The 69,325-nt window shown below is 43.2% G+C and overlaps 25 non-coding genes and 2 pseudogenes across 25 annotated transcripts; 19 read left to right on the top strand and 8 right to left on the bottom strand.

Annotated features, from left to right (window-relative positions):
* The first annotated feature begins 18,805 nt into the window (after positions 1-18,805).
* LOC135031736 (U1 spliceosomal RNA) lies at positions 18,806-18,969 on the top strand. The gene has a single exon (XR_010227381.1). It is a non-coding gene; the product is annotated as a U1 spliceosomal RNA (small nuclear RNA).
* Positions 18,970-19,121: 152 nt separating this feature from the next.
* LOC135031740 (U1 spliceosomal RNA) lies at positions 19,122-19,284 on the top strand. The gene has a single exon (XR_010227386.1). It is a non-coding gene; the product is annotated as a U1 spliceosomal RNA (small nuclear RNA).
* Positions 19,285-21,894: 2,610 nt separating this feature from the next.
* On the top strand, positions 21,895-22,058 carry LOC135031728 (U1 spliceosomal RNA). Its single transcript, XR_010227371.1, has one exon. It is a non-coding gene; the product is annotated as a U1 spliceosomal RNA (small nuclear RNA).
* A 6,732-nt stretch (positions 22,059-28,790) lies between these two features.
* LOC135031731 (U1 spliceosomal RNA) lies at positions 28,791-28,954 on the top strand. Its single transcript, XR_010227374.1, has one exon. It is a non-coding gene; the product is annotated as a U1 spliceosomal RNA (small nuclear RNA).
* Positions 28,955-29,106: 152 nt separating this feature from the next.
* LOC135031760 (U1 spliceosomal RNA) lies at positions 29,107-29,241 on the top strand (annotated as a pseudogene).
* Positions 29,242-29,943: 702 nt separating this feature from the next.
* Positions 29,944-30,107, top strand: LOC135031717 (U1 spliceosomal RNA). The gene has a single exon (XR_010227361.1). It is a non-coding gene; the product is annotated as a U1 spliceosomal RNA (small nuclear RNA).
* A 152-nt stretch (positions 30,108-30,259) lies between these two features.
* On the top strand, positions 30,260-30,422 carry LOC135031747 (U1 spliceosomal RNA). The gene has a single exon (XR_010227391.1). It is a non-coding gene; the product is annotated as a U1 spliceosomal RNA (small nuclear RNA).
* Positions 30,423-31,093: 671 nt separating this feature from the next.
* On the top strand, positions 31,094-31,257 carry LOC135031723 (U1 spliceosomal RNA). The gene has a single exon (XR_010227367.1). It is a non-coding gene; the product is annotated as a U1 spliceosomal RNA (small nuclear RNA).
* A 152-nt stretch (positions 31,258-31,409) lies between these two features.
* Positions 31,410-31,572, top strand: LOC135031688 (U1 spliceosomal RNA). The gene has a single exon (XR_010227336.1). It is a non-coding gene; the product is annotated as a U1 spliceosomal RNA (small nuclear RNA).
* A 671-nt stretch (positions 31,573-32,243) lies between these two features.
* Positions 32,244-32,407, top strand: LOC135031733 (U1 spliceosomal RNA). The gene has a single exon (XR_010227378.1). It is a non-coding gene; the product is annotated as a U1 spliceosomal RNA (small nuclear RNA).
* A 6,732-nt stretch (positions 32,408-39,139) lies between these two features.
* Positions 39,140-39,303, top strand: LOC135031730 (U1 spliceosomal RNA). The gene has a single exon (XR_010227373.1). It is a non-coding gene; the product is annotated as a U1 spliceosomal RNA (small nuclear RNA).
* A 153-nt stretch (positions 39,304-39,456) lies between these two features.
* LOC135031759 (U1 spliceosomal RNA) lies at positions 39,457-39,591 on the top strand (annotated as a pseudogene).
* A 702-nt stretch (positions 39,592-40,293) lies between these two features.
* Positions 40,294-40,457, top strand: LOC135031716 (U1 spliceosomal RNA). Its single transcript, XR_010227360.1, has one exon. It is a non-coding gene; the product is annotated as a U1 spliceosomal RNA (small nuclear RNA).
* A 152-nt stretch (positions 40,458-40,609) lies between these two features.
* LOC135031746 (U1 spliceosomal RNA) lies at positions 40,610-40,772 on the top strand. Its single transcript, XR_010227390.1, has one exon. It is a non-coding gene; the product is annotated as a U1 spliceosomal RNA (small nuclear RNA).
* Positions 40,773-41,443: 671 nt separating this feature from the next.
* Positions 41,444-41,607, top strand: LOC135031722 (U1 spliceosomal RNA). Its single transcript, XR_010227366.1, has one exon. It is a non-coding gene; the product is annotated as a U1 spliceosomal RNA (small nuclear RNA).
* Positions 41,608-41,759: 152 nt separating this feature from the next.
* Positions 41,760-41,922, top strand: LOC135031687 (U1 spliceosomal RNA). The gene has a single exon (XR_010227335.1). It is a non-coding gene; the product is annotated as a U1 spliceosomal RNA (small nuclear RNA).
* Positions 41,923-42,593: 671 nt separating this feature from the next.
* On the top strand, positions 42,594-42,757 carry LOC135031721 (U1 spliceosomal RNA). The gene has a single exon (XR_010227365.1). It is a non-coding gene; the product is annotated as a U1 spliceosomal RNA (small nuclear RNA).
* A 6,631-nt stretch (positions 42,758-49,388) lies between these two features.
* On the bottom strand, positions 49,389-49,504 carry LOC135031700 (U5 spliceosomal RNA). Its single transcript, XR_010227344.1, has one exon. It is a non-coding gene; the product is annotated as a U5 spliceosomal RNA (small nuclear RNA).
* A 286-nt stretch (positions 49,505-49,790) lies between these two features.
* LOC135031708 (U5 spliceosomal RNA) lies at positions 49,791-49,907 on the bottom strand. The gene has a single exon (XR_010227352.1). It is a non-coding gene; the product is annotated as a U5 spliceosomal RNA (small nuclear RNA).
* A 270-nt stretch (positions 49,908-50,177) lies between these two features.
* LOC135031697 (U5 spliceosomal RNA) lies at positions 50,178-50,293 on the bottom strand. The gene has a single exon (XR_010227341.1). It is a non-coding gene; the product is annotated as a U5 spliceosomal RNA (small nuclear RNA).
* Positions 50,294-50,437: 144 nt separating this feature from the next.
* On the top strand, positions 50,438-50,601 carry LOC135031692 (U1 spliceosomal RNA). Its single transcript, XR_010227338.1, has one exon. It is a non-coding gene; the product is annotated as a U1 spliceosomal RNA (small nuclear RNA).
* A 3,840-nt stretch (positions 50,602-54,441) lies between these two features.
* Positions 54,442-54,554, bottom strand: LOC135031711 (U5 spliceosomal RNA). Its single transcript, XR_010227355.1, has one exon. It is a non-coding gene; the product is annotated as a U5 spliceosomal RNA (small nuclear RNA).
* Positions 54,555-54,829: 275 nt separating this feature from the next.
* On the bottom strand, positions 54,830-54,945 carry LOC135031702 (U5 spliceosomal RNA). The gene has a single exon (XR_010227346.1). It is a non-coding gene; the product is annotated as a U5 spliceosomal RNA (small nuclear RNA).
* A 275-nt stretch (positions 54,946-55,220) lies between these two features.
* On the bottom strand, positions 55,221-55,336 carry LOC135031704 (U5 spliceosomal RNA). Its single transcript, XR_010227348.1, has one exon. It is a non-coding gene; the product is annotated as a U5 spliceosomal RNA (small nuclear RNA).
* Positions 55,337-57,797: 2,461 nt separating this feature from the next.
* LOC135031707 (U5 spliceosomal RNA) lies at positions 57,798-57,913 on the bottom strand. The gene has a single exon (XR_010227351.1). It is a non-coding gene; the product is annotated as a U5 spliceosomal RNA (small nuclear RNA).
* Positions 57,914-58,183: 270 nt separating this feature from the next.
* LOC135031696 (U5 spliceosomal RNA) lies at positions 58,184-58,299 on the bottom strand. Its single transcript, XR_010227340.1, has one exon. It is a non-coding gene; the product is annotated as a U5 spliceosomal RNA (small nuclear RNA).
* Positions 58,300-58,443: 144 nt separating this feature from the next.
* On the top strand, positions 58,444-58,607 carry LOC135031757 (U1 spliceosomal RNA). The gene has a single exon (XR_010227399.1). It is a non-coding gene; the product is annotated as a U1 spliceosomal RNA (small nuclear RNA).
* Positions 58,608-69,325: the final 10,718 nt, after the last annotated feature.

The raw sequence follows: 69,325 nt of genomic DNA, 5'->3' as shown, positions 1-69,325 counted from the left end.
CTTTAATTAACAAAAAAAATGCATATAGCAGAGGATAGTTTCAATCTGCCTACCTCTGGGTTATGGACCCAGCATGCTTCCATTACAGTACTCTGCTGCACATGTAAGTGCAAGAGATCCTGAAGCACTCACTCATCATGGGAAAGTACCAATGTGTTTCTTCATTGGTTGATGGAAGAAACATCTTACAAAAACTCTCCAGATTATTGACTATTTAAAGTTTTTATAGGAAACGTTCTAGATGAATGCTTATTAGCCTTTGTCAGTAAGTACTTTTGCAAAGTGTCGCTGTGGCGCAATCAGTTAGTGTGTATGGCTATTAACCAAAAGGTTGGTGGTTCAACCCCACCCAGGGACGTAATTGACCTTGTTATCAGATTTTGTTGATCTTTAAGTAGACAAGTCAAAATTTCGAAAACCCCTGTTATGGTGTAGGGCAGGCATTCCCAACCGCGGTCCTCAAGGCACACCAACAGTGCAGGTTTTAGTGATATCCAGGCTTCAGCACAGATGGTTAAATCAAAATAACTGAGGTACTAATTAAGTCACCTGTGTTCAAGCCTGGATTTCACTAAAACCAGGACTGTTAGTGTGCCTTGAGGACCGTGGTTGGGAAACACTGGTGTAGGGTACCTGGCCTTCTCTGATGTAATCAGAGTTAGATTTGATTCGGTGATTTTATAAAAACAGCTAGGAAGCACAATTTAGCAGTGGGTTGCAGAGAAAAAGAAATATGCTGGCAAAAAAATCCAATTGAGTGATTAAACAGCTCTTCATTTTCTGGCTTTATTTTTATGCTAACAAATTTGTTCTCTGAAAAGTGTCCACAAAGCCAAGTATCTGATTAACATCTTTGTAGGGATGGTTTTTCACCTATTACTAAATTAAACTTGCTTCATTGGAAAGGCAGCAAGATGCATCCTCATTTCAATATCTACTGAAATAATACAGGTTGACACCAGGAAACATTAACGCCACTGCATCCTTGCTGCTTTCTCATGTGGAAGTCTGTTTAATGTGAAAACAAGGTGATATCTAATTAGCACACAGGTAAGGAATTAAGAAAATCTTTATTTAAGGGTGAAGATTTTTCTCACAAAATCGTTGCCCCAATGCATCATTGAAATTCAAGCTGGAAAGATGATTTTAATATATCACTTGTACATTTTGTATTGCTCTTCTGGTGACAATGTAGTTTGCTTTTGTCAATTACCATTTTAATAATCGGGTAAAGAAAATTAATTGGATTTTTGAAAGAAAACAATACTGTCAATATACTATTAAAACAAATTAAAATGGTAAAAGTTATTGTACTTTAAGTAAAAATAAAAGAGCAAAAATATCAATCCCAGTTTTGGATTACTTTAATTAACAAAAAAAATGCATATAGCAGAGGATAGTTTCAATCTGCCTACCTCTGGGTTATGGACCCAGCATGCTTCCATTACAGTACTCTGCTGCACATGTAAGTGCAAGAGATCCTGAAGCACTCACTCATCATGGGAAAGTACCAATGTGTTTCTTCATTGGTTGATGGAAGAAACATCTTACAAAAACTCTCCACATTATTGACTTTTTAAAATGTTTCTAGGAATCGTTCTAGATGAATGCTTATTAGTCTTTGTCAGTATGTACTTTTGCAAAGTGTCGCTGTGGCGCAATCAGTTAGTGTGTAAGGCTATTAACCAAAAGGTTGGTGGTTCAATCCCACCCAGGGACTTAATTGACCTTGTTATCAGATTTTGGTGATCTTTAAGTAGACAAGTCAAAATTTCAAACCCCCTGTTATGGTGTAGGGTACCTGGCCTTCTCTGATGTAATCAGAGTTAGATTTGATTTAGTGATTTTATAAAAACAGCTAGGAAGCACAATTTAGCAGTGAGTTGCAGAGAAAAAGAAATATGCTGGCAAAAAAATCCAATTGAGTGATTAAACAGCTCTTCATTTTCTGGCTTTATTTTTATGCTAACAAATTTGTTCTCTGAAAAGTGTCCACAAAGCCAAGTCTCTGATTAACATCTTTGTAGGGATGGTTTTTCACCTATTACTAAATTAAACTTGCTTCATTGGAAAGGCAGCAAGATGCATCCTCATTTCAATGTCTACTGAAATAATACAGGTTGACACCAGGAAACATTAACGCCACTGCATCCTTGCTGCTTTCGCATGTGGAAGTCTGTTTAATGTGAAAACAAGGTGATATCTAATTAGCACACAGGTAAGGAATTAAGAAAATCTTTATTTAAGGGTGAAGGTGTTTCTCACAAAATCGTTGCCCCAATGCATCATTGAAATTCAAGCTGGAAAGATGATTTTAATATATCACTTGTACATTTTGTATTGCTCTTCTGGTGACAATGTAGTTTGTTTTTGTCAATTACCATTATAATAATAGGGTAAAGAAAATTAAGTGGATTTTTGAAAGAAAACAATACTGTCAATATACTATTAAAACAAATTAAAATGGTAAAAGTTATTGTACTTTAAGTAAAAATAAAAGAGCAAAAATATCAATCCCAGTTTTGGATTACTTTAATTAACAATAAAAAATGCATATAGCAGAGGATAGTTTCAATCTGCCTACCTCTGGGTTATGGGCCCAGCATGCTTTCATTGCAGTACTCTGCTGCACATGTAAGTGCAAGAGATCCTGAAGCACTCACTCATCATGCGAAAGTACCAATGTGTTTCTTCATTGGTTGCTGGAAGAAACATCTTACAAAAACTCTCCAGATTATTGATTTTTTAAAGTTTTTCTAGGAAACGTTCTAGATGAATGCTTATTAGTCTTTGTCAGTATGTACTTTTTGCAAAGTGTCTCTGTGGCGCAATCGGTTAGTGTGTTCAGCTATTAATCAAAAGGTTGGTGGTTCAATCCCTCCCAGGGACATAATTGACCTTGTGATCAGATTTTGGTGATATTTAAGTAGACAAGTCAAAATTGCAAACCCCCTGTTATGGTGTAGGGTACCTGGCCTTCTCTGATGTAATCAGGGTTAGATTTGATTAAGTGATTTTATTAAAAAACAGCTAGGAAGCACAATTTAGCAGTGGGTTGCAGAGAAAAAGAATAATGCTGGCAGAAAAATCCAATTGAGTGATTAAACAGCTCTTCATATTCTGGCTTTATTTTTATGATAACAAATTTGTTCTCTGAAAAGTGTCCACAAAGCCAAATATCTGATTAACATCTTTGTAGGGATGGTTTTTCACCTATTACTAAATTAAACTTGCTTCATTGGAAAGGCAGCAAGATGCATCCTCATTTCAATATCTACGGAAATAATACAGGTTGACACCAGGAAACATTAACGCCACTGCATCTTTACTGTTTTCTCATGTGGAAGTCTGTTTAATGTGAAAACAAGGTGATATCTAATTAGCACACAGGTAAGGAATTAAGAAAATCTTTATTTAAGGGTGAAGATGTTTCTCACAAAATCGTTGCCCCAATGCATCATTGAAATTCAAGCTGGAAAGATGATTTTAATATATCACTTGTACATTTTGTATTGCTCTTCTGGTGACAATGTAGTTTGTTTTTGTCAATTACCATTTTAATAATCGGGTAAAGAAAATTAAGTGGATTTTTGAAAGAAAACAATACTGTCAATATACTATTAAAACAAATTAAAATGGTAAAAGTTATTGTACTTTAAGTAAAAATAAAAGAGCAAAAATATCAATCCCAGTTTTGGATTACGTTAATTAACAAAAAAAAAATGCATATAGCAGAGGATAGTTTCAATCTGCCTACCTCTGGGTTATGGACCCAGCATGCTTCCATTACAGTACTCTGCTGCACATGTAAGTGCAGAAGATCCTGAAGCACTCACTCATCATGGGAAAGTACCAATGTGTTTCTTCATTGGTTGATGGAAGAAACATCTTACAAAAACTCTCCACATTATTGACTTTTTAAAATGTTTCTAGGAATCGTTCTAGATGAATGCTTATTAGCCTTTGTCAGTATGTACTTTTGCAAAGTGTCGCTGTGGCGCAATCAGTTAGTGTGTAAGGCTATTAACCAAAAGGTTGGTGGTTCAATCCCACCCAGGGACTTAATTGACCTTGTTATCAGATTTTGGTGATCTTTAAGTAGACAAGTCAAAATTTCAAACCCCCTGTTATGGTGTAGGCTACCTGGCCTTCTCTGATGTAGTTAGATTTGATTCAGTGATTTTATAAAAACAGCTAGGAAGCACAATTTAGCAGTGGGTTGCAGAGAAAAAGAAATATGCTGGCAGAAAAATCCAATTGAGTGATTAAACAGCTCTTCATTTTCTGGCTTTATTTTTATGCTAACTAATTTGTTCTCTGAAAAGTGTCCACAAAGCCAAGTATCTGATTAACATATTTGTAGGGATGGTTTTTCATCTATTACTAAATTAAACTTGCTTCATTGGAAAGGCAGCAAGATGCATCCTCATTTCAATATCTACTGAAATAATACAGGTTGACACCAGGAAACATTAACGCCACTGCATCCTTGCTGCTTTCTCATGTGGAAGTCTGTTTAATGTGAAAACAAGGTGATATCTAATTAGCACACAGGTAAGGAATTAAGAAAATCTTTATTTAAGGGTGAAGATGTTTCTCACAAAATCGTTGCCCCAATGCATCATTGAAATTCAAGCTGGAAAGATGATTTTAATATATCACTTGTACATTTTGTATTGCTCTTCTGGTGACAATGTAGTTTGTTTTTGTCAATTACCATTTTAATAATAGGGTAAAGAAAATTAAGTGGATTTTTGAAAGAAAACAATACTGTCAATATACTATTAAAACAAATTAAAATGGTAAAAGTTATTGTACTTTAAGTAAAAATAAAAGCTAAAATATCAATCCCAGTTTTGGATTACTTTAATGAACAAAAAAAAATGCATATAGCAAAGGATAGTTTCAATCTGCCTACCTCTGGGTTATGGACCCAGCATGCTTCCATTGCAGTACTCTGCTGCACATGTAAGTGCAAGAGATCCTGAAGCACTCACTCATCATGCGAAAGTACCAATGTGTTTCTTCATTGGTTGCTGGAAGAAACATCTTACAAACACTCTCCAGATTATTGACTTTTTAAAGTTTTTCTAGGAAACGTTCTAGATGAATGCTTATTAGTCTTTGTCAGTATATACTTTTTGCAAAGTGTCTCTGTGGCGCAATCGGTTAGTGTGTTCAGCTATTAATCAAAAGGTTGGTGGTTCAATCCCACCCAGGGACGTAATTGACCTTGTGATCAGATTTTGGTGATATTTAAGTAGACAAGTCAAAATTGCAAACCCCCTCTTATGGTGTAGGGTACCTGGCCTTCTCTGATGTAATCAGAGTTAGATTTGATTAAGTGATTTTATAAAAAAAACAGCTAGGAAGCACAATTTAGCAGTGGGTTGCAGAGAAAAAGAAAAATGCTGGCAGAAAAATCCAATTGAGTGATTAAACAGCTCTTCATTTTCTGGCTTTATTTTTATGATAACAAATTTGTTCTCTGAAAAGTGTCCACAAAGCCAAGTATCTGATTAACATCTTTGTAGGGATGGTTTTTCACCTATTACTAAATTAAACTTGCTTCATTGGAAAGGCAGCAAGATGCATCCTCATTTCAATATCTACGGAAATAATACAGGTTGACACCAGGAAACATTAACGCCACTGCATCTTTGCTGTTTTCTCATGTGGAAGTCTGTTTAATGTGAAAACAAGGTGATATCTAATTAGCACACAGGTAAGGAATTAAGAAAATCTTTATTTAAGGGTGAAGATGTTTCTCACAAAATCGTTGCCCCAATGCATCATTGAAATTCAAGCTGGAAAGATGATTTTAATATATCACTTGTACATTTTGTATTGCTCTTCTGGTGACAATGTAGTTTGTTTTTGTCAATTACCATTTTAAAAATCGGGTAAAGAAAATTAATTGGATTTTTGAAAGAAAACAATACTGTCAATATACTATTAAAACAAATTAAAATGGTAAAAGTTATTGTACTTTAAGTAAAAATAAAAGCTAAAATATCAATCCCAGTTTTGGATTACTTTAATGAACAAAAAAAAAATGCATATAGCAAAGGATAGTTTCAATCTGCCTACCTCTGGGTTATGGGCCCAGCATGCTTCCAGTGCAGTACTCTGCTGCACATGTAAGTGCAAGAGATCCTGAAGCACTCACTCATCATGCGAAAGTACCAATGTGTTTCTTCATTGGTTGCTGGAAGAAACATCTTACAAAAACTCTCCAGATTATTGACTTTTTAAAGTTTTTCTAGGAAACGTTCTAGATGAATGCTTATTAGTCTTTGTCAGTATGTACTTTTTGCAAAGTGTCTCTGTGGCGCAATCGGTTAGTGTGTTCAGCTATTAATCAGAAGGTTGGTGGTTCAATCCCACCCAGGGACGTAATTGACATTGTGATCAGATTTTGGTAATATTTAAGTAGACAAGTCAAAATTGCAAAACCCCTCTTATGGTGTAGGGTACCTGGCCTTCTCTGATGTAATCAGAGTTAGATTTGATTAAGTGATTTTATAAAAAAAACAGCTAGGAAGCACAATTTAGCAGTGGGTTGCAGAGAAAAAGAAAAATGCTGGCAGAAAAATCCAATTGAGTGATTAAACAGCTCTTCATTTTCTGGCTTTATTTTTATGATAACAAATTTGTTCTCTGAAAAGTGTCCACAAAGCCAAGTATCTGATTAACATCTTTGTAGGGATGGTTTTTCACCTATTACTAAATTAAACTTGCTTCATTGGAAAGGCAGCAAGATGCATCCTCATTTCAATATCTACGGAAATAATACAGGTTGACACCAGGAAACATTAACGCCACTGCATCTTTGCTGTTTTCTCATGTGGAAGTCTGTTTAATGTGAAAACAAAGTGATATCTAATTAGCACACAGGTAAGGAATTAAGAAAATCTTTATTTAAGGGTGAAGATGTTTCTCACAAAATCGTTGCCCCAATGCATCATTGAAATTCAAGCTGGAAAGATGATTTTAATATATCACTTGTACATTTTGTATTGCTCTTCTGGTGACAATGTAGTTTGTTTTTGTCAATTACCATTTTAATAATCGGGTAAAGAAAATTAATTGGATTTTTGAAAGAAAACAATACTGTCAATATACTATTAAAACAAATTAAAATGGTAAAAGTTATTGTACTTTAAGTAAAAATAAAAGAGCAAAAATATCAATCCCAGTTTTGGATTACTTTAATTAACAAAAAAAAAATGCATATAGCAGAGGATAGTTTCAATCTGCCTACCTCTGGGTTATGGACCCAGCATGCTTTCATAACAGTACTCTGCTGCACATGTAAATGCAAGAGATCCTGAAGCACTCACTCATCATGGGAAAGTACCAATGTGTTTCTTCATTGGTTGATGGAAGAAACATCTTACAAAAACTCTCCAGATTATTGACTATTTAAAGTTTTTATAGGAAACGTTCTAGATGAATGCTTATTAGCCTTTGTCAGTATGTACTTTTGCAAAGTGTCGCTGTGGCGCAATCAGTTAGTGTGTACAGCTATTAACCAAAAGGTTGGTGGTTCAATCCCACCCAGGGACATTATTGACCTTGTTATCAGATTTTGTTGATCTTTAAGTAGACAAGTCAAAATTTCGAAAACCCCTGTTATGGTGTAGGGTACCTGGCCTTCTCTGATGTAATCAGAGTTAGATTTGATTCAGTGATTTTATAAAAACAGCTAGGAAGCACAATTTAGCAGTGGGTTGCAGAGAAAAAGAAATATGCTATCAAAAAAATCCAATTGAGTGATTAAACAGCTCTTCATTTTCTGGCTTTATTTTTATGCTAACAAATTTGTTCTCTGAAAAGTGTCCACAAAGCCAAGTCTCTGATTAACACCTTTGTAGGGATGGTTTTTCACCTATTACTAAATTAAACTTGCTTCATTGGAAAGGCAGCAAGATGCATCCTCATTTCAATATCTACTGAAATAATACAGGTTGACACCAGGAAACATTAACGCCACTGCATCCTTGCTGCTTTCTCATGTGGAAGTCTGTTTAATGTGAAAACAAGGTGATATCTAATTAGCAAACAGGTAAGGAATTAAGAAAATCTTTATTTAAGGGTGAAGATGTTTCTCACAAAATCGTTGCCCCAATGCATCATTGAAATTCAAGCTGGAAAGATGATTTTAATATATCACTTGTACATTTTGTATTGCTCTTCTGGTGACAATGTAGTTTGTTTTTGTCAGTTACCATTTTAATAATCGGGTAAAGAAAATTAATTGGATTTTTGAAAGAAAACAATACTGTCAATATACTATTAAAACAAATTAAAATGGTAAAAGTTATTGTACTTTAAGTAAAAATAAAAGCTAAAATATCAATCCCAGTTTTGGATTACTTTAATGAACAAAAAAAAATGCATATAGCAGAGGATAGTTTCAATCTGCCTACCTCTGGGTTATGGACCCAGCATGCTTCCATTACAGTACTCTGCTGCACATGTAAGTGCAAGAGATCCTGAAGCACTCACTCATCATGGGAAAGTACCAATGTGTTTCTTCATTGGTTGATGGAAGAAACATCTTACAAAAACTCTCCACATTATTGACTTTTTAAAATGTTTCTAGGAATCGTTCTAGATGAATGCTTATTAGCCTTTGTCAGTAAGTACTTTTGCAAAGTGTCGCTGTGGCGCAATCAGTTAGTGTGTAAGGCTATTAACCAAAAGGTTGGTGGTTCAATCCCACCCAGGGACTTAATTGACCTTGTTATCAGATTTTGGTGATCTTTAAGCAGACAAGTCAAAATTTCAAACCCCCTGTTATGGTGTAGGGTACCTGGCCTTCTCTGATGTAATCAGAGTTAGATTTGATTCAGTGATTTTATAAAAACAGCTAGGAAGCACAATTTAGCAGTGGGTTGCAGAGAAAAAGAAATATGCTGGCAGAAAAATCCAATTGAGTGATTAAACAGCTCTTCATTTTCTGGCTTTATTTTTATGCTAACTAATTTGTTCTCTGAAAAGTGTCCACAAAGCCAAGTATCTGATTAACATATTTGTAGGGATGGTTTTTCACCTATTACTAAATTAAACTTGCTTCATTGGAAAGGCAGCAAGATGCATCCTCATTTCAATATCTACTGAAATAATACAGGTTGACACCAGGAAACATTAACGCCACTGCATCCTTGCTGCTTTCTCATGTGGAAGTCTGTTTAATGTGAAAACAAGGTGATATCTAATTAGCACACAGGTAAGGAATTAAGAAAATCTTTATTTAAGGGTAAAGATGTTTCTCACAAAATCATTGCCCCAATGCATCATTGAAATTCAAGCTGGAAAGATGATTTTAATATATCACTTGTACATTTTGTATTGCTCTTCTGGTGACAATGTAGTTTGTTTTTGTCAATTACCATTTTAATAATAGGGTAAAGAAAATTAAGTGGATTTTTGAAAGAAAACAATACTGTCAATATACTATTAAAACAAATTAAAATGGTAAAAGTTATTGTACTTTAAGTAAAAATAAAAGCTAAAATATCAATCCCAGTTTTGGATTACTTTAATGAACAAAAAAAAAATGCATATAGCAAAGGATAGTTTCAATCTGCCTACCTCTGGGTTATGGGCCCAGCATGCTTCCATTGCAGTACTCTGCTGCACATGTAAGTGCAAGAGATCCTGAAGCACTCACTCATCATGCGAAAGTACCAATGTGTTTCTTCATTGGTTGCTGGAAGAAACATCTTACAAAAACTCTCCAGATTATTGACTTTTTAAAGTTTTTCTAGGAAACGTTCTAGATGAATGCTTATTAGTCTTTGTCAGTATATTCTTTTTGCAAAGTGTCTCTGTGGCGCAATCGGTTAGTGTGTTCAGCTATTAATCAAAAGGTTGGTGGTTCAATCCCACCCAGGGACGTAATTGACCTTGTGATCAGATTTTGGTGATATTTAAGTAGACAAGTCAAAATTGCAAACCCCCTCTTATGGTGTAGGGTACCTGGCCTTCTCTGATGTAATCAGAGTTAGATTTGATTCAGTGATTTTATAAAAACAGCTAGGAAGCACAATTTAGCAGTGGGTTGCAGAGAAAAAGAAAAATGCTGGCAGAAAAATACAATTGAGTGATTAAACAGCTCTTCATTTTCTGGCTTTATTTTTATGATAACAAATTTGTTCTCTGAAAAGTGTCCACAAAGCCAAGTCTCTGATTAACACCTTTGTAGGGATGGTTTTTCACCTATTACTAAATTAAACTTGCTTCATTGGAAAGGCAGCAAGATGCATCCTCATTTCAATATCTACTGAAATAATACAGGTTGACACCAGGAAACATTAACGCCACTGCATCCTTGCTGCTTTCTCATGTGGAAGTCTGTTTAATGTGAAAACAAGGTGATATCTAATTAGCACACAGGTAAGGAATTAAGAAAATCTTTATTTAAGGGTGAAGATGTTTCTCACAAAATCGTTGCCCCAATGCATCATTGAAATTCAAGCTGGAAAGATGATTTTAATATATCACTTGTACATTTTGTATTGCTCTTCTGGTGACAATGTAGTTTGTTTTTGTCAGTTACCATTTTAATAATCGGGTAAAGAAAATTAATTGGATTTTTGAAAGAAAACAATACTGTCAATATACTATTAAAACAAATTAAAATGGTAAAAGTTATTGTACTTTAAGTAAAAATAAAAGCTAAAATATCAATACCAGTTTTGGATTACTTTAATGAACAAAAAAAAAATGCATATAGCAGAGGATAGTTTCAATCTGCCTACCTCTGGGTTATGGACCCAGCATGCTTCCATTACAGTACTCTGCTGCACATGTAAGTGCAAGAGATCCTGAAGCACTCACTCATCATGGGAAAGTACCAATGTGTTTCTTCATTGGTTGATGGAAGAAACATCTTACAAAAACTCTCCACATTATTGACTTTTTAAAATGTTTCTAGGAATCGTTCTAGATGAATGCTTATTAGCCTTTGTCAGTAAGTACTTTTGCAAAGTGTCGCTGTGGCGCAATCAGTTAGTGTGTAAGGCTATTAACCAAAAGGTTGGTGGTTCAATCCCACCCAGGGACTTAATTGACCTTGTTATCAGATTTTGGTGATCTTTAAGCAGACAAGTCAAAATTTCAAACCCCCTGTTATGGTGTAGGGTACCTGGCCTTCTCTGATGTAATCAGAGTTAGATTTGATTCAGTGATTTTATAAAAACAGCTAGGAAGCACAATTTAGCAGTGGGTTGCAGAGAAAAAGAAATATGCTGGCAGAAAAATCCAATTGAGTGATTAAACAGCTCTTCATTTTCTGGCTTTATTTTTATGCTAACTAATTTGTTCTCTGAAAAGTGTCCACAAAGCCAAGTATCTGATTAACATATTTGTAGGGATGGTTTTTCACCTATTACTAAATTAAACTTGCTTCATTGGAATGGCAGCAAGATGCATCCTCATTTCAATATCTACTGAAATAATACAGGTTGACACCAGGAAACATTAACGCCACTGCATCCTTGCTGCTTTCTCATGTGGAAGTCTGTTTAATGTGAAAACAAGGTGATATCTAATTAGCACACAGGTAAGGAATTAAGAAAATCTTTATTTAAGGGTAAAGATGTTTCTCACAAAATCATTGCCCCAATGCATCATTGAAATTCAAGCTGGAAAGATGATTTTAATATATCACTTGTACATTTTGTATTGCTCTTCTGGTGACAATGTAGTTTGTTTTTGTCAATTACCATTTTAATAATAGGGTAAAGAAAATTAAGTGGATTTTTGAAAGAAAACAATACTGTCAATATACTATTAAAACAAATTAAAATGGTAAAAGTTATTGTACTTTAAGTAAAAATAAAAGCTAAAATATCAATCCCAGTTTTGGATTACTTTAATGAACAAAAAAAAAATGCATATAGCAAAGGATAGTTTCAATCTGCCTACCTCTGGGTTATGGGCCCAGCATGCTTCCATTGCAGTACTCTGCTGCACATGTAAGTGCAAGAGATCCTGAAGCACTCACTCATCATGCGAAAGTACCAATGTGTTTCTTCATTGGTTGCTGGAAGAAACATCTTACAAAAACTCTCCAGATTATTGACTTTTTAAAGTTTTTCTAGGAAACGTTCTAGATGAATGCTTATTAGTCTTTGTCAGTATATTCTTTTTGCAAAGTGTCTCTGTGGCGCAATCGGTTAGTGTGTTCAGCTATTAATCAAAAGGTTGGTGGTTCAATCCCACCCAGGGATGTAATTGACCTTGTGATCAGATTTTGGTGATATTTAAGTAGACAAGTCAAAATTGCAAACCCCCTCTTATGGTGTAGGGTACCTGGCCTTCTCTGATGTAATCAGAGTTAGATTTGATTAAGTGATTTTATAAAAAAACAGCTAGGAAGCACAATTTAGCAGTGGGTTGCAGAGAAAAAGAAAAATGCTGGCAGAAAAATACAATTGAGTGATTAAACAGCTCTTCATTTTCTGGCTTTATTTTTATGATAACAAATTTGTTCTCTGAAAAGTGTCCACAAAGCCAAGTATCTGATTAACATATTTGTAGGGATGGTTTTTCACCTATTACTAAATTAAACTTGCTTCATTGGAAAGGCAGCAAGATGCATCCTCATTTCAATATCTACTGAAATAATACAGGTTGACACCAGGAAACATTAACGCCACTGCATCCTTGCTGCTTTCTCATGTGGAAGTCTGTTTAATGTGAAAACAAGGTGATATCTAATTAGCACACAGGTAAGGAATTAAGAAAATCTTTATTTAAGGGTAAAGATGTTTCTCACAAAATCATTGCCCCAATGCATCATTGAAATTCAAGCTGGAAAGATGATTTTAATATATCACTTGTACATTTTGTATTGCTCTTCTGGTGACAATGTAGTTTATTTTTGTCAATTACCATTTTAATAATAGGGTAAAGAAAATTAAGTGGATTTTTGAAAGAAAACAATACTGTCAATATACTATTAAAACAAATTAAAATGGTAAAAGTTATTGTACTTTAAGTAAAAATAAAAGCTAAAATATCAATCCCAGTTTTGGATTACTTTAATGAACAAAAAAAAAATGCATATAGCAAAGGATAGTTTCAATCTGCCTACCTCTGGGTTATGGGCCCAGCATGCTTCCATTGCAGTACTCTGCTGCACATGTAAGTGCAAGAGATCCTGAAGCACTCACTCATCATGCGAAAGTACCAATGTGTTTCTTCATTGGTTGCTGGAAGAAACATCTTACAAAAACTCTCCAGATTATTGACTTTTTAAAGTTTTTCTAGGAAACGTTCTAGATGAATGCTTATTAGTCTTTGTCAGTATATTCTTTTTGCAAAGTGTCTCTGTGGCGCAATCGGTTAGTGTGTTCAGCTATTAATCAAAAGGTTGGTGGTTCAATCCCACCCAGGGATGTAATTGACCTTGTGATCAGATTTTGGTGATATTTAAGTAGACAAGTCAAAATTGCAAACCCCCTCTTATGGTGTAGGGTACCTGGCCTTCTCTGATGTAATCAGAGTTAGATTTGATTAAGTGATTTTATAAAAAAACAGCTAGGAAGCACAATTTAGCAGTGGGTTGCAGAGAAAAAGAAAAATGCTGGCAGAAAAATACAATTGAGTGATTAAACAGCTCTTCATTTTCTGGCTTTATTTTTATGATAACAAATTTGTTCTCTGAAAAGTGTCCACAAAGCCAAGTATCTGATTAACATATTTGTAGGGATGGTTTTTCACCTATTACTAAATTAAACTTGCTTCATTGGAAAGGCAGCAAGATGCATCCTCATTTCAATATCTACTGAAATAATACAGGTTGACACCAGGAAACATTAACGCCACTGCATCCTTGCTGCTTTCTCATGTGGAAGTCTGTTTAATGTGAAAACAAGGTGATATCTAATTAGCACACAGGTAAGGAATTAAGAAAATCTTTATTTAAGGGTAAAGATGTTTCTCACAAAATCATTGCCCCAATGCATCATTGAAATTCAAGCTGGAAAGATGATTTTATTATATCACTTGTACATTTTGTATTGCTCTTCTGGTGACAATGTAGTTTATTTTTGTCAATTACCATTTTAATAATAGGGTAAAGAAAATTAAGTGGATTTTTGAAAGAAAACAATACTGTCAATATACTATTAAAACAAATTAAAATGGTAAAAGTTATTGTACTTTAAGTAAAAATAAAAGCTAAAATATCAATCCCAGTTTTGGATTACTTTAATGAACAAAAAAAAATGCATATAGCAAAGGATAGTTTCAATCTGCCTACCTCTGGGTTATGGGCCCAGCATGCTTCCATTGCAGTACTCTGCTGCACATGTAAGTGCAAGAGATCCTGAAGCACTCACTCATCATGCGGAAGTACCAATGTGTTTCTTCATTGGTTGCTGGAAGAAACATCTTACAAAAACTCTCCAGATTATTGACTTTTTAAAGTTTTTCTAGGAAACGTTCTAGATGAATGCTTATTAGTCTTTGTCAGTATATTCTTTTTGCAAAGTGTCTCTGTGGCGCAATCGGTTAGTGTGTTCAGCTATTAATCAAAAGGTTGGTGGTTCAATCCCACCCAGGGACGTAATTGACCTTGTGATCAGATTTTGGTGATATTTAAGTAGACAAGTCAAAATTGCAAACCCCCTCTTATGGTGTAGGGTACCTGGCCTTCTCTGATGTAATCAGAGTTAGATTTGATTAAGTGATTTTATAAAAAAACAGCTAGGAAGCACAATTTAGCAGTGGGTTGCAGAGAAAAAGAAAAATGCTGGCAGAAAAATACAATTGAGTGATTAAACAGCTCTTCATTTTCTGGCTTTATTTTTATGATAACAAATTTGTTCTCTGAAAAGTGTCCACAAAGCCAAGTATCTGATTAACATCTTTGTAGGGATGGTTTTTCACCTATTACTAAATTAAACTTGCTTCATTGGAAAGGCAGCAAGATGCATCCTCATTTCAATATCTACGGAAATAATACAGGTTGACACCATGAAACATTAACGCCACTGCATCTTTGCTGTTTTCTCATGTGGAAGTCTGTTTAATGTGAAAACAAGGTGATATCTAATTAGCACACATGTAAGGAATTAAGAAAATCTTTATTTAAGGGTGAAGATGTTTCTCACAAAATCGTTGCCCCAATGCATCATTGAAATCCAAGCTGGAAAGATGATTTTAATATATCACTTGTACATTTTGTATTGCTCTTCTGGTGACAATGTAGTTTGTTTTTGTCAATTACCATTTTAATAATCGGGTAAAGAAAATTAAGTGGATTTTTGAAAGAAAACAATACTGTCAATATACTATTAAAACAAATTAAAATGGTAAAAGTTATTGTACTTTAAGTAAAAATAAAAGAGCAAAAATATCAATCCCAGTTTTGGTTTACTTTAATTAACAAAAAAAAATGCATATAGCAGAGGATAGTTTCAATCTGCCTACCTCTGGGTTATGGACCCAGCGAGCTTCCATTACAGTACTCTGCTGCACATGTAATTGCAAGAGATCCTGAAGCACTCACTCATCATGGGAAAGTACCAATGTGTTTCTTCATTGGTTGATGGAAGAAACATCTTACAAAAACTCTCCAGATTATTGACTATTTAAAGTTTTTCTAGGAAACGTTCTAGATGAATGCTTATTAGCCTTTGTCAGTATGTACTTTTGCAAAGTGTCGCTGTGGCGCAATCAGTTAGTGTGTACGGCTATTAACCAAAAGGTTGGTGGTTCAATCCCACCCAGGGACGTAATTGACCTTGTTATCAGATTTTGGTGATCTTTAAGTAGACAAGTAAAAATTTCAAAAACCCCTGTTATGGTGTAGGGTACCTGGCCTTCTCTGATGTAATCAGAGTTAGATTTGATTCAGTGATTTTATAAAAACAGCTAGGAAGCACAATTTAGCAGTGGTTTGCAGAGAAAAAGAAATATGCTGGCAAAAAAATCCAATTGAGTGATTAAACAGCTCTTCATTTTCTGGCTTTATTTTTATGCTAACAAATTTGTTCTCTGAAAAGTGTCCACAAAGCCAAGTATCTGATTAACATCTTTGTAGGGATGGTTTTTCACCTATTACTAAATTAAACTTGCTTCATTGGAAAGGCAGCAAGATGCATCCTCATTTCAATATCTACTGAAATAATACAGGTTGACACCAGGAAACATTAACGCCACTGCATCCTTGCTGCTTTCTCATGTGGAAGTCTGTTTAATGTGAAAACAAGGTGATATCTAATTAGCACACAGGTAAGGAATTAAGAAAATCTTTATTTAAGGGTGAAGATGTTTCTCACAAAATCGTTGCCCCAATGCATCATTGAAATTCAAGCTGGAAAGATGATTTTAATATATCACTTGTACATTTTGTATTGCTCTTCTGGTGACAATGTAGTTTGTTTTTGTCAATTACCATTTTAATAATAGGGTAAAGAAAATTAAGTGGATTTTTGAAAGAAAACAATACTGTCAATATACTATTAAAACAAATTAAAATGGTAAAAGTTATTGTACTTTAAGTAAAAATAAAAGAGCAAAAATATCAATCCCAGTTTTGGATTACTTTAATTAACAAAAAAAAATGCATATAGCAGAGGATAGTTTCAATCTGCCTACCTCTGGGTTATGGGCCCAGCATGCTTCCATTGCAGTACTCTGCTGCACATGTAAGTGCAAGAGATCCTGAAGCACTCACTCATCATGGGAAAGTACCAATGCGTTTCTTCATTGGTTGATGGAAGAAACATCTTACAAAATCTCTCCAGATTATTGACTTTTTAAAGTTTTCTAGGAAACGTTCTAGATGAATGCTTATTAGCCTTTGTCAGTATGTACTTTTGCAAAGTGTCTCTGTGGTGCAATCGGTTAGTGTGTTTGGTTATTAACCAAAGGGTTGGTGGTTCAATCCCACCCAGGGATGTTATTGACCTTGTCATCAGATTTTGGTGATCTTTAAGTAGACAAGTCAAAATTTCAAACCCCCTCTTATGGTGTAGGGTACCTGGCCTACTCTGATGTAATCAGAGTTAGATTTGATTAAGTGATTTTATCAAAAAACAGCTAGGAAGCACAATTTAGCAGTGGGTTGCAGAGAAAATGAAATATGCTGGCAGAAAAATCCAATTGAGTGATTAAACAGCTCTTCATTTTCTGGCTTTATTTTTATGCTAACAAATTTGTTCTCTGAAAAGTGTCCACAAAGCCAAGTATCGGATTAACATCTTTGTAGGGATGGTTTTTCACCTATTACTAAATTAAACTTGCTTCATTGGAAAGGCAGCAAGATGCATCCTCATTTCAATATCTACTGAAATAATACAGGTTGACACCAGGAAACATTAACGCCACTGCATCCTTGCTGCTTTCTCATGTGGAAGTCTGTTTAATGTGAAAACAAGGTGATATCTAATTAGCACACAGGTAAGGAATTAAGAAAATCTTTATTTAAGGGTGAAGATGTTTCTCACAAAATCGTTGCCCCAATGCATCATTGAAATTCAAGCTGGAAAGATGATTTTAATATATCACTTGTACATTTTGTATTGCTCTTCTGGTGACAATGTAGTTTGTTTTTGTCAATTACCATTTTAATAATCGGGTAAAGAAAATTAAGTGGATTTTTGAAAGAAAACAATACTGTCAATATACTATTAAAACATATTAAAATGGTAAAAGTTATTGTACTTTAAGTAAAAATAAAAGAGAAAAAATATCAATCCCAGTTTTGGATTACTTTAATTAACAAAAAAAAAATGCATATAGCAGAGGATAGTTTCAATCTGCCTACCTCTGGGTTATGAACCCAGCATGCTTTCATTACAGTACTCTGCTGCACATGTAAGTGCAAGAGATCTTGAAGCACTCACTCATCATGGGAAAGTAACAATGTGTTTCTTCGTTGGTTGATGGAAGAAACATCTTACAAAAACTCTCCAGATTATTGACTTTTTAAAGTTTTTCTAGGAAACGTTCTAGATGAATGCTTATTAGCCTTTGTCAGTATGGACTTTTGCAAAGTGTCTCTGTGGCGCAATTGGTTAGTGTGATTGGTTATTAACCAAAGGGTTGGTGGTTTAATCCCACCCAGGGATGTAATTGACCTTGTTATCAGATTTTGGTGATCTTTAAGTAGACAAGTCAAAATTTCAAAAACCCCTGTTATGGTGTAGGGTACCTGGCCTTCTCTGATGTAATCAGAGTTAGATTTGATTCAGTGATTTTATAAAAACAGCTAGGAAGCACAATTTAGCAGTGGTTTGCAGAGAAAAAGAAATATGCTGGCAAAAAAATCCAATTGAGTGATTAAACAGCTCTTCATTTTCTGGCTTTATTTTTATGCTAACAAATTTGTTCTCTGAAAAGTGTCCACAAAGCCAAGTATCTGATTAACATCTTTGTAGGGATGGTTTTTCACCTATTACTAAATTAAACTTGCTTCATTGGAAAGGCAGCAAGATGCATCCTCATTTCAATATCTACTGAAATAATACAGGTTGACACCAGGAAACATTAACGCCACTGCATCCTTGCCGATGATAACCTCAAGTTGGGTCATTCGGTGCTGCAGAGTCGTACGCACTCTTCCACCCGTTCAAGAGCTTTGGTATAACCCCATGGTTCTTAATGTGACCCCAGCATCCTCTAGGTCGTATGAGAAAATAGGATTTTAATACCTACCGGTAAATCCTTTTCTCTTAGTCTGTAGAGGATGCTGGAGTTCCCTTGTGCTGCCTCAGTTGAATCTCCTTTACTTGACAGAGATGTGCCTGAGCAGCGGCCCTCCCCAGCCCTATCCCAAATCATACTTATTTTGCATAGGAGATACCATGGTCATGAAGATTATTCTCCCAGGGTGAGGTTCATTCATTGCATTCTGGGTATGCTGACCCCTGTGATTTCCCCAAATGTGGGTAACTCGACTGCATTATTTGTGGTAGTGGGGGACTGTGTTTGTGTTTTCCTCTGGTCAGCTCTGGTAAAAGTCAGATTTCTTTGTTTCAGATCTTCCTCTAGCCTTGTTCTTCTTTCGAGAGTTCCCTTGTGCTGCCTCAGTTGGATCTCCTTCACTTGACAGGGGGGTGCCCGAGCAGCGACCCTCCCCAGCTCAAGCCCAACTCCTACTTACCTGCCAGGTGAGATACTATGATCATGAAGGTGCTTCTCCCAGGGCAAGGCTCACCCATTGCACTCTGGGTGTGCTGCCCCTGCGATTTCCCCAAATGTGGGAAACTTGACTGCATAATTTGTGTTTCCCCTGGTCGGCTCTCGTATAATTCAGATCTCTTTGTCTCAGGTCTCTCTCCAGCCTAGTTTGCTGTCTGTTTCCACTTCTTTTTTCTTGAGCCCCTCCCTTTTATACCCTTGTGCACTATCCTGACTTCTCCTCCTGTCTGCTTACTTTGTGCCTTCCAATGCACAATGCAAACTACACACCCTTTTACTTGCCTTACAGAGCAGCTCTGGAGCTGTTACAGTGCCAAGCTGCTGTAAGAAATCAGCTTGAATGCTTCAGGGGCTGGGGCATTGTCAACATGAGCCCCACACCGAAGGAGGGTGGGGGTGTTTAATGCGAACTAAGGGTCATCCAAGCGCCGCAAAAGGCCGCCATGCCCTGCATACCCCTTTTCTCTTTTCATATGCAGATGAGGGTTCCAGCCAACTTTGGCCCACTGCTTAGAAACATAGAAAAAACATAGAAACATAGAATTTGTCGGCAGATAAGAACCACTTGGCCCATCTAGTCTGCCCCTTTTTTTTTTTTTATATATTATTTTTTTTTATCACTAACCTTATTTGATCCTTATTTCTTTGTAAGGATATCCTTATGTCTATCCCATGCATGTTTAAATTGCTCTACTGTCTTAGCCTCTACCACCTCTGATGGGAGGCTATTCCACTTGTCCACTACCCTTTCTGTGAAATAATTTTTCCGCAAATTTCCCCTGAACCTCCCCCCCTCCAGTCTCAGTGCATGTCCTCGTGTCCTATTGCTTCTCTTCATTTGGAGAATGTTTCCCTCCTGGACTTTGTTAAAACCCTTCATATATTTGAAAGTTTCTATCATGTCGCCCCTTTCTCTTCTCTGCTCCAAACTATACATATTGAGATTTCTTAGTCTTTCTGGGTATGTTTTGTGATGTAGGCCATGCACCATTTTAGTTGCCCTCCTTTGTACAGTTTCTAATGTATTAATATCCTTTTGAAGATATGGCCTCCAGAACTGAATACAGTATTCTAGATGAGGCCGTACCAATGACCTATACAGTGGCATTATTACTTCTTTCTTTCTGCTGCTGATTCCTCTCCCAATGCAGCCAAGCATCTGACTAGCCTTCCTCATTGCCTTGTTACATTGCTTACCTGCCTTTAAGTCATCTGAAATAGTGACTCCTAGATCCCTTTCCTCCTCAGTAGTTTCCAGTATAGTGCCATTAATACTGTATTTAGCTTTAGGATTTTTGAGACCCAAGTGCATGATTTTGCATTTTTTGGCATTAAACTGTAATTGCCAGACTCTTGACCATTCCTCTAGTCTACCTAGATCCTCAATCATTTGTTTTACCCCACTTGGTGTGTCTACCCTGTTGCATACCTTTGTGTCATCTGCAAAAAGGCATACTTTCCCTTTAATCCCATTTGCAATGTCACCAATAAAGATATTGAAAAGCACTGGTCCAAGTACAGATCCCTGGGGTACTCCACTGGTAACATTTCCCTCCTGTGAATGCACTCCATTTACCACAACTCTCTGTTTTCTATCCTTCAACCAAGATCTTATCCATTCAATAATCCTAATATCCAATCCCAAACTTTCAAGTTTATTTAGCAGTCTGCGATGTGGAACTGTGTCAAAAGCCTTACTAAAGTCAAGATAAGCTATATCCATGGCTCCACCTTTATCCATCACTTTAGTCACACAATCAAAAAAGTCAATAAGATTTGTTTGACATGATCTTCCCCCAGTGAATCCATGCTGTTTGGGATCCAGTAAATTGCCGGATTTGAGATGATCTACAACTCTTTCTTTTAAGAGTGTTTCCATCAATTTCCCTACTACTGATGTAAGACTCACTGGTCTGTAGTTGTTTGCCTCTTCCTTGCTTCCACTTTTGTGCAGTGGGACTACGTTTGCTCTTTTCCAGTCCCCTGGAATTTCTCCTGTAGCTAATGACTGGTTGAATAATTCTGTCAATGGTGCTACCAGCACCTCTTTAAGTTCTTTTAGTATCCTTGGATGTATCCCATCTGGCCCCATAGATTTGTCCACTTTCAGCTTTGAGAGTTCTGTTAGGACCTTCTCCTCTGTAAATGTACTTGTTTCATTTTCCTGAATATCCCTGCAACTTAACTGTGGCCCCTTCCCCTCTCTTTCAGTAGTAAATACTGAGCAAAAATAATCATTAAGATGATCTGCTATTAAATTGTCTCCCTCAACAAGATTCCCAGTGTCCGTCTTTAGTTTTATAATTCCGCCTTTTGTTTTTCTTTTTTCGCTTATATACCTAAAAAAAGTTTTGCCTCCTTTACCCACTGACTGGGCCATTTTCTCCTCAGCTTGTGCCTTTGCACATCTGATTACCTTCTTTGTCTCCTTCTGTCTAACAAGATATATCTTTTTGTCTTCATGCTTGGATGACATCACCGTATGCAAATCCATCTTCTGCAGAACTTCCCCCAGGAATGCTTGTACTAGTTGTTGCATTTGGTTTGTTGTTTGGGGGTGCTTCAGTATTAGGCAGCCTTCTGCCCTCCCATGTTCATCTGAAAATATGTGTTCTCCCTGCAGTTGTTGTCTCCAGATGAGAGTTCCCTTGTGCTGCCTCAGTTGAATCTCCTTTACTTGACAGAGATGTGCCTGAGCAGCGGCCCTCCCCAGCCCTATCCCAAATCATACTTATTTTGCATAGGCGATACCATGGTCATGAAGATTGTTCTCCCAGGGTGAGGTTCATTCATTGCATTCTGGGTATGCTGACCCCTGTGATTTCCCCAAATGTGGGAAACTCGACTGCATTATTTGTGGTAGTGGGGGACTGTGTTTGTGCTTTCCTCTGGTCAGCTCTGGTAAAAGTCAGATTTCTTTGTCTCAGATCTTCCTCTAGCCTTGTTCTTCTTTCGAGAGTTCCCTTGTGCTGCCTCAGTTGGATCTCCTTCACTTGACAGGGGGTGCCCGAGCAGCAATCCTCCACAGCTCTGGCCCAACTCCTACTTACCTGCCAGGAGAGATACTATGATCTTCACTGTTAGGGCAATCAGGATGTGGAATTCCCTGCCAGGGAAGGTGGTAATGGCGGACTCTGTAATTGGATTTAAAAAAGGAATGGATACATTTCTGAATGAAAAAGCTATCCAAGGTTATAATACTTAAAATATCAACATGGTTAATCCGGGGGTAACATGAGTTGTAGTAGCTAACTAGTCATAAAACATTATTCAGCAAGTATGTAGAATCATCACAACTTAAAACAGGTTGAACACGATGGGCAATTTGCCTCTATTCAACCTCAAAAACTATGTTACTATATGTTACTATATTACTATGTTACTGTAGTATACAGAACACCACAATGCAATGAGCAGTGATAGTGAGCACTGATGAGGATACTAGAACTGACACTGAGCAGCAAGATGCAGCACTGGACTATTAGTAATGTACTGTAGTATGCTGAGCACAACAATGCAGCACAAGACAATGAGCAGTGATACTGAGCACTGATGAGGATACTACTGAGAACTGACACTGAGCAGGAGAGACACACTACTAGTATTACTGAGCAGCAATAAGTATCCACTGATACTGAGCACTGATATTGAGATTTCCACTGAGAGAACATAGCCACGTCCTCTCCGCTCTCTCTTCAATGCACGAGTAAAAATGGCGGCAACGCGCAGCTCTTTATATGGAATCCGAATCTCGCGAGAATCCGACAGCGGGATGATGACATTTTCCCTTGTTCAGGTTTTCCGAGTCAGGCGGGAACAACCGAGCCTGCCTCGTACCAGTGTAAACCACGTGGAGTTCGTGGGGAATTCGGTTCTCGGAGAACCGAACCCGCTCCTCTCTACCTTATACCCATCAATTTTTTTTATTTTCAATCTAAGCCCCTGCAGTTTTCTGTAAGCATCTGCTTTGCTATGATGATCAACAAGTCACAAGGGCAAACACTCAGGGCTTGAGGCGTAGATCTTAGGACCAGCTGCTACAAGCATGGCAGAGGTGTCACTATCACTGGTGACACCCAGAGAGGTGGCGAGGGAGATTGTAATGCAGTACGCGCAGATAAGCAGCGCAATGGTAAAAAGGAGGCATGGTTTCATAGGTAGGGGCGTGGCCTGGTGGCCTGAATCTACATTTTGTTGCTCCGGGTGTCCCGGGGGTTGGGGGCTGCACCGGGGACTAGTGTGTGAGCGGTGCTGGCTCCTGCACAGTGACATGGCATGGCCACTAGAGATGTGCACCGGAAATTTTTCGGGTTTTGTGTTTTGGTTTTGGGTTCGGTTCCGCGGCCGTGTTTTGGGTTCGAACGCGTTTTGGCTAAACCTCACCGAATTTTTTTTGTCGGATTCGGGTGTGTTTTGGATTCGGGTGTTTTTTTCAAAAAACCCTAAAAAACAGCTTAAATCATAGAATTTGGGAGTCATTTTGATCCCAAAGTATTATTAACCTCAATAACCATAATTTCCACTCATTTTCAGTCTATTCTTAACACCTCACACCTCACAATATTATTTTTAGTCCTAAAATTTGCACCGAGGTCGCTGGATGACTAAGCTCAGTGACCCAAGTGGCCGACACAAACACCTGGCCCATCTAGGAGTGGCACTGCAGTGTCACGCATGATGGCCCTTCCAAAAAACACTCCCCAAACAGCACATGACGCAAAGAAAAAAAGAGGCGCAATGAGGTAGCTGTGTGACTAAGCTCAGCGACCCAAGTGGCCGACACAAACACCTGGCCCATCTAGGAGTGGCACTGCAGTGTCACGCAGGATGGCCCTTCCAAAAAACACTCCCCAAACAGCACATGACGCAAAGAAAAAAAGAGGCGCAATGAGGTAGCTGTGTGACTAAGCTCAGCGACCCAAGTGGACGACACAAACACCTGGCCCATCTAGGAGTGTCACTGCAGTGTCACGCAGGATGGCCCTTCCAAAAAACACTCCCCAAACAGCACATGACGCAAAGAAAAAAAGAGGCGCAATGAGGTAGCTGTGTGACTAAGCTCAGCGACCCAAGTGGCCGACACAAACACCTGGCCCATCTAGGAGTGGCACTGCAGTGTCACGCAGGATGGCCCTTCCAAAAAACACTCCCCAAACAGCACATGACGCAAAGAAAAATAAAAGAAAAAAGAGGTGCAAGGTGGAATTGCCTTGGGCCCTCCCACCCACCCTTATGTTGTATAAACAGGACATGCACACTTTAACCAACCCATCATTTCAGTGACAGGGTCTGCCACACGACTGTGACTGAAATGACGGGTTGGTTTGGACCCCCACCAAAAAAGAAGCAATTAATCTCTCCTTGCACAAACTGGCTCTATAGAGGCAAGATGTCCACCTCATCATCCTCCGATTCATCACCGTGTACATCCCCCTCCTTACAGATTATCAATTCGTCCCCACTGGAATCCACCATCTCAGCTCCCTGTATACTTTGTGGAGGCAATTGCTGCTGGTCAATGTCTCCACGGAGAAATTGATTATAATTCATTTTAATGAACATCATCTTCTCCACATTTTCTGGAAGTAACCTCGTACGCCGATTGCTGACAAGGTGAGCGGCGGCACTAAACACTCTTTCGGAGTACACACTTGTGGGAGGGCAACTTAGGTAGAATAAAGCCAGTTTGTGCAAGGGCCTCCAAATTGCCTCTTTTTCCTGCCAGTATACGTACGGACTGTCTGACGTGCCTACTTGGATGCGGTCACTCATATAATCCTCCACCATTCTTTCAATGGTGAGAGAATCATATGCAGTGACAGTAGACGACATGTCCGTAATCGTTGGCAGGTCCTTCAGTCCGGACCAGATGTCAGCATCAGCAGTCGCTCCAGACTGCCCTGCATCACCGCCAGCGGGTGGGCTCGGAATTCTGAGCCTTTTCCTCGCACCCCCAATTGCGGGAGAATGTGAAGGAGGAGCTGTTGACCGATCAAGTTCCGCTTGACTTGATAATTTTCTCACCAGCAGGTCTTTGAACCCCTGCAGACTTGTGTCTGCCGGAAAGAGAGATACAACGTAGGTTTTAAATCTAGGATCGAGCACGGTGGCCAAAATGTAGTGCTCTGATTTCAACAGATTGACCACCCGTGAATCCTGGTTAAGCGAATGAAGGGCTCCATCCACAAGTCCCACATGCCTAGCGGAATCGCTCTGTCTTAGCTCCTCCTTCAATGTCTCCAGCTTCTTCTGCAAAAGCCTGATGACGGGAATGACCTGACTCAGGCTGGCAGTGTCTGAACTGACTTCACGTGTGGCAAGTTCAAAAGGTTGCAGAACCTTGCACAACGTTGAAATCATTCTCCACTGCGCTTGAGACAGGTGCATTCCACCTCCTATATCGTGGTCAGATGTATAGGCTTGAATGGCCTTTTGCTGCTCCTCCATCCTCTGAAGCATATAGAGGGTTGAATTCCACCTCGTTACCACTTCTTGCTTCAGATGATGGCAGGGCAGGTTCAGGCGTTTTTGGTGTTGCTCCAGTCTTCTGTACGTGGTGCCTGTACGCCGAAAGTGTCCCGCAATTCTTGTGGCCACCGACAGCATCTCTTGCACGCCCCTGTCGTTTTTTAAATAATTCTGCACCACCAAATTCAAGGTATGTGCAAAACATGGGACGTGCTGGAATTTGCCCAGATATAATGCACGCACAATATTGCTGGCGTTGTCCGATGCCACAAATCCACAGGAGAGTCCAATTGGGGTAAGCCATTCTGTGATGATCTTCCTTAGTTGCCGTAAGAGGTTTTCAGCTGTGTGCGTATTCTGGAAAGCGGTGATACAAAGCGTAGCCTGCCTAGGAAAGAGTTGGCGTTTGCGAGATGCTGCTACTGGTGCCGCCGCTGCTGTTCTTGCGGCGGGAGTCAATACATCTACCCAGTGGGCTGTCACAGTCATATAGTCCTGAGTCTGCCCTGCTCCACTTGTCCACATGTCCGTGGTTAAGTGGACATTGGGTACAACTGCATTTTTTAGGACACTGGTGAGTCTTTTTCTGAGGTCTGTGTACATTTTCGGTATCGCCTGCCTAGAGAAATGGAACCTAGATGGTATTTGGTACCGGGGACACAGTACCTCAATCAAGTCTATAGTTGGCTCTGAAGTAATGATGGATACCGGAACCACGTTTCTCACTGCCCAGGATGCCAAGGCCTCAGTTATCCGCTTTGCAGCAGGATGACTGCTGTGATATTTCATCTTCCTTGCAAAAGACTGTTGGACAGTCAATTGCTTGGTGGAAGTAGTAAAAGTGGTCTTACGACTTCCCCTCTGGGATGACCATCGACTCCCAGCAGCAACAACAGCAGCGCCAGCAGCAGTAGGCGTTACACTCAAGGATGCATCGGAGGAATCCCAGGCAGGAGAGAACTCGTCAGAATTGTCAGTGACATGGCCTGCAGGACTATTGGCATTCCTGGGGAAGGAGGAAATTGACACTGAGGGAGTTGGTGGGGTGGTTTGCGTGAGCTTGGTTACAAGAGGAAGGGATTTACTGGTCAGTGGACTGCTTCCGCTGTCGCCCAAAGTTTTTGAACTTGTCACTGACTTATGATGAATGCGCTGCAGGTGACGTATAAGGGAGGATGTTCCGAGGTGGTTAACGTCCTTACCCCTACTTATTACAGCTTGACAAAGGCAACACACGGCTTGACACCTGTTGTCCGCATTTCTGTTGAAATACTTCCACACCGAAGAGCTGATTTTTTTGGTATTTTCACCAGGCATGTCAATGGCCATATTCCTCCCACGGACAACAGGTGTCTCGCCGGGTGCCTGACTTAAACAAACCACCTCACCATCAGAATCCTCCTTGTCAATTTCCTCCCCAGCGCCAGCAACACCCATATCCTCCTCATCCTGGTGTACTTCAACACTGACATCTTCAATCTGACTATCAGGAACTGGACTGCGGGTGCTCCTTCCAGCACTTGCAGGGGGCGTGCAAATGGTGGAAGGTGCATGCTCTTCACGTCCAGTGTTGGGAAGGTCAGGCATCGCAACCGACACAATTGGACTCTCCTTGTGGATTTGTGATTTTGAAGAACGCACAGTTCTTTGCTGTGCTTTTGCCAGCTTAAGTCTTTTCATTTTTCTAGCGAGAGGCTGAGTGCTTCCATCCTCATGTGAAGCTGAACCACTAGCCATGAACATAGGCCAGGGCCTCAGCCGTTCCTTGCCACTCCGTGTGGTAAATGGCATATTGGCAAGTTTACGCTTCTCCTCTGACGATTTTTATTTAGATTTTTGAGTCCTTTTTTTACTGATCTTTTGTGTTTTGGATTTTACATGCTCTGTACTATGACATTGGGCATCGGCCTTGGCAGACGACGTTGATGGAATTTCATCGTCTCGGCCATGACTAGTGGCAGCAGCTTCAGCACGAGGTGGAAGTGGATCTTGATCTTTCCCTATTTTTGGAACCTCAACATTTTTGTTCTCCATATTTTAATAGGCACAACTAAAAGGCACCTCAGGTAAACAATGGAGATGGATGGATACTAGTATACTTATGGATGACGAGTGACTGACGACACAGAGGTAGCTACAGCCGTGGACTACCGTACTGCGTCTGCTAGTATAGAGATGATAATTAATGATATAAAAAAAAAATATATATAACTACTGTAGGTATATATAATATAATGACGGACCTGGTGGACACTGTCAGCAGACTGCTAAACTACTAGTATGAAGAAGATAGAAAAAAACTTCCACCACAGGTAGGTAGGTATACAATTATGGACGAGCACTGACGACACAGAGATAGCCACAGCCGTGGACTACCGTACTGCGTCTGCTAGTATAGAGATGATAATTAATGATATAAAAAAAAATATATATAACTACTGTTGGTATATATAATATAATGACGGACCTGGTGTAATTCAGATCTCTTTGTCTCAGGTCTCTCTCCAGCCTAGTTTGCTGTCTGTTTCCACTTCTCTTTTCTTGAGCCGCTGCCTTCTATGCCCTTGTGCACTCTCCTGACTTCTCCTGTCTGCTTACTTTGTGCCTTCCAACGCACAATGCAAACTACAGGTAGTGCTGCAGGGCCCACACCCTTTTACCTTGCCTTACAGAGCAGCTCTGGAGCTGTTACAGTGCCCAGCTGCAGCAAGAAATCAGCTTGAATGCTTCAGGTGCTGGGGCATAGCCAACAAGAGCCCCACACCGACGGAGGGTGGAGGTGTTTAATGCAAACTAGGGGTCAGCCAAGCGCCGCAAAAGGCCGCCATGCCCTGCATGCCCCTTTTCTCTTTTCATATGCAGACGAGGGTTGAAGCCAACTTTGACCCACTGCTTGGATGACATCACCATATGCAAATCCATCTGCGGCAGGCCTTCCCCCAGGAATGCTTGCACTAGTTGTTGCATTTGGTTTGTTGTTTGGGGGTGCTTCAGTATTAGGCAGCCTTCTGCCCTCCCATGTTCATCTGAAAATATGTGTTCTCCCTGCAGTTGTTGTCCCCAGATGAGAGTTCCCTTGTGCTGCCTCAGTTGAATCTCCTTTACTTGACAGAGATGTGCCTGAGCAGCGGCCCTCCCCAGCCCTATCCCAAATCATACTTATTTTGCATAGGAGATAACATGGTCATGAAGATTGTTCTCCCAGGGTTAGGTTCATTCATTGCATTCTGGGTATGCTGACCTCTGTGATTTCCCCAAATGTGGGAAACTCAACTGCATTATTTGTGGTAGTGGGGGACTGTGTTTGTGCTTTCCTCTGGTCAGCTCTGGTAAAAGTCAGATTTCTTTGTCTCAGATCTTCCTCTAGCCTTGTTCTTCTTTCAAGAGTTCCCTTGTGCTGCCTCAGTTGGATCTCCTTCACTTGACAGGGGGGTGCCCGAGCAGCGACCCTCCCCAGCTCTAGCCCAACTCCTACTTACCTGCCAGGTTAGATACTATGATCATGAAGTTGCTTCTCCCAGGGCAAGGCTCACCCATTGCACTCTGGGTGTGCTGCCCCTGCGATTTCCCCAAATGTGGGAAACTTGACTGCATAATTTGTGTTTCCCCTAGTCGGCTCTCATATAATTCAGATCTCTTTGTCTCAGGTCTCTCTCCAGCCTAGTTTGCTGTCTGTTTCCACTTCTTTTTTCTTGAGCCCCTCCCTTCTACACCCTTGTGCACTATCCTGACTTCTCCTCCTGTCTGCTTACTTTGTGCCTTCCGATGCACAATGCAAACTACAGGTAGTGCTGCAGGGCCCACACCCTTTTACTTGCCTTACAGAGCAGCTCTGGAGCTGTTACAGTGCCAAGCTGCTGAAAGAAATCAGCTTGAATGCTTCAGGGGCTGGGGCATGGCCAACATGAGCCCCACACCGAAGGAGGGTGGGGGTGTTTAATGCGAACTAAGGGTCATCCAAGCGCCGCAAAAGGCCGCCCTGCCCTGCATACCCCTTTTCTCTTTTCATATGCAGATGAGGGTTCCAGCCAACTTTGGCCCACTGCTTGGATGACATCACTGTATGCAAATCCGTCTTCTGCAGACCTTCCCCCAGGAATGCTTGAACTAGTTGTTGCATTTGGTTTGTTGTTTGGGGGTGCTTCAGTATTAGGCAGCCTTCTGCCCTCCCATGTTCATCTGAAAATATGTGTTCTCCCGGCAGTTGTTGTCCCCAGATGAGAGTTCCTTTGTGCTGCCTCAGTTGAATCTCCTTTACTTGACAGAGATGTGCCTGAGCAGCGGCCCTCCCCAGCCCTTTCCCAAATCATACTTATTTTGCATAGGAGATACCATGGTCATAAAGATTGTTCTCCCAGGGTGAGGTTCATTCATTGCATTCTGGGTATGCTGACCCCTGTGATTTCCCCAAATGTGGGAAACTCAACTGCATTATTTGTGGTAGTGGGGGACTGTGTTTGTGTTTTCCTCTGGTCAGCTCTGGTAAAAGTCAGATTTCTTTGTCTCAGATCTTCCTCTAGCCTTGTTCTTCTTTCGAGAGTTCCATTGTGCTGCCTCAGTTTGATCTCCTTCACTTGACAGGGGGGTACCCAAGCAGCGACCCTCCCCAGCTCTAGCCCAACTCCTACATACCTGCCAGGTGAGATACTATGATCATGAAGGTGCTTCTCCCAGGGCAAGGCTCACCCATTGCACTCTGGGTGTGCTGCTCCTGCGATTTCCCCAAATGTGGGAAACTTGACTGCATAATTTGTGTTTCCCCTGGTCGGCTCTCGTATAATTCAGATCTCTTTGTCTCAGGTCTCTCTCCAGCCTAGTTTGCTGTCTGTTTCCACTTCTCTTTTCTTGAGCCGCTGCCTTCTATGCCCTTGTGCACTCTCCTGACTTCTCCTGTCTGCTTACTTTGTGCCTTCCAACGCACAATGCATACTACAGGTAGTGCTGCAGGGCCCACACCCTTTTACTTGCCTTTCAGAGCAGCTCTGGAGCTGTTACAGTGCCCAGCTGCTGCAAGAAATCAGCTTGAATGCTTCAGGGGCTGGGGCATAGCCAACATGAGCCCCACACCGACGGAGGGTGGAGGTGTTTAATGCGAACTAAGGGTCATCCAAGCGCCGCAAAAGGCCGCCATGCCCTGCATACCCCTTTTCTCTTTTCATATGCAGATGAGGGTTCCAGCCAACTTTGGCCCACTGCTTGGATGACATCACCGTATGCAAATCCGTCTTCTGCAGACCTTTTCCCAGGAATGCTTGTACTAGTTGTTGCATTTGGTTTGTTGTTTGGGGGTGCTTCAGTATTAGGCAGCCTTCTGCTCTCCCATGTTCATCTGAAAATATGTGTTCTCCCTGCAGTTGTTGTCCCCAGATGAGAGTTCCCTTGTGCTGCCTCAGTTGAATCTCCTTTACTTGACAGAGATGTGCCTGAGCAGCGGCCCTCCCCAGCCCTATCCCAAATCATACTTATTTTGCATAGGAGATACCATTGTCATGAAGATTGTTCTCCCAGGGTGAGGTTCATTCATTGCATTCTGGGTATGCTGACCCCTGTGATTTCCCCAAATGTGGGAAACTCGACTGCATTATTTGTGGTAGTGGGGGACTGTGTTTGTGCTTTCCTCTGGTCAGCTCTGGTAAAAGTCAGATTTCTTTGTCTCAGATCTTCCTCTAGCCTTGTTCTTTTTTCGAGAGTTTCCTTGTGCTGCCTCAGTTGGAGCTCCTTCACTTGACAGGGGGGTGCCCGAACAGCGACCCTCCCCAGCTCTAGCCCAACTCCTACTTACCTGCCAGGTGAGATACTATGATCAGGAAGGTGCTTCTCCCAGGGCAAGGCTCACCCAATGCACTCTGGGTGTGCTGCTCCTACGATTTCCCCAAATGTGGGACACTTGATTACATAATTTGTGTTTCCTCTGGTCGGCTCTCGTATAATTCAGATCTCTTTGTCTCAGGTCTCTCTCCAGCCTAGTTTGCTGTCTGTTTCCACTTCTCTTTTCTTGAGCCGCTCCCTTCTATGCCCTTGTGCACTATCCTGACTTCTCCCGTCTGCTTACTTTGTGCCTTCCAAAGCACAATGCAAACTACAGGTAGTGCTGCAGGGCCCACACCCTTTTACTTGCTTTACAGAGCAGCTCTGGAGCTGTTACAGTGCCCAGCTGCTGCAAGAAATCAGCTTGAATGCTTCAGGGGCTGGGGCATAGCCAACATGAGCCCCACACCGAAGGAAGGTGGAGGTGTTTAATGCGAACTAGGGGTCATCCAAGCGCCGCAAAAGGCCGCCATGCCCTGCACACCCCATTTTTATTTTCATATGCAGACGAGGGTTGAAGCCAACTTTGACCCACTGCTTGGATGACATCACCATATGCAAATCCATCTGCTGCAGGCCTTCCCCCAGGAATGCTTGCACTAGTAGTTGCATTTGGTTTGTTGTTTGGGGGTGCTTCAGTATTAGGCAGCCTTCTGCCCTCCCATGTTCATCTGAAAATATGTGTTCTCCCTGCAGTTGTTGTCCCCAGATGAGAGTTCCCTTGTGTTGCCTCAGTTGAATCTCCTTTACTTGACAGAGATGTGCCTGAGCAGCGGCCCACCCCAGCCCTATCCCAAATCATACTTATTTTGCATAGGAGATACCATGGTCATGAAGATTGTTCTCCCAGGGTGAGGTTCATTCATTGCACTCTGGGTATGCTGACCCCTGTGATTTCCCCAAATGTGGGAAACTCGACTGCATTATTTGTGGTAGTGGGGGACTGTGTTTGTGCTTTCCTCTGGTCAGCTCTGGTAAAAGTCAGATTTCTTTGTCTCAGATCTTCCTCTAGCCTTGTTCTTCTTTCGAGAGTTCCCTTGTGCTGCCTCAGTTGGATCTCCTTCACTTGACAGGGGGTGCCCGAGCAGCAATCCTCCACAGCTCTAGCCCAACTCCTACTTACTTGCCAGGTGAGATACTATGATCTTCACTGTTAGGGCAATCAGGATGTGGAATTCCCTGCCAGGGAAGGTGGTAATGGCGGACTCTGTAATTGGATTTAAAAAAGGAATGGATACATTTCTGAATGAAAAAGCTATCCAAGGTTATAATACTTAAAATATCAACATGGTTATTCCGGGGGTAACATGAGTTATAGTAGTTAACTAGTCATAAAACATTATTCAGCAAGTATGTAGAATCATCACAACTTAAAACAGGTTGAACACGATGGGCAATTTGCCTCTATTCAACCTCAAAAACTATGTTACTATATGTTACTATATTACTATGTTACTGTAGTATACAGAACACCACAATGTAATGAGCAGTGATAGTGAGCACTGATGAGGATACTAGAACTGACACTGAGCAGCAAGATGCAGCACTGGACTATTAGTAATGTACTGTAGTATGCTGAGCACAACAATGCAGCACAAGACAATGAGCAGTGATACTGAGCACTGATGAGGATACTACTGAGAACTGACACTGAGCAGGAGAGACACACTACTAGTATTACTGAGCAGCAATAAGTATCCACTGATACTGAGCACTGATATTGAGATTTCCACTGAGAGAACATAGCCACGTCCTCTCCGCTCTCTCTTCAATGCACGAGTAAAAATGGCGGCAACGCGCAGCTCTTTATATGGAATCCGAATCTCGCGAGAATCCGACAGCGGGATGATGACATTTTCCCTTGTTCAGGTTTTCCGAGTCAGGCGGGAACAACCGAGCCTGCCTCGTACCAGTGTAAACCACGTGGAGTTCGTGGGGAATTCGGTTCTCGGAGAACCGAACCCGCTCCTCTCTACCTTATACCCATCAATTTTTTTTATTTTCAATCTAAGCCCCTGCAGTTTTCTGTAAGCATCTGCTTTGCTATGATGATCAACAAGTCACAAGGGCAAACACTCAGGGCTTGAGGCGTAGATCTTAGGACCAGCTGCTACAAGCATGGCAGAGGTGTCACTATCACTGGTGACACCCAGAGAGGTGGCGAGGGAGATTGTAATGCAGTACGCGCAGATAAGCAGCGCAATGGTAAAAAGGAGGCATGGTTTCATAGGTAGGGGCGTGGCCTGGTGGCCTGAATCTACATTTTGTTGCTCCGGGTGTCCCGGGGGTTGGGGGCTGCACCGGGGACTAGTGTGTGAGCGGTGCTGGCTCCTGCACAGTGACATGGCATGGCCACTAGAGATGTGCACCGGAAATTTTTCGGGTTTTGTGTTTTGGTTTTGGGTTCGGTTCCGCGGCCGTGTTTTGGGTTCGAACGCGTTTTGGCTAAACCTCACCGAATTTTTTTTGTCGGATTCGGGTGTGTTTTGGATTCGGGTGTTTTTTTCAAAAAACCCTAAAAAACAGCTTAAATCATAGAATTTGGGAGTCATTTTGATCCCAAAGTATTATTAACCTCAATAACCATAATTTCCACTCATTTTCAGTCTATTCTTAACACCTCACACCTCACAATATTATTTTTAGTCCTAAAATTTGCACCGAGGTCGCTGGATGACTAAGCTCAGTGACCCAAGTGGCCGACACAAACACCTGGCCCATCTAGGAGTGGCACTGCAGTGTCACGCATGATGGCCCTTCCAAAAAACACTCCCCAAACAGCACATGACGCAAAGAAAAAAAGAGGCGCAATGAGGTAGCTGTGTGACTAAGCTCAGCGACCCAAGTGGCCGACACAAACACCTGGCCCATCTAGGAGTGGCACTGCAGTGTCACGCAGGATGGCCCTTCCAAAAAACACTCCCCAAACAGCACATGACGCAAAGAAAAAAAGAGGCGCAATGAGGTAGCTGTGTGACTAAGCTCAGCGACCCAAGTGGACGACACAAACACCTGGCCCATCTAGGAGTGTCACTGCAGTGTCACGCAGGATGGCCCTTCCAAAAAACACTCCCCAAACAGCACATGACGCAAAGAAAAAAAGAGGCGCAATGAGGTAGCTGTGTGACTAAGCTCAGCGACCCAAGTGGCCGACACAAACACCTGGCCCATCTAGGAGTGGCACTGCAGTGTCACGCAGGATGGCCCTTCCAAAAAACACTCCCCAAACAGCACATGACGCAAAGAAAAATAAAAGAAAAAAGAGGTGCAAGGTGGAATTGCCTTGGGCCCTCCCACCCACCCTTATGTTGTATAAACAGGACATGCACACTTTAACCAACCCATCATTTCAGTGACAGGGTCTGCCACACGACTGTGACTGAAATGACGGGTTGGTTTGGACCCCCACCAAAAAAGAAGCAATTAATCTCTCCTTGCACAAACTGGCTCTATAGAGGCAAGATGTCCACCTCATCATCCTCCGATTCATCACCGTGTACATCCCCCTCCTTACAGATTATCAATTCGTCCCCACTGGAATCCACCATCTCAGCTCCCTGTATACTTTGTGGAGGCAATTGCTGCTGGTCAATGTCTCCACGGAGAAATTGATTATAATTCATTTTAATGAACATCATCTTCTCCACATTTTCTGGAAGTAACCTCGTACGCCGATTGCTGACAAGGTGAGCGGCGGCACTAAACACTCTTTCGGAGTACACACTTGTGGGAGGGCAACTTAGGTAGAATAAAGCCAGTTTGTGCAAGGGCCTCCAAATTGCCTCTTTTTCCTGCCAGTATACGTACGGACTGTCTGACGTGCCTACTTGGATGCGGTCACTCATATAATCCTCCACCATTCTTTCAATGGTGAGAGAATCATATGCAGTGACAGTAGACGACATGTCCGTAATCGTTGGCAGGTCCTTCAGTCCGGACCAGATGTCAGCATCAGCAGTCGCTCCAGACTGCCCTGCATCACCGCCAGCGGGTGGGCTCGGAATTCTGAGCCTTTTCCTCGCACCCCCAATTGCGGGAGAATGTGAAGGAGGAGCTGTTGACCGATCAAGTTCCGCTTGACTTGATAATTTTCTCACCAGCAGGTCTTTGAACCCCTGCAGACTTGTGTCTGCCGGAAAGAGAGATACAACGTAGGTTTTAAATCTAGGATCGAGCACGGTGGCCAAAATGTAGTGCTCTGATTTCAACAGATTGACCACCCGTGAATCCTGGTTAAGCGAATGAAGGGCTCCATCCACAAGTCCCACATGCCTAGCGGAATCGCTCTGTCTTAGCTCCTCCTTCAATGTCTCCAGCTTCTTCTGCAAAAGCCTGATGACGGGAATGACCTGACTCAGGCTGGCAGTGTCTGAACTGACTTCACGTGTGGCAAGTTCAAAAGGTTGCAGAACCTTGCACAACGTTGAAATCATTCTCCACTGCGCTTGAGACAGGTGCATTCCACCTCCTATATCGTGGTCAGATGTATAGGCTTGAATGGCCTTTTGCTGCTCCTCCATCCTCTGAAGCATATAGAGGGTTGAATTCCACCTCGTTACCACTTCTTGCTTCAGATGATGGCAGGGCAGGTTCAGGCGTTTTTGGTGTTGCTCCAGTCTTCTGTACGTGGTGCCTGTACGCCGAAAGTGTCCCGCAATTCTTGTGGCCACCGACAGCATCTCTTGCACGCCCCTGTCGTTTTTTAAATAATTCTGCACCACCAAATTCAAGGTATGTGCAAAACATGGGACGTGCTGGAATTTGCCCAGATATAATGCACGCACAATATTGCTGGCGTTGTCCGATGCCACAAATCCACAGGAGAGTCCAATTGGGGTAAGCCATTCTGTGATGATCTTCCTTAGTTGCCGTAAGAGGTTTTCAGCTGTGTGCGTATTCTGGAAAGCGGTGATACAAAGCGTAGCCTGCCTAGGAAAGAGTTGGCGTTTGCGAGATGCTGCTACTGGTGCCGCCGCTGCTGTTCTTGCGGCGGGAGTCAATACATCTACCCAGTGGGCTGTCACAGTCATATAGTCCTGAGTCTGCCCTGCTCCACTTGTCCACATGTCCGTGGTTAAGTGGACATTGGGTACAACTGCATTTTTTAGGACACTGGTGAGTCTTTTTCTGAGGTCTGTGTACATTTTCGGTATCGCCTGCCTAGAGAAATGGAACCTAGATGGTATTTGGTACCGGGGACACAGTACCTCAATCAAGTCTATAGTTGGCTCTGAAGTAATGATGGATACCGGAACCACGTTTCTCACTGCCCAGGATGCCAAGGCCTCAGTTATCCGCTTTGCAGCAGGATGACTGCTGTGATATTTCATCTTCCTTGCAAAAGACTGTTGGACAGTCAATTGCTTGGTGGAAGTAGTAAAAGTGGTCTTACGACTTCCCCTCTGGGATGACCATCGACTCCCAGCAGCAACAACAGCAGCGCCAGCAGCAGTAGGCGTTACACTCAAGGATGCATCGGAGGAATCCCAGGCAGGAGAGAACTCGTCAGAATTGTCAGTGACATGGCCTGCAGGACTATTGGCATTCCTGGGGAAGGAGGAAATTGACACTGAGGGAGTTGGTGGGGTGGTTTGCGTGAGCTTGGTTACAAGAGGAAGGGATTTACTGGTCAGTGGACTGCTTCCGCTGTCGCCCAAAGTTTTTGAACTTGTCACTGACTTATGATGAATGCGCTGCAGGTGACGTATAAGGGAGGATGTTCCGAGGTGGTTAACGTCCTTACCCCTACTTATTACAGCTTGACAAAGGCAACACACGGCTTGACACCTGTTGTCCGCATTTCTGTTGAAATACTTCCACACCGAAGAGCTGATTTTTTTGGTATTTTCACCAGGCATGTCAATGGCCATATTCCTCCCACGGACAACAGGTGTCTCGCCGGGTGCCTGACTTAAACAAACCACCTCACCATCAGAATCCTCCTTGTCAATTTCCTCCCCAGCGCCAGCAACACCCATATCCTCCTCATCCTGGTGTACTTCAACACTGACATCTTCAATCTGACTATCAGGAACTGGACTGCGGGTGCTCCTTCCAGCACTTGCAGGGGGCGTGCAAATGGTGGAAGGTGCATGCTCTTCACGTCCAGTGTTGGGAAGGTCAGGCATCGCAACCGACACAATTGGACTCTCCTTGTGGATTTGTGATTTTGAAGAACGCACAGTTCTTTGCTGTGCTTTTGCCAGCTTAAGTCTTTTCATTTTTCTAGCGAGAGGCTGAGTGCTTCCATCCTCATGTGAAGCTGAACCACTAGCCATGAACATAGGCCAGGGCCTCAGCCGTTCCTTGCCACTCCGTGTGGTAAATGGCATATTGGCAAGTTTACGCTTCTCCTCTGACGATTTTTATTTAGATTTTTGAGTCCTTTTTTTACTGATCTTTTGTGTTTTGGATTTTACATGCTCTGTACTATGACATTGGGCATCGGCCTTGGCAGACGACGTTGATGGAATTTCATCGTCTCGGCCATGACTAGTGGCAGCAGCTTCAGCACGAGGTGGAAGTGGATCTTGATCTTTCCCTATTTTTGGAACCTCAACATTTTTGTTCTCCATATTTTAATAGGCACAACTAAAAGGCACCTCAGGTAAACAATGGAGATGGATGGATACTAGTATACTTATGGATGACGAGTGACTGACGACACAGAGGTAGCTACAGCCGTGGACTACCGTACTGCGTCTGCTAGTATAGAGATGATAATTAATGATATAAAAAAAAAATATATATAACTACTGTAGGTATATATAATATAATGACGGACCTGGTGGACACTGTCAGCAGACTGCTAAACTACTAGTATGAAGAAGATAGAAAAAAACTTCCACCACAGGTAGGTAGGTATACAATTATGGACGAGCACTGACGACACAGAGATAGCCACAGCCGTGGACTACCGTACTGCGTCTGCTAGTATAGAGATGATAATTAATGATATAAAAAAAAATATATATAACTACTGTTGGTATATATAATATAATGACGGACCTGGTGTAATTCAGATCTCTTTGTCTCAGGTCTCTCTCCAGCCTAGTTTGCTGTCTGTTTCCACTTCTCTTTTCTTGAGCCGCTGCCTTCTATGCCCTTGTGCACTCTCCTGACTTCTCCTGTCTGCTTACTTTGTGCCTTCCAACGCACAATGCAAACTACAGGTGGTGCTGCAGGGCCCACACCCTTTTACCTTGCCTTACAGAGCAGCTCTGGAGCTGTTACAGTGCCCAGCTGCAGCAAGAAATCAGCTTGAATGCTTCAGGTGCTGGGGCATAGCCAACAAGAGCCCCACACCGACGGAGGGTGGAGGTGTTTAATGCAAACTAGGGGTCAGCCAAGCGCCGCAAAAGGCCGCCATGCCCTGCATGCCCCTTTTCTCTTTTCATATGCAGACGAGGGTTGAAGCCAACTTTGACCCACTGCTTGGATGACATCACCATATGCAAATCCATCTGCGGCAGGCCTTCCCCCAGGAATGCTTGCACTAGTTGTTGCATTTGGTTTGTTGTTTGGGGGTGCTTCAGTATTAGGCAGCCTTCTGCCCTCCCATGTTCATCTGAAAATATGTGTTCTCCCTGCAGTTGTTGTCCCCAGATGAGAGTTCCCTTGTGCTGCCTCAGTTGAATCTCCTTTACTTGACAGAGATGTGCCTGAGCAGCGGCCCTCCCCAGCCCTATCCCAAATCATACTTATTTTGCATAGGAGATAACATGGTCATGAAGATTGTTCTCCCAGGGTTAGGTTCATTCATTGCATTCTGGGTATGCTGACCTCTGTGATTTCCCCAAATGTGGGAAACTCAACTGCATTATTTGTGGTAGTGGGGGACTGTGTTTGTGCTTTCCTCTGGTCAGCTCTGGTAAAAGTCAGATTTCTTTGTCTCAGATCTTCCTCTAGCCTTGTTCTTCTTTCAAGAGTTCCCTTGTGCTGCCTCAGTTGGATCTCCTTCACTTGACAGGGGGGTGCCCGAGCAGCGACCCTCCCCAGCTTCTAGCCCAACTCCTACTTACCTGCCAGGTTAGATACTATGATCATGAAGTTGCTTCTCCCAGGGCAAGGCTCACCCATTGCACTCTGGGTGTGCTGCCCCTGCGATTTCCCCAAATGTGGGAAACTTGACTGCATAATTTGTGTTTCCCCTAGTCGGCTCTCATATAATTCAGATCTCTTTGTCTCAGGTCTCTCTCCAGCCTAGTTTGCTGTCTGTTTCCACTTCTTTTTTCTTGAGCCCCTCCCTTCTACACCCTTGTGCACTATCCTGACTTCTCCTCCTGTCTGCTTACTTTGTGCCTTCCGATGCACAATGCAAACTACAGGTAGTGCTGCAGGGCCCACACCCTTTTACTTGCCTTACAGAGCAGCTCTGGAGCTGTTACAGTGCCAAGCTGCTGAAAGAAATCAGCTTGAATGCTTCAGGGGCTGGGGCATGGCCAACATGAGCCCCACACCGAAGGAGGGTGGGGGTGTTTAATGCGAACTAAGGGTCATCCAAGCGCCGCAAAAGGCCGCCCTGCCCTGCATACCCCTTTTCTCTTTTCATATGCAGATGAGGGTTCCAGCCAACTTTGGCCCACTGCTTGGATGACATCACTGTATGCAAATCCGTCTTCTGCAGACCTTCCCCCAGGAATGCTTGAACTAGTTGTTGCATTTGGTTTGTTGTTTGGGGGTGCTTCAGTATTAGGCAGCCTTCTGCCCTCCCATGTTCATCTGAAAATATGTGTTCTCCCGGCAGTTGTTGTCCCCAGATGAGAGTTCCTTTGTGCTGCCTCAGTTGAATCTCCTTTACTTGACAGAGATGTGCCTGAGCAGCGGCCCTCCCCAGCCCTTTCCCAAATCATACTTATTTTGCATAGGAGATACCATGGTCATAAAGATTGTTCTCCCAGGGTGAGGTTCATTCATTGCATTCTGGGTATGCTGACCCCTGTGATTTCCCCAAATGTGGGAAACTCAACTGCATTATTTGTGGTAGTGGGGGACTGTGTTTGTGTTTTCCTCTGGTCAGCTCTGGTAAAAGTCAGATTTCTTTGTCTCAGATCTTCCTCTAGCCTTGTTCTTCTTTCGAGAGTTCCATTGTGCTGCCTCAGTTTGATCTCCTTCACTTGACAGGGGGGTACCCAAGCAGCGACCCTCCCCAGCTCTAGCCCAACTCCTACATACCTGCCAGGTGAGATACTATGATCATGAAGGTGCTTCTCCCAGGGCAAGGCTCACCCATTGCACTCTGGGTGTGCTGCTCCTGCGATTTCCCCAAATGTGGGAAACTTGACTGCATAATTTGTGTTTCCCCTGGTCGGCTCTCGTATAATTCAGATCTCTTTGTCTCAGGTCTCTCTCCAGCCTAGTTTGCTGTCTGTTTCCACTTCTCTTTTCTTGAGCCGCTGCCTTCTATGCCCTTGTGCACTCTCCTGACTTCTCCTGTCTGCTTACTTTGTGCCTTCCAACGCACAATGCATACTACAGGTAGTGCTGCAGGGCCCACACCCTTTTACTTGCCTTTCAGAGCAGCTCTGGAGCTGTTACAGTGCCCAGCTGCTGCAAGAAATCAGCTTGAATGCTTCAGGGGCTGGGGCATAGCCAACATGAGCCCCACACCGACGGAGGGTGGAGGTGTTTAATGCGAACTAAGGGTCATCCAAGCGCCGCAAAAGGCCGCCATGCCCTGCATACCCCTTTTCTCTTTTCATATGCAGATGAGGGTTCCAGCCAACTTTGGCCCACTGCTTGGATGACATCACCGTATGCAAATCCGTCTTCTGCAGACCTTTTCCCAGGAATGCTTGTACTAGTTGTTGCATTTGGTTTGTTGTTTGGGGGTGCTTCAGTATTAGGCAGCCTTCTGCTCTCCCATGTTCATCTGAAAATATGTGTTCTCCCTGCAGTTGTTGTCCCCAGATGAGAGTTCCCTTGTGCTGCCTCAGTTGAATCTCCTTTACTTGACAGAGATGTGCCTGAGCAGCGGCCCTCCCCAGCCCTATCCCAAATCATACTTATTTTGCATAGGAGATACCATTGTCATGAAGATTGTTCTCCCAGGGTGAGGTTCATTCATTGCATTCTGGGTATGCTGACCCCTGTGATTTCCCCAAATGTGGGAAACTCGACTGCATTATTTGTGGTAGTGGGGGACTGTGTTTGTGCTTTCCTCTGGTCAGCTCTGGTAAAAGTCAGATTTCTTTGTCTCAGATCTTCCTCTAGCCTTGTTCTTTTTTCGAGAGTTTCCTTGTGCTGCCTCAGTTGGAGCTCCTTCACTTGACAGGGGGGTGCCCGAACAGCGACCCTCCCCAGCTCTAGCCCAACTCCTACTTACCTGCCAGGTGAGATACTATGATCAGGAAGGTGCTTCTCCCAGGGCAAGGCTCACCCAATGCACTCTGGGTGTGCTGCTCCTACGATTTCCCCAAATGTGGGACACTTGATTACATAATTTGTGTTTCCTCTGGTCGGCTCTCGTATAATTCAGATCTCTTTGTCTCAGGTCTCTCTCCAGCCTAGTTTGCTGTCTGTTTCCACTTCTCTTTTCTTGAGCCGCTCCCTTCTATGCCCTTGTGCACTATCCTGACTTCTCCCGTCTGCTTACTTTGTGCCTTCCAAAGCACAATGCAAACTACAGGTAGTGCTGCAGGGCCCACACCCTTTTACTTGCTTTACAGAGCAGCTCTGGAGCTGTTACAGTGCCCAGCTGCTGCAAGAAATCAGCTTGAATGCTTCAGGGGCTGGGGCATAGCCAACATGAGCCCCACACCGAAGGAAGGTGGAGGTGTTTAATGCGAACTAGGGGTCATCCAAGCGCCGCAAAAGGCCGCCATGCCCTGCACACCCCATTTTTATTTTCATATGCAGACGAGGGTTGAAGCCAACTTTGACCCACTGCTTGGATGACATCACCATATGCAAATCCATCTGCTGCAGGCCTTCCCCCAGGAATGCTTGCACTAGTAGTTGCATTTGGTTTGTTGTTTGGGGGTGCTTCAGTATTAGGCAGCCTTCTGCCCTCCCATGTTCATCTGAAAATATGTGTTCTCCCTGCAGTTGTTGTCCCCAGATGAGAGTTCCCTTGTGTTGCCTCAGTTGAATCTCCTTTACTTGACAGAGATGTGCCTGAGCAGCGGCCCACCCCAGCCCTATCCCAAATCATACTTATTTTGCATAGGAGATACCATGGTCATGAAGATTGTTCTCCCAGGGTGAGGTTCATTCATTGCACTCTGGGTATGCTGACCCCTGTGATTTCCCCAAATGTGGGAAACTCGACTGCATTATTTGTGGTAGTGGGGGACTGTGTTTGTGCTTTCCTCTGGTCAGCTCTGGTAAAAGTCAGATTTCTTTGTCTCAGATCTTCCTCTAGCCTTGTTCTTCTTTCGAGAGTTCCCTTGTGCTGCCTCAGTTGGATCTCCTTCACTTGACAGGGGGTGCCCGAGCAGCAATCCTCCACAGCTCTAGCCCAACTCCTACTTACTTGCCAGGTGAGATACTATGATCTTCACTGTTAGGGCAATCAGGATGTGGAATTCCCTGCCAGGGAAGGTGGTAATGGCGGACTCTGTAATTGGATTTAAAAAAGGAATGGATACATTTCTGAATGAAAAAGCTATCCAAGGTTATAATACTTAAAATATCAACATGGTTATTCCGGGGGTAACATGAGTTATAGTAGTTAACTAGTCATAAAACATTATTCAGCAAGTATGTAGAATCATCACAACTTAAAACAGGTTGAACACGATGGGCAATTTGCCTCTATTCAACCTCAAAAACTATGTTACTATATGTTACTATATTACTATGTTACTGTAGTATACAGAACACCACAATGTAATGAGCAGTGATAGTGAGCACTGATGAGGATACTAGAACTGACACTGAGCAGCAAGATGCAGCACTGGACTATTAGTAATGTACTGTAGTATGCTGAGCACCACAATGCAGCACAAGACAATGAGCAGTGATACTGAGCACTGATGAGGATACTACTGAGAACTGACACTGAGCAGGAGAGACACACTACTAGTATTACTGAGCAGCAATAAGTAACCACTGATACTGAGCACTGATATTGAGATTTCCACTGAGAGAACATAGCCACGTCCTCTCCGCTCTCTCTTCAATGCACGAGTAAAAATGGCGGCAACGCGCAGCTCTTTATATGGAATCCGAATCTCGCGAGAATCCGACAGCGGGATGATGACATTTTCCCTTGTTCAGGTTTTCCGAGTCAGGCGGGAACAACCGAGCCTGCCTCGGACCAGTGTAAACCACGTGGAGTTCGTCGGGAATTCGGTTCTCGGAGAACCGAACCCGCTCCTCTCTACCTTATACCCATCAATTTTTTTATTTTCAATCTAAGCCCCTGCAGTTTTCTGTAAGCATCTGCTTCGCTATGATGATCAACAAGTCACAAGGGCAAACACTCAGGGCTTGAGGCGTAGATCTTAGGACCAGCTGCTACAAGCATGGCAGAGGTGTCACTATCACTGGTGACACCCAGAGAGGTGGCGAGGGAGATTGTAATGCAGTGCGCGCAGATAAGCAGTGCAATGGTAAAAAGGAGGCATGGTTTCATAGGTAGGGACGTGGCCTGGTGGCCTGAATCTACATTTTGTTGCTCCGGGTGTCCCGGGGGTTGGGGGCTGCACCCGGGGACTAGTGTGTGTGCGGTGCTGGCTCCTGCACAGTGACAGTGCATGGCCACCGAGCATGACGCCTCCATTCTTGACCATGCTGTAATTGCAGTCGCACTGCAGTTCAGCGTGATCATAAAAAATGGTGTAGCCTCCTGCTGGTGCAGACTGTATGTGCGCGCAGGAAGCCGCCACCATTTTTGTGATCACAGCGGCTGAATGTGATGTCATACAGCCGCTGTGACCACGCCCCCTGTGTCTCCTCCGTTGCAGACCCCATTTTGAAGCCTTGCCCCCGCACCGCTCCATCCCTGACTTGGAAATGGAGTGTTGCTGACCCCCCTCTCCCCCCCCCCCCCGCCCCGATTGACAGGCAGAGGCGATCGCATTCTCTGCGGGGTGCCGCAGAAAATGTAGGCACATGCGTATGCTCTTAGCAATTTTTGCAGTTGGATCGCTTATTGTGATTGCAATCCAACCTGAATCAGGCCCTATTACCTATCACAATGCGCTGCGGGCAGTACAAAATTGGGTTAATATAGGAGTAAAACTCCCAGACCTGTGCTCCTTAACTGTACCTGGTGGCTAGTGGAGCGGCTGCCCAGTAATCAGTGTCCACGCCAGTGCGCACACGGTCCACCCCCTACGGCCACGCTCCCCTTCATCAGCGGCCTCGTGATCCGGAAGGGCGGTGTGTGTGTGACTGACCTTAGGAAGAAACTGGAGCCTCCGCTGCAGTGACCCAGCAACCAGGGCACGGGAGTATACAGCGCCGCTGGGAGTGATGAAGCTGCAGTAAAGATGTCTATTAGACCTAGCCTGCTGCAGCCCTTGTAGATTCTCATAAAACAAGTTCTTCTTTTCTTGTCAAAATTAATAGCTAAGAATAGGCTGCTTGAGGCAGGCCCCTGTTAAGAGGCCTGCTACTGAAGGCACCAACTACAAACTGAGCTCCCTGTTCATGGAAGCGGGGTTATAGAGGAGAATGCACTGAGCATCTTGGGAACAGTCAAAAGCTTTGAGCCGGTTGGTGCCTCAGATCAAGATCCTACTCTACACCCCAATGTGAATCCTTGTGGAGTCCAGTGTACCCCACAGAAGAAATTAATGTGTCACACCCATTGGCAGCAACCTTAGAATAGCTGCTGACGGGCACAATTGAGAAAGGAAGGGGGGGGGGGGACATTTGAATCCAGCACATAGATGCAATTCAAATATGTAATTTGTACCTTCCTATTTTAAAATATAATGGATGAACCTCACCCTGTGAGAACAATCTTCATGATCAAGAGATCTCATATGCAAAATAAGTATGAGTTGGGATAGGGCTGGGGAGGGTGGCTGCTCGGGCAGCCCCTCCCCCGTCAAGTTAAGGAGATTCAACTGAGGACGCACAAGGGAACTCTCGTCTGGGGACAACAACTGCAGGGAGACCACATCTGTTCAGATGAACATGGGAGGGTGGAAGGCTGCCTAATATTGAAGCACCATCAAATATCAAACCATATGCAACAACTAGTACAAGCATTCCAGGGGGAAGGTCTGCAGAAGACGGATTTGCATACGGTGATGTCATCCAAGCAGTGGACCAAAGTTGGCTGGAACCCTCATCTGCATATGAAAAGAGAAAAGGGGCATGCAGGGCATGGCGGCCTTTTGCGGTGCTTGGATGACCCCTAGTTCGCATTAAACACCCCCACCCTCCTTTGGTGTGGGGCTCATGTTGGCCATGCCCCATCCCCTGAAGCATTCAAGCTGATTTCTTGCAGCAGCTGGGCACTGTAACAGCTCCAGAGCTGTTCTGTAAGGCAAGTAAAAGGGTGTGGGCCCTGCAGCACCACCTGTAGTTCGCATTGTGCGTTGGAAGGCACAAAGTAAGCAGACGGGAGGAGAAGTCAGGATAGTGCGCAAGGGCATCCTTTTATCTTAGTCCGTAGAGGATGCTGGGGTCACATTAAGAACCATGGGGTATAGACGGGATCCGCAAGAGACATGGGCACTTTAAGACTTTCAAAGGGTGTGAACTGGCTCCTCCCTCTATGCCCCTCCTCCAGACTCCAGTTATAGGAACTGAGCCCAGGGAGACGGACATTTCGAGGAAAGGATTTATTGTTAAACTAAGGTGAGCATCTTACCAGCTCACACCTTAAGCATGCCGCAGAATGTGGCATTCAACAGAACACAAGCCAACGGCATGAACAATTGCAGCAAAAAGCTGACCAGAACCATAACACAACATGTGTATAACCACAAGTAATAACTGCAGACACAGTATGGACTGGGACGGGTGCCCAGCATCCTCTACGGACTAAGAGAAAAGGATTTACCGGTAGGTATTAAAATCCTATTTTCTCATACGACCTAGAGGATGCTGGGGTCACATTAAGAACCATGGGGTTATACCAAAGCTCTTGAACGGGTGGGAGAGTGCGTACGACTCTGCAGCACCGAATGACCCAACTTGAGGTTATCATCAGCCAAGGTATCAAACTTGTAAAACTTAGCAAAAGTGTTTACTAAATAGCTGCTCGGCAAAATTGCAATGCCGAGACTCCCCGACCAGCTGCCCAGGATGAACCCACCTTTCTAGTAGAATGGGTCTTCACCTATTTCAGTAACGGCAATCCTGCCGTGGAATGAGCATGCTGAATCTTACCACAGATCCAGCGCATAATGGTCTACATGGAAGCAGGACACCCAATCCTGTTGGGAGCATACAGGACAAACAGAGCCTCTGTTTTCCTAATCTGAACCGTTCTGGTGACATAAATTTTCAAAGTTCTGACCACAGCCAGAGACTTTGACTCAACGAAGGTGTCAGTGGCCAAAGGCACCATGTGGAAAGATGAACCACCTTCGGCAGAAATTGTTGACGTGTCCTCAATTCTGCTCTATCTTCATGAAAGATCAAATAAAGGATCTTGTGATACTGCATGGTTTGTACTGTTTTCCATGTGCTCCCAGATCTTTCAAGCAAGTAGCATGGTCAAGAAAGTTCTGTTTGAAAAGTAACAACATTTACTGTCATTGTTATAGAATTTGGGAGAAAAAACAAGAAGAAATCTGCACTGTTGACGCACTGGACAGAATGAATGAATCATAAAATATAACCTTTATTAAGTATGTATTAAAATTGGATAAATATTAATATTATTATCCCAAACTGCAGTGAAACATAAAGGTTAAAATCACAGAACTAACATACATGTGCATAAGAAGAATAAAGAGATGTGAAAAAAAGGTTTAAAAAGCGTGTCCGTGTGTGATTATTTTTGAAGGCACAACCCTGGCGGGGTTGTTTATATAGATATATATGTTGCTAATAATCACTTTCTAGCGTAATGTTATTAAATAGCTGTTAGTATCTATGTCGTCAGGTACCACTGGGTCGTATCCTATATACTCCCTTCACTCAATAGGGGTTACCTCCCGGGAAGCCATCCCCATTGGCGAATTTGTGGGGGTGATTGAGTATAACCGGTAAGCTAACCTCCAATTTGTGGGGTGCTTAGGTAGATGGGGATCACTTATTTCTCTGTGTCCCCTAAGACTATATTCCTAAATTCAATACCATAGGGGGATAGCTTTCTATATCGGATAAGGAATCACTTGATAGGGAAATCTCTATGCATCATGGAAAGATCATATTTATTAATATCCAAACTAAAAAAATGATGAATAGCTTTAATTTAGCTGTTTAGATATAGTTAATTGGCGAGATATACCAACAGGTGCGGTTGCCTTAAGGAATATGGCAATTCCAATATAAATAGCAGCCCTCCTTCATATAATCAGCCAGATCTTATTAAATCTGGTCCAGATATAGCCGTTCAGATATACTTAATTGACAACATATATCAATCGGTGGGGTTGCCTTAAGGAATATAGCAATTCCAATTCTCATATAAATAGCAACCTTCCTTCATATATTCAGCCAGATCTTATTTAATCTGATCTAGGCGTAGGCAATAATGCTTTCCTTAGAGGTATAGCCACCTCAATTCTTATTAGGAAGCAAAGTGTCTGTCATAATGGTTTATCCAATTCATCTAAGAAATAATATATTCCATGTGTCAGAGATTCATTACTCTCTATTTACACTGTTAAAGAGTTAATTCTTATTATGTTACAGTGTAATGAAATTATCATATAGGGAGATGTGGCAATTCCATGTGCTATATATATAATAACCCTTAGTGGTCCAGATTCCACAATGAGGAATTTTCTTATAAACCGCTGAAACACACAGCTGTTTGACTGACTTCCAAATATATCTATCTCACTTTGTAACAGTCTTATGATAGAGAAACTGTTACATATTCGGTCACTTAGTTATCTAAAGGTAAACAGACTCAGTGTGAGGGTAATATAATATATCAAATGCGCTGTCAATAATCGTGGTAACTGGTGTAATAATGTGGTATATTGAGTATGCTAGTAAGGCATATAACTGCTCTCCAGCCTTTAAGTGTTACCAATCAATTTGTTACACTGTAAAGGATTTATGGTGTCCTGTTAGGACATGCAGCTGCTAGGCTGACTCAAAGATTTATCCATTTGTAACAATTATGTAACAGTTATATACATGTTACTGGTATTACATAGAAATAGTATGACACAGGCCAGCAGTCCCATGTGTCTAGATTCCACAATAGGAGATTTTCTTTGTCTTATAAACTGCTGGAACACACAGCTGCTAGACTGACTTCAAATATATATATTACTTTGTAACAGTCTTATAGTAAAGAGACTGTTACACACTGTCATTTAGTTATCTCAAGGTTAGCAGATTCTGTGTGAGGATAGTGTTCTGTTAGAACATGCAGCTGCTAGGCTGACTCATAGAAAATGTATCCATTTGTAACAAATGACACATACAGCATTAAATTAATATCTATAGCAGCCCATGTGACATCTCTACTCTTATCATAATTGTCTGGTTATTGCCAATCTGGACAGCAGGAGTGATATATATTCACTAGTCCCAATATCCCATCATATAAATATACCCACACTGATATACTTTCTTATCAAGAGTTATTAGTAGCTATCTGTATGCACTTTAGACATTGTAATTGCTAAGTGACATCATATCTAGTGTATTCCTTTCTTATAGCTCAGCTTCTATTCCCTATTAGTGGAGACTAACAGCTAACATCATAATCATATATTTTTGTTTTATAACATTTCACATGAGTCAAATACACGAGGACACGCCGTGCCCTACACGCGTGTTTCACTGCATCTATGGCAACTTACATTAAAGCTAACAAGAAAGCACACTCGTTCTGTCTTTAAACAGATAAAAGAAACCCCAATAATATGGGGCATGCAAAAATTTAGATAAAACTCAGTTTTGCTCCTCTCCACGGAAATCTTTAGTAAAAGGCGAAAGATTTGTTCGTTCTGAAGAGAAACCAGAGCATGACCAAGATTCCACCTGTCGCCTGAGTGCCATGCCAGCGGTCCTCATTCAGCTCAAAGTGAGCACCCAATATGAAAGAAAGAAAGCAGATTTCTCACCAGGCTTCCCCTTGCTATAAGCATGGTTTGTACTCTTTTCCATGTGCTCCCAGATCTTTCAAGCAATTAGTATGGTCAAGAAAGTTCTGCTTGAAAAGAAACAGACATTTACTGTCATTGTTATACAAATAAACTTACATTAAAGCCAACAAGAAAGCTCACTCGTTCTGTCTTTAAACTGATAAAAGAAACCCCAATAATATGGGGCATGCAAAAATTGAGATAAAACTCAGTTTTGCTCCTCTCCACGGATAATCTTTAATAAAAGGCGAAAGATTTGTTCATTCTGAAGAGAAACCAGAGCATGACCAAGATTCCACCTGTCGCCTGAGTGCCATGCCAGCAGTCCTCATTCAGATCAAAGTGAGCGCCCAATTTGAAAGAAAGCAGATTTCTCACCTGGCTTCTCCTTGCTATAAGCATGGTTTGTACTGTATTCCATGTGCTCCCAGATCTTTCAAGTAAGTAGCATGGTCAAGAAAGTTCTGTTTGAAAAGAAACAAACATTTACTGTAATTTCTATGAAAATGAGCTTTCATTAAAGCACACTCATTCTATCTTTAAACAGATAAAAGAAACCCCAAAAAGATGGGGCATGCAAAAATTGAGGTAAAACTCAGTTTTGCTCCTCTCCACGGAAATCTTTAGTAAAAGGCGAAAGATTTGTTCGTTCTGAAGAGAAACCAGAGCATGACCAAGATTTTCATCTGAAAATATGTGTTCTCCCTGCAGTTGTTGTCCCCAGATGAGAGTTCCCTTGTGCTGCCTCAGTTGAATCTCCTTTACTTGACAGAGATGTGCCTGAGCAGCGGCCCTCCCCAGCCCTATCCCAAATCATACTTATTTTGCATAGGAGATACCATGGTCATGAAGATTGTTCTCCCAGGGTGAGGTTCATTCATTGCATTCTGGGTATGCTGACCCCTGTGATTTCCCCAAATGTGGGAAACTCGACTGCATTATTTGTGGTAGTGGGGGACTGTGTTTGTGCTTTCCTCTGGTCAGCTCTGGTAAAAGTCAGATTTCTTTGTCTCAGATCTTCCTCTAGCCTTGTTCTTCTTTCGAGAGTTCCCTTGTGCTGCCTCAGTTGGATCTCCTTCACTTGACAGGGGGTGCCCGAGCAGCAATCCTCCACAGCTCTAGCCCAACTCCTACTTACCTGCCAGGTGAGATACTATGATCTTCACTGTTAGGGCAATCAGGATGTGGAATTCCCTGCCAGGGAAGGTGGTAATGGCGGACTCTGTAATTGGATTTAAAAAAGGAATGGATACATTTCTGAATGAAAAAGCTATCCAAGGTTATAATACTTAAAATATCAACATGGTTAATCCGGGGGTAACATGAGTTATAGTAGCTAACTAGTCATAAAACATTATTCAGCAAGTATGTAGAATCATCACAACTTAAAACAGGTTGAACACGATGGGCAATTTGCCTCTATTCAACCTCAAAAACTATGTTACTATATGTTACTATATTACTATGTTACTGTAGTATACAGAAAACCAAAATGCAATGAACAGTGATAGTGAGCACTGATGAGGATACTAGAACTGACACTGAGCAGCAAGATGCAGCACTGGACTATTAGTAATGTACTGTAGTATGCTGAGCACCACAATGCAGCACAAGACAATGAGCAGTGATCTGAGCACTGATGAGGATACTACTGAGAACTGACACTGAGCAGGAGAGACACACTACTAGTATTACTGAGCAGCAATAAGTAACCACTGATACTGAGCACTGCTATTGAGATTTCCACTGAGAGAACATAGCCACGTCCATTCCGCTCTCTCTTCAATGCACGAGTAAAAATGGCGGCAACGCGCAGCTCTTTATATGGAATCCGAATCTCGCGAGAATCCGACAGCGGGATGATGACATTTTCCCTTGTTCAGGTTTTCCGAGTCAGGCGGGAACAACCGAGCCTGCCTCGGACCAGTGTAAACCACGTGGAGTTCGTGGGGAATTCGGTTCTCGGAGAACCGAACCCGCTCCTCTCTACCTTATACCCATCAATTTTTTTATTTTCAATCTAAGCCCCTGCAGTTTTCTGTAAGCATCTGCTTCGCTATGATGATCAACAAGTCACAAGGGCAAACACTCAGGGCTTGAGGCGTAGATCTTAGGACCAGCTGCTACAAGCATGGCAGAGGTGTCACTATTACTGGTGACACCCAGAGAGGTGGCGAGGGAGATTGTAATGCAGTGCGCGCAGATAAGCAGCGCAATGGTAAAAAGGAGGCATGGTTTCATAGGTAGGGACGTGGCCTGGTGGCCTGAATCTACATTTTGTTGCTCCGGGTGTCCCGGGGGTTGGGGACTGCACCCGGGGACTAGTGTGTGAGCGGTGCTGGCTCCTGCACAGTGAAAAGGCATGGCCACCCAGCATGACGCCTCCCTTCTTGACCATGCTGTAATTGCAGTCGCACTGCAGTTCAGCGTGATCATAAAAAATGGTGTAGCCTCCTGCTGGTGCAGACTGTATGTGCGCGCAGGAAGCCGCCACCATTTTTGTGATCACAGCGGCTGAATGTGATGTCATACAGCCGCTGTGACCACGCCCCCTGTGTCTCCTCCATTGCAGACCCCATTTTGAAGCCTTGCACCCGCACCGCTCCATCCCTCACTTGGAAATGGAGTGTTGCTGACCCACCTATCCCCCCCCCCCCCGCCCCGATTGACAGGCAGAGGCGATCGCATTCTCTGCGGGGTGCCGCAGAAAATGCAGGCACATGCGTATGCTCTTAGCAATTTTTGCAGTTGGATCGCTTATTGTGATTGCAATCCAACCTGAATCAGGCCCTATTACCTATCACAATGCGCTGCGGGCAGTACAAAATTGGGTTAATATAGGAGAAAAACCCCCAGACCTGTGCTCCTTAACTGTACCTGGTGGCTAGTGGAGCGGCTGCCCAGTAATCAGTGTCCACGCCAGTGCGCACACGGTCCACCCCCTACGGCCACGCTCCCCTTCAACAGCGGCCTCGTGATCCGGAAGGGTGGTGTGTGTGTGACTGACCTTAGGATGAAACCGGAGCCTCCGCTGCAGTGACCCAGCAACCAGGGCACGGGAGTATACAGCGTCGCTGGGAGTGATGAAGCTGCAGTAAAGATGTCTATTAGACCTAGCCTGCTGCAGCCCTTGTAGATTCTCATAAAACAAGTTCTTCTTTTCTTGTCAAAATTTATAGCTAAGAATAGGCTGCCTGAGGCAGGCCCCTGTTAAGTGGCCTGCTACTGAAGGCACCAACTACAAACTGAGCTCCCTGTTCATGGAAGCGGGGTTATAGAGGAGAATGCACTGAGCATCTTGGGAACAGTCAAAAGCTTTGAGCCGGTTGGTGCCTCAGATCAAGATCCTACTCTACACCCCAATGTGAATCCTTGTGGAGTCCAGTGTACCCCACAGAAGAAATTAATGTGTCACACCCATTGGCAGCAACCTTAGAATAGCTGCTGACGGGCACAATTGAGAATGGAAGGGGGGGGGGGACATTTGAATCCAGCACATAAATGCAATTCAAATATGTAATTTGTACCTTCCTATTTTAAAATATAATGGATGAACCTCACCCTGTGAGAACAATCTTCATGATCAAGAAATCTCATATGCAAAATAAGTATGAGTTGGGATAGGGCTGGGGAGGGTGTCTGCTCTGGCAGCCCCTCCCCCGTCAAGTTAAGGAGATTCAACTGAGGAAGCACAAGGGAACTCTCGTCTGGGGACAACAACTGCAGGGAGACCACATCTTTTCAGATGAACATGGGAGGGCGGAAGGCTGCCTAATACTGAAGCACCATCAAATATCAAACCATATGCAACATCTAGTACAAGCATTCCTGGGGGAAGGTCTGCAGCAGACGGATTTGCATACAGTGATGTTATCCAAGCAGTGGGCCAAAGTTGGCTGGAACCCTCATCTGCATATGAAAAGAGAAAAGGGGCGTGCAGGGCATGGCGGCCTTTTGCAGTGCTTGGATGACCCCTAGTTCTCATTAAACACCCCCACCCTCCTTTGGTGTGGGGCTCATGTTGGCCATGCCCCATCCCCTGAAGCATTCAAGCTGATTTCTTGCAGCAGCTGGGCACTGTAACAGCTCCAGAGCTGTTCTGTAAGGCAAGTAAAAGGGTGTGGGCCCTGCAGCACCACCTGTAGTTCGCATTGTGCGTTGGAAGGCACAAAGTAAGCAGACGGGAGGAGAAGTCAGGATAGTGCGCAAGGGCATCCTTTTCTCTTAGTCCGTAGAGGATGCTGGGGTCACATTAAGAACCATGGGGTATAGACGGGATCCGCAAGAGACATGGGCACTTTAAGACTATCAAAGGGTGTGAACTGGCTCCTCCCTCTATGCCCCTCCTCCAGACTCCAGTTATAGGAACTGTGCCCAGGGAGACGGACATTTCGAGGAAAGGATTTATTGTTAAACTAAGGTGAGCATCTTACCAGCTCACACCTTAAGCATGCCGCAGAACGTGGCATTCAACAGAACACAAGCCAACGGCATGAACAATTGCAGCGTGGCCTAAGTAAAAGGGGGTGTGACTTCGCGGGAGGACCCGCGATCGCGAGTCACGCCCCCGTTTTCGGCACTGAGGGGGCATGCCCAGCGCTCTGTGAGCCGCTGGCATGCCACCTCTCCCTCTGACTTCAGTGAATAGACGCTGTGCGCATGCGCACAGCGTCTATTCACCGCTGCTCTGCTAAGCAGGGCAGCGACAGACAGAGCCTCCCAACTGTCCTCCCCACCGCGGGACACTGCGGCCCGCAGGTGGGACAGCGGGACAGTCCCCAAAAAACGGGACTGTCCCGCGAAAATCGGGACAGTTGGGAGGTATGATATGGGGCATGCAAAAATTGAGATAAAACTCAGTTTTGCTCCTCTCCACGGAAATCTTTAATAAAAGGCGAAATATTTGTTAGTTCTGAAGAGAATCCAGAGCATGACCAAGATTCCACCTGTCGCCTGAGTGCCATGCCAGCAGTTCTCATTCAGCTGAAAGTGAGCACCCAATTTGAATGAAAGAAAGCAGATTTCTCACCAGGCTTACCCTTGCTATAAACATGGTTTGTACTCTTTTCCATGTGCTCCCAGATCTTTCAAGCAATTAGTGTGGTCAAGAAAGTTCTGTTTGAAAAGAAACAAACATTTACTGTAATTTCTATGCAAATGAGCTTACATTAAAGCACACTCGTTCTATCTTTAAACAGATAAAATAAAACCCCAATAAGATGGGGCAAGGAAAAAATGAGATAAAACTCAGTTTTGCTCCTCTCCACGGAAATCTTTAGTAAAAGGCGAAAGATTTGTTCGTTCTGAAGAGAAACCAGAGCATGACCAAGATTCCACCTGTCGCCTGAGTGCCATGCCAGCAGTTCTTATTCAGCTCAAAGTGAGCACCCAATTTGAAAGAAAGAAAGCAGATTTCTCACCAGGCTTCCCCTAGCTATAAACATGGTTTGTATTTTTTTCCATGTGTTCCCAGATCTTTCAAGCAATTAGTATAGTCAAGAAAGTTCTGTTTGAAAAGAAACAAACATTTACTGTCATTTCTATGCAAATGAGCTTACATTAAAGCACACTCGTTCTATCTTTAAACCGATAAAATAAAACCCCAATAAGATGGGGCATGCAAAATTTGAGATAAAACTCAGTTTTGCTCCTCTCCATGGAAATCTTTAGTAAAAGGCGAAAGATTTGTTCGTTCTGAAGAGAAACCAGAGCATGACCAAGATTCCACCTGTCGCCTGAGTGCCATGCCAGCCAGGGCCGGCTCCAGGCCTACTAGCACCCTGAGCGAGAAAATGTAAAAGTGCCCCCCCCCCATGCGCGCGCCGAAGGCGCGCGCGCCCTTGGAAAAGTGGGTGTGGCCTCTTGAAAAAGTGGGCGTGGTCTCGTCCCCCAGCAGTGCCAGCTACACATGACATGCCCTCCAGCAGTGCCAGCTACACGTGCTAGTGTTCACTTTTTAGGGCAGGTTGCTGATCACAGGGAGGGCACATTTTTAAGTTAGGTGGGCAAAATGATGTACATACTGTAATGCTTGTTGTTCCCATTTCCACACGCTAAAGCATGGACAGTGCGCGCCGAAGGCGCGCAGCAAAAATTTAGGGGAGTTACTTCGTGGGGAAGGTGCGTAGCCACATTATAGTGGCAATTCACATTACACCACACAGTAGTGCAGCTAATACACATTGCACCAGGTAGAACCTCCTATAAGAGCACGTTAGACACATTGCGCCAGGTAGAGCACTGAGACACACTGCCCAGCCACAGACGCCTAGCGGGAACACTACATGATATGCCCCCCAGCAGTGCCAGCTACACATGACATGCCCCCCAGCAGTGCCAGCTACACGTGACATGCCCCCCAGCAGTGCCAGCTACATAAATGGCCACACAGTTCCAGATGGATAAATGCCCCCACAGCGCAGATATGCCCCCACAGTGCCACATACATTAATGCCCTCACAGTGCAAGATATGCCCCCACAGTGCAAGAAATGTCCCCACAGTGCAAGAAATGCCCCCACAGTGCAAGAAATGCCCCCACGGTGCCAGATACATAAATGCCCCCACGGTGCCAGATACATAAATGCCCCCACGGTGCCAGATACATAAATGCCCCCACGGTGCCTGATACATAAATGCCCCCACGGTGCCAGATACATAAATGCCCCCACGGTGCCAGATACATAAATGCCCCCACGGTGCCAGATACATAAATGTCCCCACGGTGCCTGATACATAAATGCCCCCACGGTGCATGATACATAAATGCCCCCACGGTGCATGATACATAAATGCCCCCACGGTGCCTGATACATAAATGCCCCCACGGTGCCTGATACATAAATGCCCCCACAGAGCCAGATAAATGCCCCCACAGTGCCAGATATGTCCCCACAGTGCCAGATATGCCCCCACAGTGCCAGATATGCCCCCACGGTGCCAGAAATGCCCCCACAGTGCCAGATAAATGCCCCCAGTGCCAGATAAATGCCCCCACAGTGCCAGATAAATGCCCCCACAGAGCCAGATAAATGCCCCCACAGTGCCAGAAATGCCCCCACAGTGCCAGAAATGCCCCCACAGTGCCAGATATGCCCCCACAGTGCCAGATATGCCCCCACAGTGCCAGATATGCCCCCACAGTGCCTGATATGTCCCCACAGTGCCAGAAATGCCCCCACAGTGCCAGAAATGCCCCCACAGTGCCAGATAAATGCCCCCACAGAGCCAGATAAATGCCCCCACAGAGCCAGATAAATGCCCCCACAGAGCCAGATAAATGCCCCCACAGTGCCAGAAATGCCCCCACAGTGCCAGAAATGCCCACACAGTGCCAGAAATGCCCCCACAGTGCCAGAAATGTCCCCACAGTGCCTGATATGTCCCCACAGTGCCAAATATGCCCCCACAGAGCCAGATATGCAATGCCCCCACAGTGCCAGAAATGCCCCCACAGTGCCAGAAATGCCCCCCACAGAGCCAGAAATGCCCCCACAGTGCCAGAAATGCCCCCACATAACCAAAAATGCCCCCTGTGTGCCAGAAATGCCCCCACAGTGCGGATCTCCCCCCCCCCCCAAAAAAAAAAAATACCTGCGGCGCTGGGGAGGAGTACTGCTGTCCGCCTGTGTGGGAGCGCTGGCGGGCGGGCGGGAGGCCGGGCGAGTGAGCCTGAGCCTGGGTCCGGGCTGGCGGGCGGGTGGGCGGCCACTTGTGCAGGCGGGCTATGCGCGGCGCCGGCGTCTGACGTTAGATACCGGCGCCGCGCAGCGCGCATACACAGCGCGACCGCCAAATGCTGCAGCAGCACACACACAGGGCCGGCTCCAGCATCGAATATGGCGGCGCCAGCGCGTGGCGCCCATTAAGGGTGGCGCCCTGCGCGGCCGCTCTATTCGAACATGCCTAGAGCCGGCCCTGATGCCAGCAGTCCTCATTCAGCTCAAAGTGAGCACCCAATTTGAAAGAAAGAAAGCAGATTTCTCACCAGGCTTCCCCTTGCTATAAGCATGGTTTGTACTCTTTTCCATGTGCTCCCAGATCTTTCAAGCAATTAGTATGGTCAAGAAAGTTCTGCTTGAAAAGAAACAGACATTTACTGTCATTGTTATACAAATAAACTTACATTAAAGCTAACAAGAAAGCACACTCGTTCTGTCTTTAAACTGATAAAAGAAACCCCAATAATATGGGGCATGCAAAAATTGAGATAAAACTCAGTTTTGCTCCTCTCCACGGAAATCTTTAATAAAAGGCGAAATATTTGTTAGTTCTGAAGAGAAACCAGAGCATGACCAAGATTCCACCTGTCGCCTGAGTGCCATGCCAGCAGTCCTCATTCAGATCAAAGTGAGCGCCCAATTTGAAAGAAAGCAGATTTCTCACCTGGCTTCTCCTTGCTATAAGCATGGTTTGTACTGTATTCCATGTGCTCCCAGATCTTTCAAGCAAGTAGCATGGTCAAGAAAGTTCTGTTTGAAAAGAAACAAACATTTACTGTCATTTCTATGCAAATGAGCTTTCATTAAAGCACACTCATTCTATCTTTAAACCGATAAAAGAAACCCCAAAAAGATGGGGCATGCAAAAATTGAGGTAAAACTCAGTTTTGCTCCTCTCCACGGAAATCTTTAGTAAAAGGCGAAAGATTTGTTCGTTCTGAAGAGAAACCAGAGCATGACCAAGATTTTCATCTGAAAATATGTGTTCTCCCTGCAGTTGTTGTCCCCAGATGAGAGTTCCCTTGTGCTGCCTCAGTTGAATCTCCTTTACTTGACAGAGATGTGCCTGAGCAGCGGCCCTCCCCAGCCCTATCCCAAATCATACTTATTTTGCATAGGAGATACCATGGTCATGAAGATTGTTCTCCCAGGGTGAGGTTCATTCATTGCATTCTGGGTATGCTGACCCCTGTGATTTCCCCAAATGTGGGAAACTCGACTGCATTATTTGTGGTAGTGGGGGACTGTGTTTGTGCTTTCCTCTGGTCAGCTCTGGTAAAAGTCAGATTTCTTTGTCTCAGATCTTCCTCTAGCCTTGTTCTTCTTTCGAGAGTTCCCTTGTGCTGCCTCAGTTGGATCTCCTTCACTTGACAGGGGGTGCCCGAGCAGCAATCCTCCACAGCTCTAGCCCAACTCCTACTTACCTGCCAGGTGAGATACTATGATCTTCACTGTTAGGGCAATCAGGATGTGGAATTCCCTGCCAGGGAAGGTGGTAATGGTGGACTCTGTAATTGGATTTAAAAAAGGAATGGATACATTTCTGAATGAAAAAGCTATCCAAGGTTATAATACTTAAAATATCAACATGGTTAATCCGGGGGTAACATGAGTTATAGTAGCTAACTAGTCATAAAACATTATTCAGCAAGTATGTAGAATCATCACAACTTAAAACAGGTTGAACACGATGGGCAATTTGCCTCTATTCAACCTCAAAAACTATGTTACTATATGTTACTATATTACTATGTTACTGTAGTATACAGAAAACCAAAATGCAATGAACAGTGATAGTGAGCACTGATGAGGATACTAGAACTGACACTGAGCAGCAAGATGCAGCACTGGACTATTAGTAATGTACTGTAGTATGCTGAGCACCACAATGCAGCACAAGACAATGAGCAGTGATACTGAGCACTGATGAGGATACTACTGAGAACTGACACTGAGCAGGAGAGACACACTACTAGTATTACTGAGCAGCAATAAGTAACCACTGATACTGAGCACTGATATTGAGATTTCCACTGAGAGAACATAGCCACGTCCATTCCGCTCTATCTTCAATGCACGAGTAAAAATGGCGGCAACGCGCAGCTCTTTATATGGAATCCGAATCTCGCGAGAATCCGACAGCGGGATGATGACATTTTCCCTTTTTCAGGTTTTCCGAGTCAGGCGGGAACAACCGAGCCTGCCTCGGACCAGTGTAAACAACGTGGAGTTCGTGGGGAATTCGGTTCTCGGAGAACCGAACCCGCTCCTCTCTACCTTATACCTATCAATTTTTTTATTTTCAATCTAAGCCCCTGCAGTTTTCTGTAAGCATCTGCTTCGCTATGATGATCAACAAGTCACAAGGGCAAACACTCAGGGCTTGAGGCGTAGATCTTAGGACCAGCTGCTACAAGCATGGCAGAGGTGTCACTATCACTGGTGACACCCAGAGAGGTGGCGAGGGAGATTGTAATGCAGTGCGCGCAGATAAGCAGCGCAATGGTAAAAAGGAGGCATGGTTTCATAGGTAGGGGCGTGGCCTGGTGGCCTGAATCTACATTTTGTTGCTCCGGGTGTCCCGGGGGTTGGGGGCTGCACCCGGGGACTAGTGTGTGAGCGGTGCTGGCTCCTGCACAGTGAAAGGGCATGGCCACCCAGCATGACGCCTCCCTTCTTGTCCATGCTGTAATTGCAGTCGCACTGCAGTTCAGCGTGATCATAAAAAATGATGTAGCCTCCTGCTGGTGCAGACTGTATGTGCGCGCAGGAAGCCGCCACCATTTTTGTGATCACAGCGGCTGAATGTGATGTCATACAGCCGCTGTGACCACGCCCCCTGTGTCTCCTCCGTTGCAGACCCCATTTTGAAGCCTTGCCCCCGCACCGCTCCATCCCTGACTTGGAAATGGAGTGTTGCTGACCCACCTATCCCCCCCCCCCGCCCCGATTGACAGGCAGAGGCGATCGCATTCTCTGCGGGGTGCCACAGAAAATGCAGGCACATGCGTATGCTCTTAGCAATTTTTGCAGTTGGATCGCTTATTGTGATTGCAATCCAACCTGAATCAGGCCCTATTACCTATCACAATGCGCTGCGGGCAGTACAAAATTGGGTTAATATAGGAGAAAAACCCCCAGACCTGTGCTCCTTAACTGTACCTGGTGGCTAGTGGAGCGGCTGCCCAGTAATCAGTGTCCACGCCAGTGCGCACACGGTCCACCCCCTACGGCCACGCTCCCCTTCATCAGCGGCCTCGTGATCCGGAAGGGTGGTGTGTGTGTGACTGACCTTAGGATGAAACCGGAGCCTCCGCTGCAGTGACCCAGCAACCAGGGCATGGGAGTATACAGCGCCGCTGGGAGTGATGAAGCTGCAGTAAAGATGTCTATTAGACCTAGCCTGCTGCAGCCCTTGTAGATTCTCATAAAACAAGTTCTTCTTTTCTTGTCAAAATTTATAGCTAAGAATAGGCTGCCTGAGGCAGGCCCCTGTTAAGTGGCCTGCTACTGAAGGCACCAACTACAAACTGAGCTCCCTGTTCATGGAAGCGGGGTTATAGAGGAGAATGCACTGAGCATCTTGGGAACAGTCAAAAGCTTTGAGCCGGTTGGTGCCTCAGATCAAGATCCTACTCTACACCCCAATGTGAATCCTTGTGGAGTCCAGTGTACCCCACAGAAGAAATTAATGTGTCACACCCATTGGCAGCAACCTTAGAATAGCTGCTGACGGGCACAATTGAGAATGGAAGGGGGGGGGGACATTTGAATCAAGCACATAAATGCAATTCAAATATGTAATTTGTACCTTCCTATTTTAAAATATAATGGATGAACCTCACCCTGTGAGAACAATCTTCATGATCAAGAGATCTCATATGCAAAATAAGTATGAGTTGGGATAGGGCTGGGGAGGGTGGCTGCTCGGGCAGCCCCTCCCCCGTCAAGTTAAGGAGATTCAACTGAGGAAGCACAAGGGAACTCTCGTCTGGGGACAACAACTGCAGGGAGACCACATCTTTTCAGATGAACATGGGAGGGCGGAAGGCTGCCTAATACTGAAGCACCATCAAATATCAAACCATATGCAACATCAAGTACAAGCATTCCTGGGGGAAGGTCTGCAGCAGACGGATTTGCATACAGTGATGTTATCCAAGCAGTGGGCCAAAGTTGGCTGGAACCCTCATCTGCATATGAAAAGAGAAAAGGGGCGTGCAGGGCATGGCGGCCTTTTGCAGTGCTTGGATGACCCCTAGTTCTCATTAAACACCCACACCCTCCTTTGGTGTGGGGCTCATGTTGGCCATGCCCCATCCCCTGAAGCATTCAAGCTGATTTCTTGCAGCAGCTGGGCACTGTAACAGCTCCAGAGCTGTTCTGTAAGGCAAGTAAAAGGGTGTGGGCCCTGCAGCACCACCTGTAGTTCGCATTGTGCGTTGGAAGGCACAAAGTAAGCAGACGGGAGGAGAAGTCAGGATAGTGCGCAAGGGCATCCTTTTCTCTTAGTCCGTAGAGGATGCTGGGGTCACATTAAGAACCATGGGGTATAGACGGGATCCGCAAGAGACATGGGCACTTTAAGACTATCAAAGGGTGTGAACTGGCTCCTCCCTCTATGCCCCTCCTCCTGACTCCAGTTATAGGAACTGTGCCCAGGGAGACGGACATTTCGAGGAAAGGATTTATTGTTAAACTAAGGTGAGCATCTTACCAGCTCACACCTTAAGCATGCCGCAGAACGTGGCATTCAACAGAACACAAGCCAACGGCATGAACAATTGCAGCAAAAAGCTGACCAGAACCATAACACAACATGTGTATAACCACAAGTAATAACTGCAGACACAGTATGGACTGGGACGGGTGCCCAGCATCCTCTACAGACTAAGAGAAAAGGATTTACCGGTAGGTATTAAAATCCTATTTTCTCATACGACCTAGAGGATGCTGGGGTCACATTAAGAACCATGGGGTTATACCAAAGCTCTTGAACGGGTGGAAGAGTGCGTACGACTCTGCAGCACCGAATGACCCAACTTGAGGTTATCATCGGCAAGGATGCAGTGGCGTTAATGTTTCCTGGTGTCAACCTGTATTATTTCAGTAGATATTGAAATGAGGATGCATCTTGCTGCCTTTCCAATGAAGCAAGTTTAATTTAGTAATAGGTGAAAAACCATCCCTACAAAGATGTTAATCAGATACTTGGCTTTGTGGACACTTTTCAGAGAACAAATTTGTTAGCATAAAAATAAAGCCAGAAAATGAAGAGCTGTTTAATCACTCAATTGGATTTTTTTGCCAGCATATTTCTTTTTCTCTGCAAACCACTGCTAAATTGTGCTTCCTAGCTGTTTTTATAAAATCACTGAATCAAATCTAACTCTGATTACATCAGAGAAGGCCAGGTACCCTACACCATAACAGGGGTTTTTGAAATTTTGACTTGTCTACTTAAAGATCACCAAAATCTGATAACAAGGTCAATTACATCCCTGGGTGGGATTGAACCACCAACCCTTTGGTTAATAACCAATCACACTAACCAATTGCGCCACAGAGACACTTTGCAAAAGTCCATACTGACAAAGGCTAATAAGCATTCATCTAGAACGTTTCCTAGAAAAACTTTTAAAAGTCAATAATCTGGAGAGTTTTTGTAAGATGTTTCTTCCATCAACCAACGAAGAAACACATTGTTACTTTCCCATGATGAGTGAGTGCTTCAAGATCTCTTGCACTTACATGTGCAGCAGAGTACTGTAATGAAAGCATGCTGGGTTCATAACCCAGAGGTAGGCAGATTGAAACTATCCTCTGCTATATGCATTTTTTTTTGTTAATTAAAGTAATCCAAAACTGGGATTGATATTTTTTCTCTTTTATTTTTACTTAAAGTACAATAACTTTTACCATTTTAATATGTTTTAATAGTATATTGACAGTATTGTTTTCTTTCAAAAATCCACTTAATTTTCTTTACCCGATTATTAAAATGGTAATTGACAAAAACAAACTACATTGTCACCAGAAGAGCAATACAAAATGTACAAGTGATATATTAAAATCATCTTTCCAGCTTGAATTTCAATGATGCATTGGGGCAACGATTTTGTGAGAAACATCTTCACCCTTAAATAAAGATTTTCTTAATTCCTTACCTGTGTGCTAATTAGATATCACCTTGTTTTCACATTAAACAGACTTCCACATGAGAAAGCAGCAAGGATGCAGTGGCGTTAATGTTTCCTGGTGTCAACCTGTATTATTTCAGTAGATATTGAAATGAGGATGCATCTTGCTGCCTTTCCAATGAAGCAAGTTTAATTTAGTAATAGGTGAAAAACCATCCAAGAGCTGTTTAATCACTCAATTGGATTTTTTTGCCAGCATATTTCTTTTTCTCTGCAACCCACTGCTAAATTGTGCTTCCTAGCTGTTTTTATAAAATCACTGAATCAAATCTAACTCTGATTACATCAGAGAAGTCTAAATACCTAACACCATAACAGGGGGTTTGAAATTTTGACTTGTCTACTTAAAGATCACCAAAATCTGATAACAAAGTCAATTACATCCCTGGGTGGGATTGAACCACCAACCTTTTGGTTAATAGCCATACACACTAACTGATTGCGCCACAGCGACACTTTGCAAAATTACATACTGACAAAGGCTAATAAACAATCATCTAGAGATCTGAACAAAAGGGAAAGGGGTATTATTCCACGCTGTTTGTGGTACCGAAGCCGGACGGCTCGGTGAGACCTAATTTAAATCTGAAATCCTTGAACACTTACATACAAAGGTTCAAATTCAAGATGGAGTCACTCAGAGCGGTGATGGCAAACCGGGAAGAAGGGGATTATATGGTGTCTCTGGACATCAAGGATGCTTATCTCCATGTCCCAAATTACCCTTCTCACCAAGGGTACCTCAGGTTTGTGGTACAGAACTGTCACTATCAGTTTCAGACGCTGCCGTTTGGTTTGTCCACGGCACCCCGGGTCTTTACCAAAGTAATGGCCGAAATGATGATACTCCTTCGAAGGAAGGGAGTTTTAATTATCCCTTACTTGGACGATCTCCGGATAAGGGCAAGATCCAGGGAACAGTTGGTAGTCGGGGTAGCACTATCTCAGGTAGTGTTGCGGCAGCACGGTTGGATTCTTAATATTCCAAAATCGCAGCTGATCCCGACGACACGTCTTCTATTCCTAAGGATGATCCTGGACACAGTCCAGAAAATAAGAATTTACTTACCGATAATTCTATTTCTCATAGTCCGTAGTGGATGCTGGGGACTCCGAAAGGACCATGGGGAATAGCGGCTCCGCAGGAGACTGGGCACAAAGTAAAAGCTTTAGGACTAGCTGGTGTGCACTGGCTCCTCCCCCTATGACCCTCCTCCAAGCCTCAGTTAGGATACTGTGCCCGGACGAGCGTACACAATAAGGAAGGATTTTGAATCCCGGGTAAGACTCATACCAGCCACACCAATCACACCGTACAACTTGTGATCTGAACCCAGTTAACAGCATGATAACAAAGAGATAGGCATTGGAAAATTCAGGGCTATAACAAGTAGATGAAGCACTAACAGGAGGCTTTAAAATTTTCATTCTAGTGTCTTTCGTTTGGGAGAAAAATGCAAAGGTACAATACAGCTTTTCCTTGCCGATATCTCTCTTTTGCAAAGAGATAGGCATTGGAAAATTCAGGGCTATAACGTGTAGATGAAGCATTAACAGGAGGCTTTAAAATTTTCATTCTAGTGTCCTTCGTTTGGGAGAAAAATGCAAAGGTACAATACAGCTTTTCCTTGCCGATATCTCTCTTTTGCAAAGAGATAGGCATTGGAAAATTCAGGGCTATAACGTGTAGATGAAGCACTAACAGGAGGCTTTAAAATTTTTATTCTAGTGTCCTTCGTTTGGGAGAAAAATGCAAAGGTACAATACAGCTTTTCCTTGCCGATATCTCTCTTTTGCAAAGAGATAGGCATTGGAAAATTCAGGGCTATAACGTGTAGATGAAGCACTAACAGGAGGCTTTAAAATTTTCATTCTAGTGTCTTTCGTTTGGGAGAAAAATGCAAAAGTACAATGCAGCTTTTCCTTGCCGATATCTCTCTTTTGCAAAGAGATAGGCATTGGAAAATGCAGGGCTATAACGTGTAGATGAAGCACTAACAGGAGGCTTTAAAATTTTCATTCTAGTGTCTTTCGTTTGGGAGAAAAATGCAAAGGTACAATACAGCATTTCCTTGCCGATATCTCTCTTTTGCAAAGAGATAGGCATTGGAAAATTCAGGGCTATTACGTGTAGATGAAGCACTAACAGGAGGCTTTAAAATTTTCATTCTAGTGTCTTTCGTTTGGGAGAAAAATGCAAAAGTACAATGCAGCTTTTCCTTGCCGATATCTCTCTTTTGCAAAGAGATAGGCATTGGAAAATGCAGGGCTATAACGTGTAGATGAAGCACTAACAGGAGGCTTTAAAATTTTCATTCTAGTGTCTTTCGTTTGGGAGAAAAATGCAAAGGTACATTACAGCATTTCCTTGCCGATATCTCTCTTTTGCAAAGAGATAGGCATTGGAAAATTCAGGGCTATAACGTGTAGATTAAGCACTAACAGGAGGCTTTAAAATTTTCATTCTAGTGTCCTTCGTTTGGGAGAAAAATGCAAAGGTGCAATACAGCTTTTCCTTGCCGATATCTCTCTTTTGCAAAGAGATAGGCATTGGAAAATTCAGGGCTATAACGTGTAGATGAAGCACTAATAGGAGGCTTTAAAATTTTCATTCTAGTGTCCTTCGTTTGGGAGAAAAATGCAAAGGTACAATACAGCTTTTCCTTGCCGATATCTCTCTTTTGCAAAGAGATAGGCATTGGAAAATTCAGGGCTATAACGTGTAGATGAAGCACTAATAGGAGGCTTTAAAATTTTCATTCTAGTGTCCTTCGTTTGGGAGAAAAATGCAAAGGTACAATACAGCTTTTCCTTGCCGATATCTCTCTTTTGCAAAGAGATAGGAATTGGAAAATTCAGGGCTATAACGTGTAGATGAAGCACTAACAGGAGGCTTTAAAATTTTCATTCTAGTGTCTTTCGTTTGGGAGAAAAAAGCAAAAGTACAATGCAGCTTTTCCTTGCCGATATCTCTCTTTTGCAAAGAGATAGGCATTGGAAAATGCAGGGCTATAACGTGTAGATGAAGCACTAACAGGAGGCTTTAAAATTTTCATTCTAGTGTCTTTCGTTTGGGAGAAAAATGCAAAGGTACAATACAGCATTTCCTTGCCGATATCTCTCTTTTGCAAAGAGATAGGCATTGGAAAATTCAGGGCTATTACGTGTAGATGAAGCACTAACAGGAGGCTTTAAATTTTTCATTCTAGTGTCTTTCGTTTGGGAGAAAAATGCAAAAGTACAATGCAGCTTTTCCTTGCCGATATCTCTCTTTTGCAAAGAGATAGGCATTGGAAAATGCAGCGCTATAACGTGTAGATGAAGCACTAACAGGAGGCTTTAAAATTTTCATTCTAGTGTCTTTCGTTTGGGAGAAAAATGCAAAGGTACAATACAGCTTTTCCTTGCCGATATCTCTCTTTTGCAAAGAGATAGGCATTGGAAAATTCAGGGCTATAACGTGTAGATGAAGCACTAATAGGAGGCTTTAAAATTTTCATTCTAGTGTCCTTCGTTTGGGAGAAAAATGCAAAGGTACAATACAGCTTTTCCTTGCCGATATCTCTCTTTTGCAAAGAGATAGGCATTGGAAAATTCAGGGCTATAACGTGTAGACGAAGCACTAACAGGAGGCTTTAAAATTTTCATTCTAGTGTCTTTCGTTTGGGAGAAAAATGCAAAGGTACAATACAGCTTTTCCTTGCCGATATCTCTCTTTTGCAAAGAGCTAGGCATTGGAAAATTCAGAGCTATAACGTGTAGATGAAGCACTAACAGTAGGCTTTAAAATTTTCATTCTAGTGTCTTTCGTTTGGGAGAAAAATGCAAAGGTACAATACAGCTTTTCCTTGCCAATATCTCTCTTTTGCAAAGAGATAGGCATTGGAAAATGCAGGGCTATAACGTGTAGATGAAGCACTAACAGGAGGCTTTAAAATTTTCATTCTAGTGTCTTTCGTTTGGGAGAAAAATGCAAAGGTACAATACAGATTTTCCTTGCCGATATCTCTCTTTTGCAAAGAGCTAGGCATTGGAAAATTCAGGGCTATAACGTGTAGATGAAGCACTAACAGGAGGCTTTAAAATTTTCATTCTAGTGTCCTTCGTTTGGGAGAAAAATGCAAAGGTACAATACAGCTTTTCCTTGCCAATATCTCTCTTTTGCAAAGAGCTAGGCATTGGAAAATTCAGGGCTATACCGTGTAGTTGAAGCACTAACAGGAGGCTTTTAAATTTTCATTCTAGTGTCCTTCGTTTGGGAGAAAAATGCAAAGGTACAATACAGCTTTTCCTTGCCGATATCTCTCTTTTGCAAAGAGATAGGCATTGGAAAATTCAGGGCTATAACGTGTAGATGAAGCACTGACAGGAGGCTTTAAAATTTTCATTCTAGTGTCTTTCGTTTGGGAGAAAAATGCAAAGGTACAATACAGCTTTTCCTTGCCGATATCTCTCTTTTGCAAAGAGCTAGGCATTGGAAAATTCAGGGCTATAACGTGTAGATGAAGCACTAACAGTAGGCTTTAAAATTTTCATTCTAGTGTCTTTCGTTTGGGAGAAAAATGCAAAGGTACAATACAGCTTTTCCTTGCCAATATCTCTCTTTTGCAAAGAGCTAGGCATTGGAAAATTCAGGGCTATACCGTGTAGATGAAGCACTAACAGGAGGCTTTTAAATTTTCATTCTAGTGTCCTTCGTTTGGGAGAAAAATGCAAAGGTACAATACAGCTTTTCCTTGCCGATATCTCTCTTTTGCAAAGAGATAGGCATTGGAAAATTCAGGGCTATAACGTGTAGATGAAGCACTAACAGGAGGCTTTAAAATTTTAATTCTAGTGTCTTTCGTTTGGGAGAAAAATGCAAAGGTACAATACAGTTTTTCCTTGCCGATATCTCTCTTTGGCAAAGAGATAGGCATTGGAAAATTCAGGGCTATAACGTGTAGATGAAGCACTAACAGGAGGCTTTAAAATTTTCATTCTAGTGTCTTTCGTTTGGGAGAAAAATGCAAAAGTACAATGCAGCTTTTCCTTGCCGATATCTCTCTTTTGCAAAGAGATAGGCATTGGAAAATGCAGGGCTATAACGTGTAGATGAAGCACTAACAGGAGGCTTTAAAATTTTCATTCTAGTGTCTTTCGTTTGGGAGAAAAATGCAAAGGTACATTACAGCATTTCCTTGCCGATATCTCTCTTTTGCAAAGAGATAGGCATTGGAAAATTCAGGGCTATAACGTGTAGATTAAGCACTAACAGGAGGCTTTAAAATTTTCATTCTAGTGTCCTTCGTTTGGGAGAAAAATGCAAAGGTGCAATACAGCTTTTCCTTGCCGATATCTCTCTTTTGCAAAGAGATAGGCATTGGAAAATTCAGGGCTATAACGTGTAGATGAAGCACTAATAGGAGGCTTTAAAATTTTCATTCTAGTGTCCTTCGTTTGGGAGAAAAATGCAAAGGTACAATACAGCTTTTCCTTGCCGATATCTCTCTTTTGCAAAGAGATAGGCATTGGAAAATTCAGGGCTATAACGTGTAGATGAAGCACTAATAGGAGGCTTTAAAATTTTCATTCTATAGTCCTTCGTTTGGGAGAAAAATGCAAAGGTACAATACAGCTTTTCCTTGCCGATATCTCTCTTTTGCAAAGAGATAGGAATTGGAAAATTCAGGGCTATAACGTGTAGATGAAGCACTAACAGGAGGCTTTAAAATTTTCATTCTAGTGTCTTTCGTTTGGGAGAAAAATGCAAAAGTACAATGCAGCTTTTCCTTGCCGATATC

The sequence above is a fragment of the Pseudophryne corroboree genome, unplaced genomic scaffold (assembly GCF_028390025.1).
Source record: "Pseudophryne corroboree isolate aPseCor3 unplaced genomic scaffold, aPseCor3.hap2 scaffold_526, whole genome shotgun sequence".
Classification (NCBI taxonomy): Eukaryota; Metazoa; Chordata; class Amphibia; order Anura; family Myobatrachidae; genus Pseudophryne; species Pseudophryne corroboree.
Note: the sequence above shows the minus strand (reverse complement) of the source record. Positions and strands in the feature narration are given on the sequence as shown.